General features: G+C 55.7%; 3 protein-coding genes and 1 long non-coding RNA gene across 6 annotated transcripts; 2 read left to right on the top strand and 2 right to left on the bottom strand.

Annotated features, from left to right (window-relative positions):
• The first annotated feature begins 21,601 nt into the window (after positions 1 to 21,601).
• Nup62 (nucleoporin 62) lies at positions 21,602 to 28,520 on the top strand. 3 transcript variants are annotated; one of them, XR_005093492.1, is made up of 8 exons: positions 21,829 to 22,316; positions 23,692 to 24,775; positions 25,140 to 25,236; positions 25,424 to 25,583; positions 25,940 to 26,081; positions 26,836 to 26,987; positions 27,579 to 28,250; positions 28,393 to 28,520. XR_005093492.1 is itself a non-coding variant. In XM_037215025.1 (7 exons), exons 2-7 carry the CDS (start codon positions 23,734 to 23,736, stop codon positions 27,735 to 27,737), a joined length of 1,752 nt encoding a protein of 583 aa, XP_037070920.1. In that variant the 5' UTR covers positions 21,602 to 21,717; positions 23,692 to 23,733; the 3' UTR covers positions 27,738 to 28,250. The 3 variants fall into 3 exon arrangements, 2 of the variants coding, with proteins under 2 accessions (XP_037070920.1, XP_037070919.1); XM_037215025.1 differs by lacking the exons at positions 21,829 to 22,316; positions 28,393 to 28,520 and adding an exon at positions 21,602 to 21,717; XM_037215024.1 differs by lacking the exon at positions 28,393 to 28,520 and having other exon boundaries at positions 27,579 to 28,271.
• Positions 28,521 to 29,621: 1,101 nt separating this feature from the next.
• On the bottom strand, positions 29,622 to 57,167 carry LOC119092283 (calcineurin-binding protein cabin-1). The gene is made up of 29 exons (XM_037215254.1): positions 57,108 to 57,167; positions 50,986 to 51,119; positions 50,418 to 50,553; positions 49,858 to 50,057; positions 49,073 to 49,281; positions 48,252 to 48,312; positions 48,093 to 48,152; positions 47,543 to 47,709; positions 46,611 to 47,223; positions 43,790 to 44,537; positions 43,315 to 43,676; positions 42,853 to 43,050; positions 42,577 to 42,777; positions 41,275 to 42,507; positions 40,502 to 40,729; positions 39,475 to 39,692; positions 36,889 to 37,000; positions 36,423 to 36,537; positions 36,155 to 36,299; positions 35,630 to 35,741; positions 35,045 to 35,208; positions 33,595 to 33,832; positions 32,798 to 32,890; positions 32,526 to 32,559; positions 32,040 to 32,381; positions 30,862 to 30,956; positions 30,585 to 30,689; positions 30,085 to 30,266; positions 29,622 to 29,631 (listed from the first exon to the last, which is right to left on the bottom strand). The coding sequence occupies exons 2-29, from the start codon at positions 51,073 to 51,075 to the stop codon at positions 29,622 to 29,624; spliced, it is 6,471 nt and encodes a 2,156-aa protein (XP_037071149.1). The 5' UTR covers positions 51,076 to 51,119; positions 57,108 to 57,167.
• Positions 57,168 to 59,605: 2,438 nt separating this feature from the next.
• IntS9 (integrator complex subunit 9) lies at positions 59,606 to 63,873 on the bottom strand. The gene is given in 4 exon segments (XM_037214888.1): positions 59,606 to 59,736; positions 61,341 to 61,518; positions 61,935 to 62,333; positions 62,335 to 63,873. Coding segments are annotated over 3 exon segments (1,962 nt in total). The 5' UTR covers positions 63,742 to 63,873; the 3' UTR covers positions 59,606 to 59,736; positions 61,341 to 61,362.
• Positions 63,874 to 67,333: 3,460 nt separating this feature from the next.
• LOC119091800 (uncharacterized) lies at positions 67,334 to 69,651 on the top strand. Its single transcript, XR_005093438.1, has 2 exons — positions 67,334 to 67,835; positions 68,196 to 69,651. It is a non-coding gene; the product is annotated as an uncharacterized LOC119091800 (long non-coding RNA).
• The last annotated feature ends 450 nt before the right edge of the window (positions 69,652 to 70,101 follow it).

Below are 70,101 nucleotides of genomic sequence, written 5' to 3'. Positions count from 1 at the left end.
ACGACTTGTACGTACGACCGAACGATTTGAACTTATGATCGAACGGCTGAAATGCTGGAAACATGACACCTCCAAAAAGGACTCGACATAATAACACAACAAAAATTAGTGTGTAAATTGTGTTAAGCAAGTGTTCTAGGGGGAGGCAGTGCTCAACTTATACATGTGTCCATTGCCATTTTCGCGATAGAAAGTGGAAAGGATTGTGTTCAGACTGATGCAAGTTCAAATAGAACTGAAACATCTCATTGCAGAATATCAGCACGCGCAAGCGCGCGCACGGACGCACACACGCACACTCACACACATGCATATAACTATATGCATAGACATATATATTCATATACAAATACATGAGCATATACTTTATGTGTATATATATATATATATATATATATATATATATACATGTATGCATCCAACTACCCATCACACCTGCCTTAACCAGACGAAGAGAAGTGCCAATTACAGGAAAGAGAATATACCCAACTATCTCGGAAATTAGCCCGAGCGCACATTCAGTCTAATCGAATCCACAATACCCAGCAGGTTGACCTGACGCCACCCTCCTGTAATCTACGCCTTCCTTCCAAATCCGCTGCAATCCTATCACCTTGGCATCATCCATAGAATGACGAGATGCGTGGGAGCGTCTCCGCACGGACAGACCATCAGCGAGATTCATCGACCGGATGGATAAAAATTGGTTCTGCACGCGCGCGTGCATACTGCTCCCGGTCTCCCCGACATAAATCACCGCCGGCAATTTCACACCAGAGGCCATAGATGACGCTGCATGACTTACAGCCCCTGTTCCCGGCATAAAAACACTTGTTCTGATCACCCACTACCTTGCCATTTCCCACATCCATGTGCTTGCAAAGCACGCTCTTCTCACCCCGCACGCCCTCTGACCCCGTCGGCCTCCGTAGGTCGCCCGTCCTGATTTTTTCCCCTGGACAAATTATCTCTATGGCTAGTACCACAGCCCAAAGCCAGCGGAGAATCTTTGGGAAAAAGTTTCTTGAACGTTTCCGGATCTTGCGGAATGTGACGTTTTCCCTGAAGGGCCTTCCTTACGCCCGGCAAGTATCTAGAGTAGATCAAAACCATGCGGAACCTCGCCACCCTGCCTTTGACCCCGACTTGCCGACCTTCTTTCTCGGACTTGATCCTTCTCTTTGCCCTGCGAGCCCACTTTCCTCATCTCCCTCTCTACTTCACTGCCCGGACATCCCTCTTTACTTTTAACCTGGCTCGTAACCCATCCTTGTGCCGCACATACGCCGCACACAGTCCTCCCCCCGAGAACGCTCCGATCATCCGTACCCCTGATCATCCGTACCCCTGATCCGCACGGAACGGCCATTTGGGTGGTGGGGATGGCCTGAATTAAAATGAGGGACCTTTTGAATGCGTGGGTTTGGTGAGGATGTCGGTTTCGAATTTTCCTTCCGAACAGTAACAATTTAAACAGCTATTGGCAGCATGTATATATATATATATATATATATATATATATATATGTATACGGATGTCTTCTTGGATTTAAGGATGGATTGCGTTTGCTTTTGCGCAAAATTCCCTTCATCCCTGTACCCAGTGAAACCAAATTACGAAAAAAGCATCACTATACCTAGAAAAGAGCTACGTGCTTTATAGCCGACGAGTTCAGCAGGTTGTTACCTAGCGCACCTAAATAGGTGCAAGCATAGCTGCAATCTAGTTGGAACACAAGTTGCCATTCACTTCAATGTGCACCACCAACTGCCGTTTTTTACACGAACTACCGGTCCGCACCTACATAACAGTTGTTGTTTTAAGCATTAGTTCGATCATGCACAGCGCGTCATCTGTGTTCACTGAGTTATCTTGACCCCCGCGGTGCCCGCCCCTCCTGCCAGGGTAAGAGGCAGGCGACGCCGTATGGGCTCAGCAGCTGAGTGCGTCGTAAAGCCCCAATGACACATGACTTATCTTGACCTACAGGTCTGGACTGGTTGCCAATGGCTGGTTGCTCGGTAAGCCTCGATGCCTTCACGGCGGGGCACAGTGGGGTAGTCTTCTTGCTCTCATAAAAACAGCAGAGGATGGGTCCCACTTGGCCTCATGACGGGCTGCGGCACCCGACCCCCGCCTGGGCAGAAATTCACCGCTTCTGTTAACCTTATGTAGCAGTCCAGACCTTCCCCATGCTCTTGGAACTCCTAATCCGCTCCCTCCGTCAGTCGTTGAGTAGGTTTTTTGCCCCGCTGACAAGTCGCAAAGGAATGTCATTGTTGCGGACTTCTGGGCTGCCCCGCAGCTGGCCCGTCTCGGTTGATCCGGCACCATGAACCTGCGCTGGTTTTTGCCTATGCAGCCTTTTTGGTACACGCTGTCCAAGATACTTTTATTCTGCGATTTTCCTTTGCTCGTCATGTCTTTCTGGACGGGCTGCTGGGTAGAGGCGTCACCTGTTTTGTCATATGACCAGTTTTCTCTATGGCGATCACACCGGATCTTTTATCGCCTGAACGAATGACAGTAGCATAATTCATCATGAGGTTTTGCAGAATTCGCTCCTTCTCTTCACTCGCGTCCTTGGCACTTCTCTTCCATATTGAACGGATGGTGTCTCCAGTGATTGCCTTGATATACATATCCAGGCATGGATCACGTCCCTTTGGCGGACACCCAGGGGCGCAGCCAGAGCCTTGGCACGGGGTGGGCACAGGGGGGTCAAGGGGCCCCTCAGAGTAAAAGGGCCCTCCAAAATCGCCGGATGTGGTCCATTTGTTATCAAGGACATGCTTTCCTGGCATATGTATGTATATATATATATATATATATATATATATATATATATATATATATCACACATTTTTGCCTTTTATAACTGAAATATAGGCCACATGCTACCGTGAGATCAATTCTACCGTAAGTTTACAACAGATAAACCGACAAAATCCTGCGTTAAATGACTGCATGGAATAAATCGCCGGCACTCTTCATTTCATAATGGCCCAGTGGACTCTTTTTAATCGGAAAGAGCTCAGATATTTTGTCAGAATTTCTATCTGGGTTGTACAGATATAGCAAGTATTCCACGAAGGTAGATTGAAATCAAAATGGGTCAACAATTTGTATTAACATGGCTTGGCCATGTTTTTCTGGATATGTGCAACATTCGGCCAGAACTGATTATTGTTACAAATAATGGAGCGTAATTTTGAGCGTGCGTGCTCGCATATCTCAGAAACAAAAAAAATTCGACGCCAGGAGTTGCAGTCTCCCATTACCACGCAACGTTAGTCCCGTGGCTAACACTAAGCCGTGGCCAGCACTTGACGAAAATGGTGACGCATCTGAAAAAAGTACCTTTGCGCGCTTTTGGGTACCAAGTCGTACATTTAGAAGTATTCCGGGCGTATATTTCATTTGAGCGGCTTTTATATTGATGACAAAAACGTATTGGTATTTACAACACATCGAGGTGGTACTGGAATCTGGTGGTGAAACTGGAATAGTATGATAAAATATCCATTTTCCGTGTCGCTGTAACTGTCTAACAGTCCAGAGGGCCATCTTGAAGTTTTAAAAAACTCTCCCAGTGTAAATTTTGGACTCGACGAAATAATACCGAAAGACATTCAGAAACATCATTTTGCGATGGTTATTGCTGCGCGCTCCGCGCCAGCCCCTGGCGTTACTTGTAGAGGCCAACGCCGAACGGTTTTGCGAAAACTGGAACCCAAGCCGTCGCTATCTTGGATCTCCGAGATTACGGGCTTCATTAGGGCTCTATGACGTTAGCTGCTGGAGCTATGTGACGCCGCCAGCCTCTCACCCTGGCGGGGAGGGCGGGCACCGCGAGGGAATCGAGCCCCGTACCTCTGGTTTCCCAGACGTGCGGCGGTTAACGAAGGCGCGTTAACCACTCACTGCATTATGGGCACCCGGCGCGCAGGCTCAAACCCTTTGATGGTATTTGTTTTACTAGTGGACTCTGCAAAATAACAAACGTTCTCAGGGAGACATGGGTGACCTTGCGCATTATGAACTCATTTCAACCCACTCTATTCAACACTTATAAAACCCCTTATTTCTTTCCGGTAAAGGGGCCCCTCGAGAACAGCACTACAGGGTATATTGTCGTTCCCGGTCAAGAGCTGAAGGAGCAAGAGCTGTGTTTTCCGGCCATCATTCTGGCGACACGAAGCGGCACCCCCTGGCCGATCCGAAGGCCCTTAAAGGGGTGCACCGTATCACATTGGTCCACTTCCTGACCTGAGAGGCCTTCTGATCTGCGCAGTTGACCGCGGATCTGACCCGTGCAGTTAAAAGCGGATCGACGCACGAGCCGTCATTCATGCAGCAACGTCCCTGCTCGCCGCATGTGGACAAATAATTGGCATATAAGCTCCAGTTGGCCTTAACAAGCATATGCTGGAACAGGGGTGGAGGATCCACCGCTCGGTACTCGGGGTCCTGACTGGCACAGGACTCTTCTATCATCTCAATTTGAGCACTCATCATAAGTCTTTTGAGTTTCCTTCAACTGTTGGGGGGCCCCGATCCACGCAGACCTTCCGCCATTCGGGCTCCCGTCCCCTTCCCTGTTGAGCAAATCCTCCCCTGACCGAATCGATGCCCTTGTTGATGGAGAGTGCCCTGTTAGGCAATGTGGATCCGTGAACGACACAGGAGCCCGATCAATGTAAATCACGGGCCCAGCCTTGTCCCTACTTGGTAAATGGGCTCCCAAAGCTCAGACCAACACGGAGCCAACTAATCTTTGTTCGTGATCTCTGGTCGAAATAGAGGAACGCTCTGTCTCAGGGGTCTTTATCAGTGCAAGAGATCATCTTGCTGACATTTGAGATCACGGCCCTATGGGAAGAAGTCCTTAATGTGGCCTAAAGCCAGCCCTTCGGATTCTTTAGTCATCCCATCGGGCCTTGATCTTTGGTCTCAAGACCATTCGGCTCCTCTTCGAAACACTGCTCCGACTCGAGGCCACTTGCCGCCATAGGGCCCCTGTCCGGCACTGTGGCTCCTAACCGAAACAGGAGCCCTCCATTGTGTCAGGGACCCTGAGCATTGCAAATCGCGGAACCCGACCTCGTTTCTGTGTGGGTAATGGGTCTCAGGGGCTTAGGCGAAGATGGAGCCGACTGTTCAGTGTCTGACCTGTCAGTCGGTGCCTGTGTGGTCTCTGACCGACTTATACACCCGCACTGTATCAGGGTTTCTTCAAAGGGTGCAAGAGGTTTTCCGACTGATACACATGTATATATATATATATATATATATATATATATATATATATATGTCAGTCACTGAGGGTGCTGTGGTCACGAAAGTACGGGTCGCGATTCTTCATGTGACCTACAGCCAGTCCTTCGGGCCCTCATGTCTTTTAACCGGGCTTTTGATCGTCGGTTCCGGTGGGCCAACGGGCCCCTCTTCGAGCCAGGTCAAACACTTCTCTTGGTCGGCTCGGGGCCCTTACAAGCACAGGTCCCTCTGTTAGACGCTGTGGGCCCCTGACGGATGCAAGGCCCCCGACCAGTGTAAATCACTGACCCCCGGCTTTATAGGTGATTGAGAAGTGGGTCCTCAGGCCCATACCGACACGGAGCCGAATATGTGGTACAGTGGCACCTGACCGACAGATAGGCCCATATCGACTCGGGGGTCCCCAATCGGCGCAAAGGGCCATCTGACCGTTATTTGAGGTCCGTCTTCGCAGGTCGGGGCCCTTGATTAAGATTCCAACCAGCCCTTTATGCCCTTAGATCCTCCAATCGGGCCCGTGATCGTCAGACCTATGGCTCCCCTAGGCTCTTCGGGCCTCCCAAACACCGCCCCTGGCCGACTCGGGGCCCCTTGACAACACAGGGCCCCTGTTAGGCGATGTGGGGCCTCGAACAATGTAAATCGCTGGCTCCGATATTGTCCCTACTTGGGAAGTTGGCCCTCATGCCCACGCCGCCACGGAGCCGACTGTGCTTTACTGGTAGTGTCCGACCGAAATATACGCCCTTCTCGACTCAGTGGGCCCCTGATCAGCGCGCGGGGCCCTCTGGCTGTCATTGGAGCGCCCGGTCCTGGGGGCCGGGGCCCCTGAATGAGATCTCTGGCTGGCTTTTCGGCCCTTCGAACCCTCAAACCGGGCCCTAAATCGGAGGTTCCGAGGGCTCGAGGGGCCCTCGGAACCTAGAGGGGGGGGGGGGGGGCACGTGCTCCCCGCCTCTGTCTGCGCTACCGCTGACACCACTTGGATGCTTCATACTTTCAGTCGAGGTCTATCCGAGCTGGTGCCAGACGCTCCAATACTCGAGAGTTGGTACCAATCCACATATAATACTCGCGTAGACGCCTGAGGTATTCCCACTTTAGGAGTTCAGAGGCCACTTGACCCAGAGGCTGTTGGCGGTTCGGAACAAAGACCAGCTCTTTTTCAGCATCAATATTTCGCCGCCCGTCAATTCACGGGTTGATTTTTCGCTGGTTCTCAAACATGCCTATGCTGAGCTGACCTTCCCTCAGTCAACATTCCAGCTGGCACGGTCGTGCTGCTCCACGTCAGCTGCTCAAGTTTAAGTCGCTGAAGTTACTTTTCCTTATTTGCAGCAATCGCCTCCTTCGTCCTCCCCTAATTTGTGTCCAGGGTGGACCACAGTGTTGAACAATCATCTTAAGGCATCGTGGAAAGCACTAGTTCCTTGAGTCAGGGCACCTCTGAATGTGGACTGGCGGTTTTTCCCAGTACCACCTTGGTCCCAACCTTTAGGAGCTCCCTGGAGGCGTTTCGGAGAACATCTTCAACTCGATCCATTCACCAAAATGGTATTTCCACTTAAGCTGGAACTCGTTTGGGAAGATCAGATTTTCCCCATTGCGTGTGCCTCGAAATGACCTGTGGTCCTCGTGTTTCTCTTACTTCACCACTAGCCTTCTGCCCGGCTCAAAAGGCAGCTTTCCTATAACCTTGCCTACCACTCCGAGGTGAAACCGAGAGCCCGGGTCATGTCGACCGCTTCCTCGGATGCCCGGTCCATGGTAGGTGGCGTCAGCGGCGTCTCGTGTACCGTCGTGGAAGGAACGAATGTGAATGGACCCACTGGGCTGCTGTTGGCCCCCGGTGAAGCGGAACGCGATTCAGGCGAACGCTGCCGCACATCTACCAGGGTCACATCCAGCAAGCTGTGCTCAGCACCCAGCGTCTGGCTTAACAGATCCGACCTGGATGCATACTCACGAAAGCCACGGAGCCATGAAGGCCCCTGGATCCTAATGTGTATATGCACACACACACACACACACACATATATATATATATATATATATATATATATATATATATATATATATATATGTGTGTGTGTGTGTGTGTGTATATGTGTATATATGTATATATGTATGTATTATTAGTCGAGGCCAGAGGCCATGCTGTCACATCTTAACTTACGATACCATTCATTGACGTCGTGGGGCCTCCAAAGTCGCCCCTAAAACAACTGGGAAGTTACGCCCTGGCACAGACGAAAGATAAATTAGGTGATACAAACTGAGTTATAAGTTACCCCCAGTAAACTGGTACTTGCCCAACTTCAATGCAATCAATTAAGCGCAGTGACAGCGGCGCTACAAGGCAAGAAAAGTTTCCAACCCTCCCCTAACACCGAACAGCAAAGTTCGGCGCAGAGCCTGCTGCGGGAAGCCGTCGGCAGCACGGCTCCATGAAGTCTCCTCGAGCGCCGCCCGTCCAGCCGCGTCACGCTGGCCGCCGGCCTGCTCAGGTCGAGGCCGGCGTATCGACCAGCCGACGGCGGCGGCGTCACCGCGCCGGGCTTCGCCGCCGCCGCGCCATGAATACCGGTGCTTAGCGCCGCCAGTCATGACTACGGCCGCCGCTAAAGCCCGGGGCCGGCCCACTGTCTCGTCTGGCCGCCGCACCGCTGGCCGTGGTGGACAAAATGTCGCCCCGGAACAACCCCGCGGGGAAATCAGACGGAGGAGGGCCGCTGCCGCCGCCGTCGCCGCTGGCCCAGCGCGGGTCCAGGCTCCAGACGGGTCGGCGCTGCGAGCGGAGGCGGACGGCGAGCCCAGGCCGCACTCTACCGAGTGCGCCGAAGTCCGGAGCCAGAGCTGCCACACGGAGTACCGGCATCAGCGTCCAGCGCGCACCGCTGTGTTCTGTTATCCACTCCGCTGTTGACGCGGCTGTGCTCTGTTATCTTCTCCGCTGTTGACGCGGCCGTGTTCTGTTATCCACTCCGCTGTTGACACTTCACTTCCTTGGTCGTTCCCAGGATAGACGATAAATATCCCCTGGTGCTGAGACGCCGATAAACAGCACACTAAACGCGGGCAGGCGACGCGTTGTAAGAGGGGAGTTTCGCGCGTGTGCGGTGTCCGCCGATGGCAGGCACCGCCGATGGCCGTTGGCGCCGATGGCCGGCGCCGCCGATGGCCGGCGGTGACACGACCCCATACCTAGACGTCACTGGTGATGAGTCAAACGGGCCGCCTCCCACTCGCCACGCTACCCTTGGCTTTGGCCGGCGGCGGCCACTGGAGAAGCACGTTCTGGTCACACTCAGGCTGTGGGGTGGCTTCTCCTGATGAAGGTGCAACGTCGGACCACCCCTTCGTATGGGAACGGGCAGCACTGGACATCATACTGGCCTATGTTACCAGCCCTCGTCTTCGAACCATTGCCGAAGCGCAATTGTCTTACCACCCAGATTCGTTCGAAACGCGAACACCGGTCTGGGACACGAACCCTTGAACGGGTCTGCGTCGCAACACCGGTCCGGGACGCGAACCATTGGACAGGTCTCCGCCGTAACACCGGTGCGGGACATGAACCCTTGGACAGGTCTGCGCCGTAACACCGGTCCGGGACGCGAACCATTGGACAGGTCTACGCCGTAACACCGGTGCGGGACACGAACCCTTGGACAGGTCTGCGCCGCAACACCGGTCCGGGACACGAACCACTGGACAGGTCTGCGCCGCAATACCGGTCCGGGACACGAACCCTTGGACAGATCTGCGCCGCAACATCGGTCCGGGACACGAACCCTTGAACGGGTCTGCATCGCAACACCGGTCCGGGGCACGAACTTTTGGACAGGCCTGAGACCGGTCCCGGTCCGGTCCGGTCCGGACCGGTCCGGGACACGAACCCTTGGACAGGTCTGCGCCGCAATACCGGTCGGGGACACGAACCCTTGGACAGGTCTGCGCCGAAATACCGGTCAGGGACACGAGCCATTGGACAGGTCTGCGCCGCAACATAGAGCTCTCTAGACCTTGAAATCCGGGCGGGGAGTGTCGCGGCTGGTGAGACGCGGCGCTCCTACGCGGAACCGAAGATCCCGACGGCCACGTCGCGGCGATAACATGTTACGCCGCCAGGAAGGCAGCGCGGATCTGGCTGCGCCGTCCCCCCCCCCCCCTCCCTCCCTCCCTCGCCCCCTCCGCCGATGCTCCGTCCGTCCCGCGTGCCGCCCGCGTTGCCCCGACCTTGGTGGTGTCCAAGGTCAGTTGCAGCGGCCGCCGGCCGGAACGGCGCGGTACGGTCCGGTCTCGGGCGGCCGGCGCCGGTTAACAGCAGGCCGGCCGTGTGCCAGGCGCGCCCGCCCTACAGTGAACAGCACGTCCCACTCGGGAACGGCGCGCCCACGCCACGAGAGCAGCAGACGGGTTTCTCGGAATTGGCGCAGCGGTCTGGGATTTTGGTCTCGCGGAAGCCTCTTGATGACCGGGGCGACGTGAAGTGAACTCCGGAACACGCCTCAGGCGAACGCCGCCGACGATGAGAACGGACGAGCACTACTGACATCAAGCACAGGTGAACGCCGTCGCCGACGAACACCGACGAACATCACACACGTCAAACACGGGCGAGCACCGCCAACGGAGTACACCGACGAACACCACACACGTCAAACACAGCCGAGCGCCACGGACGGCGCTGACCGAGTCGTAGGAAAGCGGAGAAACGGCACGGCTGGTTGTACCTCTTCCCATATGCGGTCGTTTGACGACCACACGCGCTCTCGAGCTCACCGCCAAAATGACAAATGTTTTGTTTCGTGAGCGGCTCGAAATAGCTCGGGCCGTCACCACTACATCAGCGGGGCGCCGGCACTTCAAACACTGGACACCAGGAGATGCCACCGACCAGACCGCAGGGCGAGACATTTGTATGTTTTAGTGGTCCACCAGGCCGCTTCAGAGTCGCTACCGTAAGTAAGCCTGCCTGCTGTCAACGGCGGCAGATGAAGAAAACCAGCCGCCGTGCCACGACCGTTGACTGTGGGAGGTTACACGCGGCGGTCGGGAGGAGATCGTGCGTGGCGGCAGTCGCAGCGACGAGCAGCTGGAACTCCTCTCCCAGTTCCCCCGGTCGACCGCTCTCAGGCCGCCTCGCCTCGTCCAAACAGACCAGTAGCAGCCCCGGCCCGCCACGGGCGCCGGCTGCCGCCCGTTAGTGACGGAGCGCGCGCGCGGGCGAGAACGAGCCGGTGTGACGGACGCGCGAGCGCTCGCCGCGGTCACTCTGCCGCCCCGCAACACATCGTGTACGCACAGGCCTGCCGCTGTTCGCAGTGTCAGCAACGAGACCAGGGCGTCGGCGCCCCGCACATAACGCCTCTCTTGACATCGATTTCTATATAGTGAAGGCTGCATTCGTGTCGGCATGCGGAAAACGCTCCGCCACCTCGACTGACCAACTTCTTAAATCAAAACACAGTGTGCGCATCAACAGCCCTGCCGTGATGCCGGATGCATGCAGGGTACTGGTCGTCACAATTCAACAGCGTTGCATTATTCCTACACTAGACAGCGATCCCTTATCAAAGTTTGCGTGCCAACATTTTGATGCAGACCATAACACAACCTGTTCTTATCGGAGGCACGTCGTTAAATGCAGCACACAGAACACATAAATGGCGTATACGGGCTGTCGTCGGCGGTCGCCGGCCGCCGCTACCCCGCCACCGACTACCCCAGCGCTGTTACCCACCACCGGTTAACTGGTTACCCCACCACTATTATCCCACCGGTTACCCAGCCACCGGTCATCCCACCACCATTATTACTCCACCACCGATCACCCCACCGCTGTTACCCCGCCACTGGTTAAACGGTTATCCCACCACTATTACCCACCCACCGATCGCCCCAACGATTACCCTGCCACCGGTTATCCCACCAGTTACCCCGCCACCGGTTACCCCACCACAGTTACCCCGCCACCGGTTATTCCACCACTTTTACCCCGCCACCGGTTACCCCACCAGTTACCCCGTTACCCCGCCACCGGTTACCCCACCACCATTACCCCGTCACCGGTACCCACCATTGTTACCCCGCCACCGGTTACCTCACCATTGTTACCCCGCCACCGGCGACGGCGTCATCGCCATCCGCGGAGCGACTCCCGCCGATCGGGGAAACTGCGAAACGAAAACAGGTCTGTGAAACCGGGTGTTCTCAAGTTCCTCACCGGCGCAGACGCGACTGCCCCCGGCCAGCCGCGTGGGGACGCCGTTGGGCGTCTCCGAGCGTATGATAGCCGGTGCTGGTGTGCCCGCTTCATATGAGCCCGGCCTCCTCATGTTTCTCAGACGCCATATATCACTGGATGACAGGCGACGACGAAACGCGACGGCAGGAGAAATTTCGCCAGAGATTGCCACACTCAAGACGCGTCTCACCCGGTGCATATACACCCCCGCTTGCATCGCAAATTGGTGCTGGCCGGCGACGTGCACCGTCGTTTGGAGTGTGTTATGCGAAGAGTTTGACGGTAATCGATCCACCAATTTTGCAAAGTAAGGAAGACAAACGTGTGAGCGTCTCGCGTTCCCTACTTTTTCTGCAGCGAACGTTGGTCACGACTGCTCTGCATTGGCTGAACTTTGCCTTGGTGGCACGGGTCGGTTCGACTTAACCGCCGCCGGCTTTCTATGCGCGTTTATTACAGAGCGCAGCAACGCGCCCAGCAGGTGGGCACGCTGGTGCTGGGCCCAGCAGGTGGGCACGCTGCGTTACAGGGGGCACACCCAGCAGGGATCCTTCAGACCGGACGCGCTTTTCGCGAAACCAACTTAAGAAAGTTTACATTCTTGAGCGTTAATACGACATCGATCCGCCCAGTACCGCCGCAAATGGCTGCTTTCATAACGGACCGCTGCTTTTTCGACGCTGTTTCGAAATAGCGCCGTGGCCCCACGCGAGCATACCACGCCTGGCAGCACGCTGCCGGCGCTGAGCTGCGTGCGGCGGCTGAAGCCTCATGCGATGTCTGTGGGCCCATGAGGCGTGTGGCGGGGCTGACGGCCCACAGGCGGCGGCTCTATGCTTGGACGGCAACCGTCTGAATGGTTGGTAGCCAGCCGCACCATGAATGACTGCCAGCCGCCTCGGAGACAGGACGCCGCCTGGTTTGCCATCAAGTGTCGCAGCCGGGGGACAGGGAAGGGAGCCAAGCGGGCGTCACCAGGACCGCACGCCTCGAGAGCCAAGACACTGAGAAAAGAGGCCTGGTACGCTGGGCAGGGGGAGTGGGGAGCGGGAAACCATTTGTTTGGAGGCTGTTCAAGTAACAGGAGTAGCGCCGCCGCCAAGAGCGTAGACGGTTCCAGGAGGCCATGCCTCTCGTGGAGTGCTCACAGGCTGTGCCGCTGCTGAGAGCGCTGTCCCCACCACCGGTCTGTCCCCACGTCATCCGGAGAGTGGCGTGGCCGGCCGGCGGGCACGCGTCACCAGCCGGACCTCGGCGTGCGCCGGCCGGGCCTCGCTCGCCCGATCACGGCCGGCCGGCACCCGGCGCCGGCACGGCACGGCTGCACGTACGGCGACCGGGTCAGCCTGGGCCCGACTGTGGGGAGGGGCTGCAGCCCAGCAGCTCAGCACGCACGCACGCACGCACGCACGCACGCACGTACGCACGCACGCACGCACGCACGCACGCACACACGCACACACGCACGCACGCACGCACGCACGCACGCACGCACACGCAGCCCGCCGTGGGCCGACACCCATCAAACCTCACAAGCTACAGAGGAAAAGAAACACTTTCGGCAGGACGCTCTTTCGGGACAAGTAAAAAAAAACATGATGCTTTAATTCAGGGACATAGTAACCCGAATGGAGGGGGCACGGCGCGACACATCCACAATCAAAACCTCCTGATCACCGATGGGGCCAAACCCAGCGTTGTGGGGCAGCTCTCAACACGTGGCGCCGAAACAAAGAAATCACAAACATTGGGAGCCTACCGCGCGGTATACACGCGCAGTCGAGCATTTGAAACGAATTCAGTGTCATCGATGTGACACTGCCACTACGTCGTTAAAATGGCAGGGAATGTGCAAGCTGTCCCCAAGTTGGGCAGACCGCGCCGGACCTCAGACAGTTTCCCGGAACCGAACGACGTTAACGGTGTGACAGTGAAAGGCCTGTAACCGGGAAACTGAATAAGATCAAAGGGTATCGCAAGCGTGGTGAGTCAGTAAATCATGCAAGGAATGCACTTGCAAGCGCATGAGGCAAGCACAAACGTGTTTCTAAAAAAAACTAAAAACTAAAAAACGAGTTTTTCGAACGGGAAAAAATCGATCGCGGGTTCAAACGGCCCACCAAAGTTCTGCAGTGCCTTCACGAATACGGTGTTAAATTCAGTGCCATTCCGAAACAGGCAACGTAGCAAGCTCTGAATCAAGAGTGCCACCTTGCCTCCTCGTCAGAAAGGTGAAGAAAAGGGTTCCTGTCGAACGCCCCCCCCCCCCCCTCACTCACTCCTTTCGAAGAAGAGGGGAGAGTGAGGGAGCGAGCGGACCGGGAAGCGGAGAGCGGCAGCGGCGGCGGCGGCGGCGGCGGCGGCGGTTGGTCGCTCGGTGTTCCAGACGCCGGCCGCCCCCGATCGATGAGCGGCGGCGGCGGCCGGGCACGTGGTCCCAGCCGGCGCCGGCAACCGGGCCGACTCGGCTGCGCTGCCGCCTCCGCCGCAAAGACAGCAGGCCCGTCACGACCCCGCGGCGCGGCGGCTCGGCCGCGGCGGGGTGGCTCGGTCGCACATGCCAGGTGCGGGCGAATGCGGCGCGCGCCCCTGACAAGCGCCAATCTCCACCCGTCGTTTGTTGATTATATCCCAACGGCGACGAGCCGGCAATTGCATCAGCGCCATTATCGCCGGCCGAGACTTGCCGAGCCCCGCGGGCGACGGTGCGCGGGCTGCTCGAGCGTCGGGAGAGCGCGGGAACCGGCCGCCGCCGCCACAGGCTGACTCGAGGACCCGAGACGCACGGCCACGGCCGTCATGCTGTCAGAGCAGCCTGAATGAACGCCCACTGTCGGGGGCGGACCTGCGCTCGGCGCGGCCTTGACGGTGTTGGCCCCGGTTGGCAATCAACCAGTCAGCGGTCGGGATGGCAAACATCTCGCCAGAAAACAAATATGAGGACGAGCAAGTTTTCAACACAGCTCAAGCAAACGGGTTTCCTGGTGTTTAAAGAGAAACTGGACCGTGCAGTGACCTGACCTGAAACCTTTGACGCTCCCCAATATCGCTGTGAATGGTCGCAAGCAAAACTATCCCGCACTCTGAATCATGACGCTGCTAATAAAGTAATAACGTCTGGTGGAAGGACACCCCGTGGCACTGCCAGTGGGCACAGCGGTGGGGCCAGGCCTTCACTGGCGCACACGGTCACTGTCTGGGGGCATGATAAAGAGCAAGAAGATGGCTGCTGGTGATTGATAAGCGAGATTCAGAATAACTCGCACCCGACTGCGACGCATGAACTACAACCATGGGCCGTTGGGTTTACACATATCGTGGTCTTGGGACGAACATGCTTTCGCAAACTTGCGACGATGTCCCGTTTCCAAACTGAAAAGATATAGCCCAACGGAAAACGCCGTTGGATTGGTCTCATCCCCATATCACGATTGGTACTGAGTTTTACGTTGCCAGGTCAATAGATGTGACTCCATCACATCATGCCAGTTCAAATGTTCCAGAAGATCCAACTTTTCAGCTTTATATGTACATATGTACGAGATTATGTCTCGGAGCAACAGAACAACTACATAGACGCGCTCCTTGTTCGATTCTGAGTACAATTATGTATTTTTGAGTACAATTTTTTAAGTATTTTGGGTCGTATAAAACAGAAAAGGGCGGATATTTCCTGCATGTTGCGGGTGGGCCCGCAAAACGTAAATAAAACGTGGGGAAAGACATTCTCATATCAAGTCTTGAGTAAGTGATATTAAAATCATTTTGACATTTTCATATCACAAACAGTGGCAGAAATATGCCCAGTACAATATGACTTGGTTTTTTTCTAACTGAAATCAAACCAACTGTTGTATCACTATAGGTCTATGGTATGCTCATCATGTTATGTGACAAACCACAAGGATAATAATTTGGCCTGCATCTGGAATCAAGAAGATATAAAATAAAATATGCATAGCTTCTCTTAGTCCCTAAAATCAGACTTTTAAACCTCATCACTGACTTTCTGGTCATACATAATCTTCATATAAGCAAAAAATGCATTAAGACCCCAGATTTTAGCATTTTAAGTTGGAAGGTCAGATTCTGAAACCTTCACTTTTCCAGGAGGTATTGGTCAACCAACATTATCAATCAAGCATTAGCTTTACACAACACTTCCAAGTATGCCTGTAAAGCCAGTGTCTGCATTGTAATCAGTACCTCCTAACAAATTGAAGGTTAGTTACTGCCAGAACAAGACCTGCCAATTCATAGTTTTTTACTGTCCAACCCAAGAACCCAAACCAAAAATTATTTGCTGCAATTGTCTCTTAGCAACATATTGTGTGTGCTGGAACATCAGGAAGAAGATAAATCTAATAGACAACACTTTTTCCATTTGTCTTACAAATCATATCCACATCAGTCTTCTTCCAATTCCATATGAGGCTGAGATGCACAATTTTTACTACTCACAGCCCCTAAAATAAGTAGGCCACAGGCAATCGCTGGGAAGAAGTTAGTTTCACAAACTTCACCACATCAATTGGCTGGAGTCTTTTGGGCGGTCTCAATGCCTAATGCTATAGTGTAAAATCCTGTTTACACCATCTGTTAATGAACAACTCAAAAACCATTATTTGATCAATTACCATCCAACAAAATTAGAACCAGTCTGAGCAAAAATCAAACCATGCCCCACTTGGCAAACTTGAAAAAAACCTGAATAATATAAATCAAATACCTTGTTTTGTGATCATTTAACACCTACCGTCAATTTTACGTGTCTTATCAATTTTCATTGATTTTAGTGCACAGCAAGTCTTGCAAACACCATGAATAAAATTTAGTAAACATATGCATTTAAAGTGGTCCTGTGTACCTATACTTCCTTCCATATAACCCTTACATGAAGATAGCCAACAAACATCTGTACCATTATGTCCAAAGTGCCAGAAATATAGGTATAGGGTTTATACAGCTTATGCAAGCTGTTGTCATAGTAGGGACTTAACGATTTGGCACTAGGGATGGTAACCTAATGCTCAAGAGGCAAACCGGTGCTAAGAGTGGGGAGTTTGGAGACGCCTATACCTGAGCTCAAACAGGTCAAACCATGAACATAATAGGCCAGCCTATGAAAAACGCAACACAACCTGTGGCAATAGCCTTAATCTTGATTGGCGATGCTCCTTGTTGAAAGAAAGAAGCTCTGCAAGTAACAGAATTCAGACACCTACGCCGAATCACTTTGCGACCGAATCCCACGCTTGCTGACCCGGCTCCGCTCCACCTGAGCCAGGCGTGGTTGAACTTACCTTGATCTGCAATTCAAATCCCACGTGAATACCTTCGCAAGCAATGCCAAAATCACACAGACATTGAGTCCAGGTGCCGCACGGAACGTTGCACATGAAATTCCATGCGCAGCCCACACATCACCCGGGAACACACCGCCACTCGTCCCATAACCCTGCGCTAACGCAAATTCGGTTTATTTGGTTTGAAACTGATGCGTCAGAAATGGAACACGCTCCCGCTCCAAGTTGCCGCGCTTTTTTTCATTATGTCTGGATATTGGGCAAAAAGAAAATGACGTACGTTTTAATTCATGTCAATATTTCCAGAGAACAGTTCACCTCAAAATCAATAGCAAGTACCAAACATCATTGATACTAATTGCAGACTGCTTCTCCTTCAGCATCGTTTCTTTATGTTAATCAGTGCCGCTTTACCGTCGAAATGACGATTGTGGTAAATATAATTTTTGTATGTATCATATTTTGATTACATTTAAAAGAACCATCGATATCACGCGGTTTCCCGGCAGATAGAAAATCATCTCTACAGCTGACTACGAGCACAGACTGAAATACGTATTTTCTTTGATGGTTTCTTAGGAGCCACGAATAGGTGACAGCTGGAAAACAATCTAGCAATAAGTGAGAAGTCGTCGAAAAGCTCCAATACAATTGGGTCGGGTTGATGACAACTTATGTCCTGTCATTGCTCAGTGAGAGAACTGCTTTAAGGGAGTGTTCCAAATTTCCACATTTCTGGGGTCTGTGGTGCTTAACAGGAGAGTCATGAGTCGGCTAATGGTCCCGAGTCGGTCATGGGCTTTGTTTGAAGAGGAGAGGGCCACTCGGAATCAAAGATCAATGACCAGACTGGAAAGGCTGAAGGACCCGAAGGATCGGCCACATTGCATTAGGGACGCCCCGCGCCACCCGAGGGTCGTGACCTCAAATGTCAGTCAGAGGGCATCTTGCATCTATTGGGGCCCCTGGCACAGCGCGGGCCTCTATTTTGGCCAGAGGTCATCGACACCGAGCAGTCGGTTACGTGCTGGTCAGAGCCCTCGGGCCTATTTCCCAAGGACAAGGCCTACGATTTACATTCGTCGGGACCCCACAACAATGCGGGGCCCCTGTATCGGTCAGGGGTCAACAGTGCCTAACAGGGTGTTCTGTGTCAACAAGGGGTTTCGGGTCGGCTACGGGAGGACTTGCTGAACGGGGCTGTCGGGGATGGGGACCCCGAATGCCAGAGGGTCAGAGGGCCCTCTGACAATGAAAGGAAACAAGATAACGTATGATAGTGCTCACACGAAAGCAGTGGAAAGGTCCTGTGCCAGCCAGGGCCCCCAGTACCGAACGGCGGGCCCTCCAGCCCAATTCCAGCGTCGGCCCGTTAAGACCAACTGGGGTCTATGTGCCAATGATTTGACCCCCTGCAGCGATTAGGGATGTTGTCGCTTCAATGAGGCTTCCTGCGTCGATCCGCGGCCAACTGAGCGGGCCAGAAGACCCCCTGTGTTAGAGAGGGGACTTATGTGAAATGATGTATCTCTCTAAAAACCTCCGGATCGACCAGCGATCCCGCACCGTGTCGCCAGTATGACAGCCGGAAGGCACTCAGCGGTGGGACAGAATGCTCCTTAGGCCCATAACCAGGGACATTAATGTGCCCCCTAGAGTGCTCTCCGGAGACCCCTTGCCAGGAACGAGTGGGGGCCTTCTAAGGGCTCTCATAAGCGTTGAAAAGAGTGGGTCGAAATGAGCTAAAACAATGATCTAGTCCATCCCATGTTTGCCCGAAAACGTTCTTTCTTTTGCAGACTCGACAAGGGAAACAAATTACATCAAAAGCTTTCAGCCTGCGCTGTTGCAATCTCGGAAACAAGGACAGCGATGGCCAGAATTGCAGTTTCTGTAAAGCCGAACGGCGTTGGCCGCTGCAAGTAACATCAGACGGCGCATGCCGCGCGTGCAAGAACGACCGTCGTGAAATAATGTTTCTGGAAGTCTTTCAAAATTCATTCGCACCGCTAAAAGATTAGACCGGGCGTACCTTCGTTTATAACTTTGAGGTTGTCCTCTGGACATATTAACAATGACAGCAATGCGAAAGATATGAAAACTACCTTTACTCTTTCAGGTTCATCACGAAATTCCAGGAGCAATGCGCGGTGACGTGAAGGCCAATCCATTATCATCAAGTTTAAAGCCGCCCAGGTGAAATATCCGCTCAGACCTTCCTTTAAAATGTGCGATTGCATGTCTTTAAGTGTTCTGAGGTACTTCTTCCAGACGCGTAAGCATAAACGTCCACCCGTTGATCAAGGCTCGGCCGCAGGGCCAACGCTTCGTGGGCTATGGAAACTGCAACGCTTGGTGTCAATATTGTTTTATTTTTGCTAAGGTTTGCGAGCGCGCAAGTTCAAAGCTACGTTACGTAACTCAAAGTGCTAATTGGCTCTTACTAAACATTTAACATCGCCATGCAAACATGGCACATGGCTTGGCCATGTTAGCGGAAATTGTTTGCTCATTTCTGTCCACAACCTACATTCACGGTGTCCTTAATCACTTTGCGGAACCCAGGTTAACATTTTGACAAAACTTCTGGCTTCTGTCGGTTTCATGTGTGCCATTTTTTGCAAATGCTTGGGGAGCGGGCCTAGTTGAGGGTCTGACGACCTCTCGCCCCTCCCCCTCGTCGGATTTTTTCCTTATCGAATAAAAACCGTCGTTAACGCAGCAGTGAAGATATGCTTTTTGTAACAGTGCAGAAGAAAATACATGTGCGATTGATAGGACCGACACATGCATGCTCGTCATCAATTTGTTGTTGCGCTGGCTGCGGTGCACGTAAATTTCCGTTGAGTGGATGTACGTCATATCATGTAAACCATTTTTATGTTAGGCATACTGGCTCTTCACCAGTATAACAACGATAAATTGCCAGCCTACAAAATAAATTTGATTTATGTGCGTTGGATTGCGCATTATTGAATGGCATCATTATCTGCTGCCAGGCGCGCAGTGAGAATCTGGTAAGCGGGGCACAGGGCTGACGAAGGCTCCCCGCATAGTAAAATGCCCCTCCCCAAAATTGCCTAATATGTCCCACTTGTTGCTGAGGGAACGTTATATGTATATATATATATATATATATATATATATATATATATTACCTTTAACTTCTGTAACTAGACTGGAGGACATGCGCTACCGCGAGATCAAATCTATCTGATGATTATAGTTAATAAACTGAAAAAGCAGGCGCTTTAACCACTACATCGAATATATCGCCAACGTTTTCCATTTTACAGTGGTCCAGTGGACCTTACTCAACCCAGCAGAACTCAGAAACGTTGTTAGAATTTTTTCTGGGTTGTACACAAATATGAATGGCCCGCGAATATAAGTTGAGGATTAAAATGTTTCAACCATTTATATTAGCATAGCCAAACTACGTTTGGTTGGGAATGTTCAGGAATTCAGTCAGAATTGATTAGTTAGACAAACTATGCATGGCAGTTCTGAGCATGCACGCTCGCTTGTCTTAACAAAAACCCGACGCCTGACGTTGCAGTCTCCATTGACTGCGTACCGTCGGCCCCGCAGCTAACACCAGGTCGTGGTCGACAATTGGATGAAAATGATGACGCATTTCACAAAAGTACCTTTGAACACTTTAAATGCGCAAACGACATATTTGGAGATATTCCCGGCGTATATTACACCCACGCGATTTTTAGATTGATGCTAATAACGGATTGGTGTTTAGAGCATCGTGAAGTGGTGCCGGAATCTGGTGGTGGAACTGGAAGAGTAAAGATAGAATCTCTATTTTTCGTGTTGCTGAAACTGTTAGTCTGTCCAAAGGACAACCTCAAAACTATAAGAAATATTCGCTCAGTCTACTCTTTGAACTGTTCGAAATTATTGTCAAATACATTCAGAAACATTATGTTACGATGGTCGATGTTACCCTCACGGCGCCCGCCGCTTGGCGTTGCTTGCGGCGGCCAACGCCGTTCGGTTTTACGGAAACTACACCCCAGAGCATCGCTGTTCTTGCTCCGCGATATTGGAGGCGTGTCATTGGGGCTTCACAACGCACCCAGTTGCTGATGCTATATGGCGCCGCCTGCCTCGCACCCTGGCAGGAAGGATGGGGCACCGCGAGAAATCAAGCCCCGTGACTCCGGCTTCCCAGACGCGCAACGGTTAACGCAGGCTTCACCATCGGCAACCGACCCGTAGGCTCAAACCTTTTGGTGTTGTTTGTTTCACTTGTCGATTCTGCAAAGGAATGGATGTTCTCAGGCAAACATAGGATGGCCTTGTGCGGTTTTGAACCCATTTGGCTCCACCCTATTGCGAACACTGTCCTGCCCTGTTAACGATACCCGGTCATGTTCAGAAGAAACGTTGAGCAGCCACTGGGCGCGACGTAGTTATCCGGTCCCGAAGCGAGGGTGCCCCTGGTGACCAGAAAGCCCACACTGTAGGCGGCCAGAGAGCCCAAGGCTGCCAGATGGGACCTATTGAGCATCCAGTGGTAGTGCTGCCTGAAATTTTGGAACTGTCTGAACTACTTTTCTAGAAAAACTCCTCACAGAATACAGATCATTGCATTCTTTAGTCTTCATTTGCCATAGTATTTCACGAATTATCTCACTTTCCCGCTTACCCCTATATTTTTTTCCGGTGTCCAGCAGGTCATGGCTTCCTTGAGGCTACTAAACAAAATACGCAACAGAAATAATGTCACCTTGAATGTCGACATGTGTGCCGCATGCACGGCATTTTGAAATTGGCGGCCTCTACGTATGTTTAAGTCCACCGTGGTCGCAAGTGGAGCGTTGGGGACGTCGGTTGCCCTGGAACTGTGGTGGTCACGTTGAAAGGGTAAGATTTGTCATTCATATGGAACACTTGATGGACCTACTGTGGATGTTTTTTTCGAAATTAGAGCTCATTAAGTACATTTAAGTTTATTAGACTGTGGTGTCCCAATCATCAAGTCTCATCCATATTCGTGTTCTACATTGTGTTTGATACATTTACATTTTGTAAACAGTTAATCTGTTCACAGTTTCCAAAACAGGTGTTTAAGCAGTGCAGAGCAATGCACATGAGTGAGGAAGGCCAATTTGGGTGCATTGGCATGTACAGCTTTCTGTGAAAAATTTGCTGATTCCTTAGTCTTTCACAATTAGGTGGTGGAAGTCAGGCCGAGCAACAATCATGGATTGGTGTAAACACAAACTCTTAAGTCATTCAATGAAATGGTTTGATGAAATCTTGTAGCTGTTAGCCGTGCTGAGCCGTTTGTTTAAATAACAGCCCCTAGGATGCCTTCAATGAATCCAACTATCACTTTGAAATTGGTTGTAACTGCTAGTTTGAATGAACCTGCAACACAGGCAAGACAGAACAAGGCACTGCAAACAATGTGCTTTAAGCTGGACATGTCCAGCATAGCAGCAACATGCTGCAACTTATCAGTGTGTGCATGTTGTAAATATGAGTACCCTGCTACCACCAATTTTAGTGTGCAGAGAGCCAATTTTCTAAGAAATTGCAAAGATAATCTCACACAGAAGAAACCCCAACAGATTTTGCAAGCAGATAGCTCCAAAACATTTTTGCAAGCAAGACTGATTTGAAATTTAGTACAATCTGGCTTGCCTTGAGGTTGGTGCATGCATGCACATTGTTCATTGGACTGATATCATTCAGGCATTCAGTGCACTGGATTAATATTTTTTTAGTGACCAGTCTGCCAGGAACAGTGCAACATTGCTTATCATAGTTTTGTTTGAATAAATTTGGTTTGAACCTTTTGATTGGGATGAGTTTCTTGAATCTGTGCCCGCACTAAACAGGCCTGTGAGGCCTCAGCCCTATCATCCTGCTATGAAATTTTGTGGACAGAGCAGAATTTTCCATCAGAACTTAATATCTGCAATTCCTGCCTCAGTCAGTTCTGCCCTTTGATATTTGTGATGTTACCTGACCTTGCATGACTGTCCTCCTCTAGGCTATCATAGATAAGGACAGAAAATAAGTGTTAAATCAACTCCAAACCACCCTGCTCACCAGTGTGTAGATCAAAAGGCAGCCATTCCAGCAAATGGAGCTATCAGGATATACAGTTGCCCTATATGTGTGTGGTTTAATTGACAGAGATTTTAAAGGGAGTGTTCCACATTGGTGTGGGGTTTAAAATGGAAGTGGCCATCTTGAAGATTATTTGGTGCAGTTCACGGCCCAGCCCTGCTCAAGACCTGAACCTTGCTAGTATCTGAGCATTATGCTTGTGAAGAAATGTAGGTTTTTTGTGCAGACTATTTCAATGTCACATGAGTGTCTATGACACCAAAATAACATCACTCAAATCCCACCATTCCAATTGCCATGAGGTGGTTAAAGCCAAGAAAAATATAATAGTTTAGTCATTCACAGCTGGCATTCTTGAGCACCATTTTCAGATATAACAGCTGTCAATTGTCTGTCTATAAATGTTGTGCAAGGTATGAGAACACCATCAAACAATGCCTTAATGAGGACCATATTTACTAAATACAGAAATTGTGTTGTCTAGAGGAGTCCTTGCCCTTAAAAATGTATCAGCAGTGATAAGTGAGCTAATTTCAGAGTATTTGATGCTTGCTTCAATATCTTTAAACATGGAACATTCCCATTTGATAGCAAACACACTGCCTTCATAGTTTCAGGATAAGCCATTTTATCATCAAAAAGGGTATGTTTAGAATTTCAAAACCCCAATTTGCTGTGATTCCATATTTAAACTTGGCAAAAGACCTTGTGATTTGCCATCAGCATGCAAATTTCATGCTTCATTTCTTGTCTTGACAGAACACCAACTCCAGAGCACCCCAACAGCCCCTGCAGGTCAGCATGCCCTTCAGCTTCGGCACTACCCCGACCGCGCCGGCTGGCGGCGCCTCCGGCTCTTCGTTCGGTGTGCCGGCGGCCGGAGCCACGCCCGGCTTCTCATTGGCGGGCGCCGCTGGCGCCTCCTCCCCCGCCGGCGGCTTTTCGTTCGCGTCGCCAACTGCGACGGCGGGAGGCGGTCTGACGCTGGGAGCGGGGGCCGGCGCCCCCGCCACCAGCGGGCTCTCGTTCGGAGCCCCCGCCGCCGGTGGCACCACCGCTGCACCTGCCAGCGGCGGGTTCTCTTTTGGTGCCCCCGCTGCCGCGACGACAGCCGGCCAGCTGTCGTTTGGAGCGAGCGCCGCTGCGCCCGCCGGCGGCGGGTTCACGTTCGGCACTCCCGGGGCGTCGAGCGCCGCTGGTGGGTTGTCGCTGGCAGCTCCCGCTGCCGCCCCCATCACCGCTGGCTCCTTGCTGGGAGCGCCTGCCACAACCAGCGCAGGGTTTGCATTCGCGGCCCCGGCTGCCTCCAGTGCGGGCGCTGGGCTGTCCCTGACGGGCGCGGCTAGCGCGGCGCCGGGCACGGCGCCCGCCTTCGCGGCCTCTCCATTTGGAAAGCCAGCCGGGCTCAGTACTGAGACTGCGGCCACGACAGCGGGTGGCTTTTCGCTGGGGACGCCGGCCGCCATCACATCGGGCTTTTCGCTGGGAACTCCGGCTGCTGCTACATCTGCAGGAGGATTCTCGCTGGGGCCGCCGGCCGCCACCACGTCTGGCTTTTCACTGGGAACTCCGGCTGCTGCTACATCTGCAGGAGGATTCTCGCTGGGGGCGCCGGCCGCCACCACGTCTGGCTTTTCGCTGGGAACCCCGGCTGCCGCCACATCTGGAGGTGGTTTCTCGCTGGGGACGCCGGCCACCACCACATCTGCAGGTGGTTTTTCGCTGGGAACTCCGGCTGCAGCCACATCTGGAGGAGGTTTTTCTCTGGGAACACCGGCTACAGCCACATCTGAAGGAGGTTTTTCGCTGGGAACGCCGGCGGCTTCCGCCACCCCGGCATCCGGTGAGTGTGGTGCAGCGTTTCACGAATAGTACTGTTTACGTGCGCGGTCATCGCGACCGACCGTCACCTGGCGGTGCCCGACTGAGTCCCGTGTGGGAAAGGTGGTTGCATACTGGTCAAAATTGCTCTTGAAGTTTTGAAGTGAATCGAGAGTCTAGAAAGCTGGGTGACCATGTATCTCAGCGCTTCGGAACTCGGGCGCACGGGCCGTGGCGGCCTCTGGTACTCGATGTAGACGTTGGTCTTCGTGGCCAGGTTCTTGGTCACCAGAATGCCGCGAACTCGGTGCATGCTGTTGATGTGTTGAGGGAGCTCCGACCGCTCCTGCATGTGACGACGTTGTGACGCGCGTTGTGCGCCGCAGGGGCGCCGGCGAGCAGTGGGGGGCTGGGCCTCACCGGCTTGGGCTCCACAGCCACCAGTCTGGGGCAGACTTCAGCCGCAGCTACCACAGTCACCAGGTGAGCCTCCAGTCTGAACACGGACACCAGCGCCACTGCCAGTCTCACCACGGAACGCAATGGGAAGACTCGGTTCGCCTGCCTGTGTGTTTGTTTCGCCTGTATGGTGGCTACAATGGAAGACTGCGGCTGTGGGATCGAGCCTGGGCGGGGATGGAGTGATCTGACGACGTGGTGTGCCCGTCAGCACGACGGCGTCGGCGCCCGGCTCCACCATGACGTACCGCCAGCTGGAGGAGCTGATCAACAAGTCCACAATGGACCTGGAGGAGCAGGAGAAGCGCCTGCTGACCCAGGCCACCCAGGTCAACGCCTGGGACCGGCAGCTGGTCAACAACGGACAGAAGGTCGGCAGCGCGGCGACCTGAGCTTCAGGCGGTGGCGTGCTCGTGGAGGGAGCGGCGATGCCGGCGCCTGTGGATGCCGCGATCGGTCTCAGGCTGTTGATTGCAGAGGAAATAATTCCCCCAGGATGGCATCGAACGCATCGCCGTGGTGACAATGGAGATTGCTGTTTCTTCTCGCTTTGCCCTGAGCTGAATAAGGCCGCCGCTTACCAGGGTTGCCACCAGCGAGCAGCGGGTCTTTTGCGCGCTCTTTGAGACGTTGCGCAGCTCGTTTCGTTACCAGTTTTGTCTGACCATTTGAGGGCATCTGGCTGATAGGCACGTCCCCACTGATGTCCGCGCCTCACCCCGGCCAGATCATGGACCTGAACGAGGCCGTGGAGCGGGTGAAGCTCGACCAGGAGCAGCTCGACACCGAGCTCAACTTCGTCGCCACACAGCAGCACGAGCTGGAGGAACTGCTGGCACCGCTTGAGCGCGCCGTCGAGTCGGCCGGAGGTAGGCAATGTGGCGGGGTAGGAGCTAGTGACGCGTGGAGAGGTACCGATACTCGGGCGAAGCGGGGCGAGACTCAGGGGACGTGCGGGGAGCCGGGCGGGGCTTAGGGGACATGCGGGGCCGGGTGGGGTGCGGACGCCCGGTGGGACGTATGTGGTGACTGGGAGCCGCTCAGGTGAGCGCGGCGTACCGTTGGTGTGCTCAGCTACGGCGTGCTCCGGAAAACGCGTTGATTTTGCTGCCTGCGATGGAGCCGACTTGCAGCCATGTGTTTCCTGGTTCTGTCTTGTAAACGTTTGCACGTGACTGACAGTCATACGTACCTGCTGGGATGGTCGGATTTTAAAACCCCGGCACGCATGGCTGCCAATGTGGCGCATGGCTGCCAATGTGGCCCATTTGACCGGACGTGATGTTTAGAGCACTCCCCATCTGACCGGACGTGGTGTTGGGAGCACTTCCCGTCGGACCGAACGTGGTGTTGGGAGCGCCTCCAATCTGACCGGACGTGGTGTTGGGAGCACTTCTCGTCGGACCGAACGTGGTGTTGGGAGCGCTCCCAATCTGACCGGACGTGGTGTTGGGAGCACTCCCAATCTGACCGGACGTGGTGTTGGGAGCACTCCCAATCTGACCGGACGTGGTGTTGGGAGCACCCCCATCTGACCGGACGTGGCGCTCTCGCCGCGCCGGCGGCGGGAGCGTGTGCCCGGTGCACCGGGCGGCTGACCTGATCTGACCTGGTGTGACGCAGGCGCGGTGCAGCAGCACCCCGACGTGGAGCGGGAGCACACCTACCAGCTGGCCGAGGGCATCGGCGCCCAACTGAAGCGCATGTCAGAAGACCTGCGCGAGATGATTGAGCACGTGAACGCCGCCAACAAGAACCAGGACGAGAACGACCCAGTAAGAGGCCACCAATCCCTGGACGCCGCCGCTCGGTCGGCTGGGCGGAGGGCTTCCTATCGTCTCTCTGGCTCTTAGGGGCGTCTGCGCCGCTTGTCGGCTGCGACACGGAGCAGGGCGTGCCGCTCTGTCGCTGTCCCGTCGTCGGCATCGCCGTCACGTGACCAGTTATGTCGCATCGGGGGAACGGTGCGAAGTTTCAGCGAAACCGTCAGGAGCTTTGCACGTGCGTGGAACTGCGGCGGAAGAGCTTCTTTTATCGTTGCATGGTCAAGGTAGGATGACACGTGATGCTGCTGGCGCTCTCGTCGAGCGGTGTTTGTTACCTCGTCGCACTACGTCGCGTGGTACCGGCAGGCCGGGTGCCCAGCCATGGCTACGGGTGTGGTATTGGTAACATGTGACATACCAGGTTTGCGGTGCACGCCACTTGATTTCAGTGATTTGTTATCTAGGGGTAACACGATTTTCTTGGTTTACCATTGCTCTGCGATGCCCTGGAAGCGGTTTATAGAAGTCCAGGAGCAGTGTTGGCGTCATCACTGGCGTCGGCTCTCTGGCCCGCCGTTCACCTGCTCCGCCCGCCGCCAGATGGTGCAGATCTCCAAGATCCTGAACGCGCACATGGACAGCCTGAACTGGCTGGACGAGAACACGACGCAGCTGCAGCGGCGGGTGGACGAGACGAGCCGGCAGCTGGAGCATCGGCGGCTCGAGCAGGAGCGTGCCCTCCGGCGCGGCTTCGATTAGAGCCGTCGCCGCCGCCCGCCCTGGTCACGGCCGGCGGACCGGTCGGCACCGACAGCGCACCGCCTCGGGTCAGAGACAGACTGGCGTCGCCCGCCTGACCCCGCTCACGCCCGTGAAAGCGGCGTCCTCCCGGTGGTCAGGTCACGTGCTCTAACGGCGCGGTATGGCGCGGAACGACACGACGCCTCCGCTGCTGGCCAACCGGGCGCCCTTACGGAGCGCCTCGTGGTCGCCTGAAGTGAAGCCGAAGTGAGAAGTGCGGGAAGTGAGAGCCGCTGCGTGTGTGCGTGTGCGTGGTGTGTCGGCGCCTGACGCCGTGCAGGACGATCGCTGCGAGGGCCGCAGACGTCCCGACGTGACGCGCGGCGTCGTGGGTCGTCACGGACGTCGTCAGTGTTGAACGTCCTTGCAGTGATGATGTGCCAGGTGGTGCCCGCATCGTGATGATGTGGCAGGTGGTGCCCGCATCGTGATGATGTGCCAGGTGGTGCCCGCATCGTGATGATGTGGCAGGTGGTGCCCGCATCGTGATGATGTGGCAGATGGTGCCCGTATCGTGATGTGGCAGGTGGTGCCCGTATCGTGATGATGTGGCAGGTGGTGCCCGCATCGTGATGATGTGCCAGGTGGTGCCCGCATCGTGATGATGTGGCAGGTGGTGCCCATATCGTGATGAATTCCGAGAGGACTCTGGGGTGAGCGATGCGTGTGCCGCTGACCTTCGCGCTCGACATCGCCAACGAAAAAGGCCCGGTGTTTTGTTTTGGCAAATAAATGACTCGTCTAGAGAACTTGTCTTTTCTTGACTGAATGACACGTCTTGTCTCCCCCCCCCCTTTCCAGAGCTTATACGAGAGCCTGCACGAGATTCCGAATGCGTAATTCGAGAATACGTCGGTTCCCATTTTCGTGTCGTTTGTTGGCGACGCTTCCCTGTCTCTACAAGATCGTTGCATGATACGCATTGCAATGCAGGTTCGCGTTGAACACAACAGCAAATCGTGGGCGTCCCTGAAAAACAACCGCGGCAGTTACGAAATTACACTAAAGACACGGGTGGGAGATTGCATTTCAAAGAACGGATACGAAATTGCGTCTTCGCATAATGCCACAACACGCCTTAGTGCGGTGGGGTTGCTAAATTGCAGTTGGCGGCATCCTGCTCGTTTGTAATGTGATCTTGTGTAAATAGCACAGCCGGTACCGTCCGTTATATTTAGCGGGTGTAGGGCATAGGGTATCTTCCCGAGCTGGTACTCTGGTGACGCTGATTGGTGTTTTTTGGTCGTTTCGGCATCCGACGTTGTTCTACTGCCCAACCGTATGAGTTGATTGGTGGCCGGCGTCTTGACTAGCGGAGGCTGTAGTCATAAAACACGCCCAGGCTAGGAAGTCCGAGGAAAGTGGGCCCGGACATCTCACGTGAAAGTTGCCCCCCCCCCCCGCAGCTATTTAAATGAGTGAGAAAATGTTTCATACACACCGGATAACGAATTTATCCGCATCCATGAACTGGAATACAGACTAACTCATAGCGTCTCCCATCCAGTCAAAACTCAGCATAAAACAATGACTCAAGCACTTAGAGGTCATTCAGACGGCAATAGAATACCAGATGCCCTGCATTTTGCTCTCTGGATGACGCACAACAGCCACGGGCACTGCAACCAAAATATATTTGGCAGCTCTACAGAACACATAAACTGGATCACCTCGTGACGTACGGCCTGCAGCAGATCAACAAAAAGGAACGGACGACCTGTAAATGAGAGCGCTCCGATGCACATGCATGGGACGTGCGCAGGCGTTGACCTCGTCTGTTTGCTTCCCGCCAGATACTGGCACCACACGTCACCGTCGGGGAGGCCGCCGCCATCCGGGCCGTTAGCAGGACCTGGTGACACGAACAACACACCCGCCCACCTGACCATCGCGGCATCTGGCTGTATCACAAACAGCAGCCGCGTGTCACGTGAGCGACCAGCACAGCCCTGGCAAGAACACTCAGAACACACAGAGTCGTCTGTTTCAACTGCTTTTTCAGCAGTTTCGCACGCAGCCATCACGGGCAGCTGCAAGACTCGGGATTACCCAGATTTCAATCCCCAGCAAGTCCATTTAAGCATGTCGAGATCTGAACCAATGACATCCTCGGCCTACCATGAACTACTGCACCGAACGACGCAAACTGTTATCAAAGCTGACCACATCTGCCTGTGCATGTGGACATACCGATCAAAAAACCACAAAAAAACACCGTACAAAAACCTATCACATCATCTCTCGCCGCCGCGCACCTGTGGGCGGCTAATCAATCACAATGACGTCATCATCGGCGGCGGGAGGCGGCAGCGGCAGCGCCGTGACCGAGATGGAGGCTGGCAGCGAGTCCACGCCGACCGAGACGGCTTGTGAGCTCTGCAGGCTGGCTGAGAACGACGGCCGGGAGCGCATCGGCGCCGGCGGCGGAGGCGCGCGCTGGGCAGACTTCTGCGGCCTTTGCGGCGGCGCCGACGCCTGCGGGGCCCGCTGCGGACCCGAGGACGCCGGCTGGGCCCGATGCGGGCCAGAAGACGCCAACTGGGCCCGCTGTGGGCCAGACGACGCCGGCTGGGCCCGCTGCGGACCCGAGGATGCTGGCTGGGCCCGCTGCGGGCCAGAGGACGCCGGCTGGGCCCGCTGCGGGCCAGAGGACGCCGGCGGGGCCCGCTGGGGCGGCCGCTGCGGCGCCGCCGGCGGCGGGCCGCGCTGCGGACCCGAGCCGGCCGGCGGCTGTTGTGTCCAGGCGGCGGTGGTGGCGGACGGCGGCGCGCGCCTTGGGCCACCCGCCGCGCGCGGCCCCGTCACCGGCGTCACCGAGGCGCTCCACTGGCCGTGCGACGAGGCGGCGGCCGGTAACCGCGGCCGTGCCGGCAGGGCACTGGGCGACAGCTTCTGGAGCGACACCACCGGCTGCCGGATGGTGGGCCGGTGGGCAGGCCGCGGCCGCGCCGGTCGGTGGGCGGGCGGCGCGCGCGCCAGTGGCGTGGCCGAAGCCAGCGGCGGCGCCACCGGCGTGATGGAGAGGCCGCTGGCAGGCCGCGCGCGCCAGCTCGGCCGGGATGGTCGCTGGCGCTGGCCGCACCGGCGTGATGGAGATGTTGGCGGGCAGGGCGCGGCCGGCCGGCTTGGCCGTCACCGTCAGGCTGCCAGGCAGCCGTCGCAGGCCGCCCGCCACCACTGCCGCCGCCGCCGCCGCCGCCGCTGACGCAGAGGAGTCGGTGCGCGCACCTCACGCAGCAGACCGGTGGCCGAGGCGGTCGGTCGCGGCCGGCGGCCGGTGATCGGCGCTCGGGGCCAGGACGGCCGCGGCCCGGCCGGCGCCGCCGCGCCGGAGACTGCCGACGGCGCAAGCGGCGTGATGCTGACCGAGCTGCCACCGCCGCCCGACACTGACACAGCCTGTCCGCCTGTCCGAGCCGGCGACGACGACGCGCTGCCGGCCTGCGACACGGCGGGAGCGGGCGGTCGCGACGACGACGCTGGCAGCGGCGGCTTTGGCGGCCGTGGATGCGGTGCCGCCGCCCGTTTCGGCAGCCGAAGATGATGTGCGTCCGGCCGCGGCCGTCGGCCCGCCCCTCACCGTGATGGACATGTTCGGGCATGGGTCCGACAAGGCCACCGCGTCTGCAGCCCGCGCAACCGGGCCAGCGGACGGCCGCGCACGGCCACCGCCGGACGCTGCCACCACCGCCGCCATCGGCCCGACGTGGGATCTGTCTGTTGCCGTCGGCCGCGGTCTGGCGCCCTCCCTTGTTGTTGCCGCTACAGCCGCAGGCTCAACGGCCGGCACGAACACTTCCTTCACCGACAGCGACTTTGGCACGGCGAGCGACTTGGGCACAGCCGGGCTCCGGGCCGGGGCTGGAACTGGAGTCGGGGCTGGAGCCGGGGCTGGGGCCGGGGCTGGGGCCGAGGCTGGGGCCGAGGCTGGGACCGGGGCCGGGGCCGTGGCCGGGGCCGTGGCCGGGGCCGTGGCCGGAGCCGTGGCCGGAGCCGGAGCCGGAGCCGGAGCCGGAGCCGGAGCCGGAGCCGGAGCCGGAGTCGGAGCCGGAGCCGGAGCCGGGCCCGGGACCGGAGCTGCAGCCGGAGCCGAGGCCGGAGCTGCTGCCGGAGCCGGAGCTGCCGCCGGAGCCGAGGCCGGAGCCGCGCGCCGACCGTCGTCCCTTCGGAATGCGTCGGAGAAGCGAGGCCCAGCGGGGGCGGCCGGCGGCGTCGGCGAGGCGGCGGCCGGCGGCGCCGGTTTGCTGTCCACCGGCACACTGGTGATGGTCAGACCGGCGTGGGAGAGCGCCGCCAACACCGACAGGTCGGCGCCGCTGGAGGCCGCTGCCGACAGCGGTGCTGTCGTCTGCCGAGCCTCATCGGCCGGCTTGGCCGCGGCGGTTGGCTTGGCTGCGGCAGCCGGCTTGGCTGTGGCCGGCGCCTTGGCTGCGGCGGACGAGTCGGGTGGTGGCGGCTGCGCGGCGCGCTGCAGCTGCAGCAGGCGCCGGTAGGTGGCGTCCACGTCGGCCTGGAAGGGGCGCGCCCCCAGCTGGCCGGCCCAGGCCTGCTCCAGCGTCAGGCCAGTGGACTGCGCCCGCCTCAGCAGCTGTTCTGCCTCCACTGTCGCCTGCAGCTGGCGTATCTGCTGAGCCATCGTCACCGGGCTGACCCCGGCGGCGGAGGCGGCGGCGGCGGCGGTGGCGCCACCGGCCGGCCGGCCCCTGCCTCTGCCGCCGCCCGTCAGCGGCGGCCGACCCCGTCGACCGGAGCCGCGGGCCACCGCCGCTGACGTCGACGCCTGTCGACCACCCGACCTTGTTAGCGCAGCACCACTGGTCCCAAGAATAACGCAAATCACCGCCCAACCAGCCCGCCATTAATACAACGCAGTCATGCGATGCTGTCCACGTAAAGTGATTGCTAGCTTGACTCGATCCACGGCCGCCTTCGGCGTATACGGAATACCCCCGCCCGCGTGCGGCGCTACATTGACCAGTGCGATCGGTGTGCGTAGGCAGTGTTGCCCGCCAGCGTACCTGCGCCTTCTCCATGCGTTTGCGCTCCATGGCCGCCTTGCCCTCCTCGCAGAACTTGATGGCCTGCTGCAGCAGCGGCGGCTCCGCGTCCACCTGGCAGTGGCACGCGCGTCACATGGAGCGCTGGCACAATGGCTAAACGGCACGGCGGGATGTGACAACTGAGGTGTTCGTAGGTCGTTTCCGGCTGCGCAAATGGAGTCACAAAGGCAGGAATGCGGCCTTAGTCTGTGTTACATGTTCCTTTTACAGAAGTATGTAAAATTCAAGGTATCAGCAGTATCTATCATCTTGCAGCACACTTATACGTCCTCATTATCTTTCAACAGATTGTTTGGAAGATATTGCTTTGGCAATGTTCCTTGCATACTAATGCGTTTTTAAAACTAATTGTTAGATAACGAATTCATACATCTGGGCATTAGCCCAGACGTCTGAGTGCCTGGGCAGACCTCTGGGCGTCATCACAAATGGTTGTAAAAGGACTAGTCAAGTCGCCCCGAACCCCCCCCCCCCCCCCTCTTGACAGGGCCAGGGTTAATGCAAATGGTATGGACCCATCAAGGGAGCTGTATTTTTGATCGGGACTGACCCCATCGCAGCGTCAGAGCTCAGTGCATGCTTTTCAGGGAGGCCCGAGGTAAGCCGGCCCACACGGCTAGACAATTATAGCAGACACCCATCTTTAACACTGGCCGTGCTACCAAACAGTGTTCATGCCTGTCGGGCCTGCTACAAAACTGTCAGGTGTCTCAAGAGTCGTCCACACGCTGGTCCCGGCGGGCGTACGGCCCTACCTTGCCGCCCCGGTACTGCTTGAAGGTCTTCTCGAGCAGCGGTGCGATCAGGGGGCGCCGCGCCCGGCTGGCGCCCGTGTACGCCTCGTGCAGCTGCATCAGGAAGTAGAACCGCTTCACGCCCGGCACGGGGGCCTGCGCTTTGAAGAGGCGCTGGTAGGTCGCGCGCGCGCACTGCAGCCCCATCTTGAAGGCGTGCCCCGCCAGCTGTTCGCGGTCCTTGTCCCGCAGGTACTTTCTGGGGTGGGGGTCGTGACCGTGCGGTTGGTGCAGTGACACGGGCAGGACGTCTGACAGTGGCCGGTGAACATCGCAATGTGATCGAAGTAGGACGGGAGGGGGGGGGGGGGAGGGGGGATATTCAGGCGGGACACATCCCCACAACGGACTGAGAGTGCGGTGGTGAGTGCTTAACACATTCACAGACAATCCAGGCTGTCTTTTTAAGTTATCATTGTGACAACGCTAGATTATGCCTCCTGCTCTCCATACACCACCTGGAGTAAGCTGGAGCGGCAGGCAATCAACAACTCTGGCGATGACTCACTCAGCCTGCCACCAGGCTCCAACCGAACAGGTCTCTGGCATTCATTGGCAATATCGTAGTGGTATAACCAGGCTCGACTAATTCAATAATATGCAATGCGACTGGCTGTAACATACGATGGCAACGTAACCACATACTAGGAGACATGAAATCAAACTTCAGCACTGCAAAACACGCATGAGGAAGTTAACATCAGCTAAGTCTGGCCTAAAACAGACCATGCAGTTCACTCAGCAGCTTCTTCCATTCCCGAGCAAAAACCTCACCACGGACCTGTGAGGGATTGCAGCACACGCCCAGCCAGCTCAGCACACCATCCCTGCACCAAACACCACGTGCTCCTCGGCTTCCAGCGCCCCCAGTTACCACCGCTACACCAGTCCCAGCATCAGTTATAGCTCCCCCCCCCCCCCCCGTTACCACCGTTACACCAGTCTCGGCACCAGTCATAGCCCTCCCCCCGCAGTTACCACCACTACACCAGCCCAAACACAAGTCCCAATACCAGTCATAGGGCCTTGCCCCTTCCCCCATCTACCACCTACTACACCAGTCCTAGCACCAGTTATAGCCTCCCTCCCCCCCCCCCCCCCCCCCCCAGTTACCACCGCTAAACCAGCCCCAGTACCAGTCCCAGCACCAGTAATGACCCCCCCCCCCCCCCCACACACACAGTTACCACCACTACACCAGCCCCAGCACCAGTTATAGCCCTCCTCCCAGATACCACTGCTACACAAGTCCCAGGACCAGTCGTCATCCCTCCGAGCTACCGCCGGTTCACCAAGCCCGGCCTCGAACCACAAGCCCTGCCAAGATCCCGATCTCCCCACCCACGTGTGATTCTCGCTTCCCGACCCCCACCACCACTACGTGTCAGCCTCAGTGGAGACCCAGACCCACTTGCTGGCCTCGGGTGAGGTACGGAGCCAGCCGGCCAGCTGCAGCAGCGTCTGGAAGTCGTCGGTCGCCTTCAGCACGTCGACCAGCAGCGACACGGAGCGGTACATGTGGGCCGCGAAGCTGCCCGGACGGTCCACGTCGTCCACCGGAAACCGCCAGATGCCCTGCGGCGAGCGGGCGCGCTCAGCTGGCGCGGCGGCGACCTCTGGCGCCCAGCGGCGAGCGCGCGGGAGCGGAGCTTCGCGCCGCAAGCACGCATCACACTTCCAGCGGGCGCCAGAGACGAGCGGTGTCGATGAACGGCCCAGGACAAGCCTACGCCGAGGCGCGCACCACTCACCACAAGTCGCAGAAATGCCAGAGGTGCAGACCAGAGACGACGTCCCCGACGGAACACGGCCAATGAGGACATTATGGGAGCACAACCAGCGAAAACTCAACCAAGCTATGTGGGTATGTCTAAGACAAGTATACAACATGTACATGCAAAGCATCGGATAAACGATGACAACCTGGGAAATCGAAAAATGAACGGGCGTAACAGAGAATGGTTACGCAGAGGTACCACCGGGCAGTGGGACGCACGTTGAAGAAGTTGGTGTCTTTTCTGTCCGCGAACAAGCCGGCCGTGGGCATGTGCTCCTTGGCCGGCCAGTTGTGACATCCGAGCAGCAGGTCACGTGCCCACTCCACCCGCCTGCCGCAGACCGGTCAGGTCAAGTCAGGTCAGATCAAACAAATGCTGAGAACATCTAGGACCAGGATGTTTGCACGTTTTGGACAACCAATACCTGACGGGCATCGGTGCCAAACATCGGCCACAAGATGGCTCAGATACCACTGAGTTCCACCTTTCAACAAACTTGTCTGCAGCAGGGCAATGCCATGCTGAGCTTTTGGCTTGGGAAACCAAAACTGGGGTTTCTACTACAAAAAAAACACCCCCAAAAAACGGTAAAACGCAAGTTGCTTGAAAACATACCGTGCTTGTTGTTATTGATAAATGCTACCTTTGACAAGTTTAAAAGACGAAAGTTTCAAAACGCGACCTAAAAGACGAATTCATAAGACAGTGAGGTCGAAGGAGCAAGGATTGACACAGCTACTGACCGGGCGCGCTTGGAGATGAAGTAGTAGTGCGCCAGTCGGTACACGCTCTTGTAGTGTTCGGGGAAGCGACGCACCACGCCGTGCAGGGCCGCCAGGCAGCGGCGCACGAGCGTCGCGGTGTCCGGCTCCTCGTCCGCGGGCGGCGGTGGGCCGGGAGCCGCGGCATCAGCCGGCGCCGGCGGCGGGGGCAGCGGCAGCGGCAGCGGCGGCGGCGGCGGCGGCGGCAGCGCGGCGGGGGCAGGATCGGCCGTCCCGTCTTGGGCAGGACCGCCGGCCGCGGCACAGGCAGGACCGGCCGTGCCAGCGTCGGTAGCGCAGCCGCCCGACAGCCGCGTTCGAGCCTCCAGCACAGCCTCCGACAGGATGCGGTCCGACAGGACAATCTGCGAGGACACAAAGCGGCGCTCGCATGTCCGACACTGGGAGGCGAAGCAGAGCAACAGGCGCGCTACCGGCGAACATGCAAATCAGCATCATCAGCCTATTCGAAACGTGACATTATCCAGAGTATCTCAGAGCCAGGAGCGCCTGAAGTTTGCAAATGCCTTAAAAATACTGGCACTGTCTTACGCTGCATTTCCCATTGTCCCTGACCCTGCCACAAATCTATGCACAAGGTGATCCATTATGGGCAAAGTCTGAGCGACTCCCTGCTCTCCAGCCGTTCGAAGCCGGGTGCCGCGCAGACGGCCCCTGAAGTGTGCCGTCCGCCGGCGCGGCGGCGCGAGCCTCACCGCACAGCGCGTGGCCGCCTCGTCGCGTCGCAGCCGCTTCACCTCGGCCGGCTGCTCGCCGTCGAGCGCCGAGTGCGGTCGCTTCTCGCCGGTTCGCTCCTGGTCCGGCTGACTGCGGCACGCCGGCCGAACAACACGTCAGGGCGGCGAGCCAGCGCCGGGACAGGGTCAGGGGACACGCCTCAGCCAAATGACACGTCAGGGCGACGGGCCGGTGCCGGGTGTCGGGACAGGGTCAGGGGACACGCCTCGGCCAAATGACACGTCAGGGCGACGGGCCGGTGCCGGGTGTCGGGACAGGGTCAGGGGACACGCCTCGGCCAAATGACACGTCAGGGCGGCGGTCCGGTGTCGGGTGTCGGGACAGGGTCAGGGGACACGCCTCGGCCAAATGACACGTCAGGGCGGCGGTCCGGTGTCGGGTGTCGGGACAGGGTCAGGGGACACGCCTCGGCCAAATGACACGTCAGGGCGACGGGCCGGTGCCGGGACAGGGTCAGGGGACACGCCTCGGCCAAATGACACGTCAGGGCGACGGGCCGGTGCCGGGACAGGGTCAGGGGACACGCCTCGGCCAAATGACACGTCAGGGCGACGGGCCGGTGCCGGGACAGGGTCAGGGGACACGCCTCGGCCAAATGACACGTCAGGGCGACGGGCCGGTGCCGGGACAGGGCCAAGGGCCGCATCTCGGCGGGACAACGCGGCCCCACAGGCGGGGACGGTGCGCTGCGTGCTTAGATACAGGGGAGAGGATCCCGGCTGGCGGAGCGGGAGTGGCAACATCGACTTTCACTTAGGTTACAACACTGCACTGCAGCCAGCCAAAACAACCTCCTGCCACTTCTCGCTTTTACCGGTTTTTACTCGTTGATACTGCATACACTTGTGGCCAGCCAAAGCTAGTACCTGTTACTTTCCCGTTTTATCGGTTTTTACTGGTTGATACTGCATAAACTGAGAGAAGCCCAGACAGCCATAATGTTCTCTAAAAGTAACAGTCAACAAAAGCAGCAACAGTGCACTGCGAAAACGACAGTATGATAAAAATATATCTTATACCTGTTACGATAAACACAGAAATTAGCATCCGAACGTGCGCAGCACGGTCACCGACCATGGCTTGTGCTCCAAAGCTGGTCCTTTTACCAGCAGTTGTAAACTGTTACAACTGAGGTATGGATTTAACACACAGTAACTTTCAATCATACATGGCATCGTGAGGAGAAATTTGATAGACCTAAGCACAACAAAATCTGCACCAAATGAGCGGCTTGCAGAAGACAGCTCAATTTTTGCGCACAAGTACAACACGACCTCCGAATACAAGTGGAAGCTGCTATGTTGTCTGTTTCCAGGTCTGACTTAGTGTGCGTGTTCGCATGAAGGAGTGATGGTTTGAGACTCAATCAAATAAACATAAACAGCAGGGACAGGTTAATAATCAATCACATTTCCTACCGCAAAAGTTTGTCTCAAAACAGCCAAGACAAACTTCCGGTCCTGGGTCTTCCTCGGGCCCTCCTGCAGCAGACCCGAGGAAGGCCCAGGGCCCAAAGCTGGTCCCCGCTATTTTTATCAACTAGCCTCATGAGACAGGCTTATCATCGCCCAGCTATGTGCGTGCTCGTGTTTGCTTTTCTATGATGTGTCTCCGCTGTGTACTTACATCAGTGTAAAATTCGTATTCTGCATAACCACAAAGCAGGAGTGCAATGTCAACCAAGTGTATCCCGATGTCAGGAGAGATCATGTCAATTTGCAAGTCCTTTTCATACAAATATGAACTTTCTAAGAAACTGGAATTTAGCATGCTCGTTATCAGATGCTATGTCTGTCACGTATCCCACGAAGTAGCAGCGGCCCATGGATCACCTATCACCTGACAGACCACGCTGGCTTTGATAATTTTCATCAGCACAGGTGCGTTCCATGCCTCTGCTGGAATGACAAATATAAGGCAGAAAGGGCACCGCGCTAACGCTAGCGATCTTTAACACAAATTTGGCACGTTATTAAGCCTGTTATATTGGACGAACAGTACTGCAACATGGTCTGTCCTGCCTGGATTTTTGCCAGTTTATGTCACTGTTTTTGCCACCATTAGTCTCTGTCAGTCGGTTTTAACCGGTAAAAACCTGCCAGATACTGTTGCCGGTCGAGGTTTGTCGGCTGCCGACAACCCTGCAGCGTCGCCTTGAAAGTTTCGCCATTTCTGTATATCCGCCTCGGCAGCTTCATCCCGTTTGGTCCCTTTCATCGACATCCCCTACATGAGTTTACGTGGGAACGGTTCACAACTGCGCCAAACGCATCCTAGATCACCAATTAGCACCAGATGACCGCACAGCGCTGCTGATACGGACGACTGCATCAAACACGCGCACATGGCATTGTTATATAGACTCAGCTGCGAGGAGCGCTGTACACCCCAAGGTTCGCTCTGAGGCGTCGGGGAAGAGGGGGGCGGGGGCCTGCTGACCCACCAGGGCAGCGCTCTCACACGCAGCTGTAGCGGCGTCCCCCCTCCCTCCCCCTCCCCCAAGTCGGCGGTCACCCGGCGCGGCCGTCCCGAGTCGCACTCACAACGCCCAGCAGGAGCGCTGCATGGTGTCCAGGTGCCAGACGATGGCGCGCCGCAGCTCGGCCGCCAGCGGCTCCTGCTCGTGCCGCAGCAGGTGCTTCAGCACGGTGGCGTGCACGCGATAGTAGACTTCGAGCGCCTCCAGCACCAGGTATGGCGGGTCCTGGTAGTTGATCTTGCGCGGACACACCACGCCCGTCTGCTGCAGCAGCTCGTGCGCCTGGCGGCGGCGGCAGGCGGCGGGCGGTCACGGCAGGCGGCGAAAGCGGGCGGCGCGACGCGGCGATTGAGGGCCCATATGGAACACGACACGTAGACGAGGACAGAAATGTGACGTGTGTGGTCAGATCGCGAATCGCACTGGCTGTCAGTAATCCGACCGCCTCCGCTCAGGACGGTTCTGGCCACCTTAAAGCCCGCTTATCTGCCCATTAAAGTTAACTTAACAATGCGTTCCTCCGCTGAGCGCCCGTGGTACCATGGTAACGACCGGGCGGGCGTATTGGACGACAGTTTCGCTAAAGCAAAGGAACTGGTAGGTGCTTTAATTTCAAAATATTTCTAAAACAGTCGTAGGAAATAACACGACATGCTGAAAAACTGCTGAATGACGCTTGATGCATACAAGACATGTATTTCGAAAACAAATTTACACTAATTCGAAAAAATCAAGATTCAGCCATGCGGGCACACTCACTCCATGGTATGCAGACCTGCCGTGGCCAGGCGCGGCCGCACACTCCTCACGGTAGGGCAGGGAAGGACCGCACGCTCCTGAAGGTAGGGACAGGTAGGGCCGCACACTCCTCACGATAGGACCGGCTAGGGCCGCACGCTCCTCAAGGTAGAACCGGGAAGGGCCGCACGCTCCTCACGGTAGGGCCGGATAGGACCGCACGTTCCTCAAGGTAGGGCCGGGTAGGGCCGCACGTTCCTCAAGGTAGGGCCGGGTAGGGCCGCACGCTCAAGGTAGGGCCGGGTAGGGCCGCACACTCAAGGTAGGGCCGGGTAGGGCCGCACGCTCCTCACCTTCTGATAGTGGGCGAGCACGCGGTCGACCGGCTGGCCGTCGCGGCCGGCCATCTTGCCCAGCATGTAATGGTGGAGCCAGCGGTCGTCGCAGGCCTCGCCCTGGGCGGCGTCGGCCACGGCGATGGTCTCGGCCTCGGTGAAGCAGAGCCGCGCCTGGCCGCTCAGCCGCTCGGCCGCCGACTCCAGCAGGCTGAACGTGGCCAGGTCCAGGTCACTGCTCGAGTCCTGGCGGCGAGCGAGTGCGGCGGCGGCCGGTCAGCATGCGCGGCGGCACGCGCTCAACCAGCTACCGATGATGCCCTGGTCTGCAAACTCACCGCGGTTGAACAGGCCGACTACGACGCACCGCGAAATAACACAGATAGGAAGTGAAGTAACCCTGATCAATCATAGCGTTCATATTGTACTTTGGGATAGTACATGGGCATGACGGTAGTTTGTATGTCGGTGGCACGATTGTGCAAGACCAATGGTCTCATCTGAACTGGTCTGAATTTCTTTTTACCAGCTCAAGGGCTTTATCAGCTGCCATTTTTAGGCAGCCGAAAGGCGTATCATTCGGATGCGGTTCAAGATGCCTCACGGATGCACAGACGCAGCGCAACTGACTATATAATACGGGATAAATAGTCCACCGAGATAAAAAAAAAGGCGGCAGGCTGCCCGACGGCAGCCCAGATCTGCAGCCAGTGGCCGGCGGCACCGCAGCGCGCCGTCCTGACGCGCCCGCCCGCTGGCTCTAGTCTCCACGTCGCCGGTGGCGTCCTCACCTGCCGCAGCAGCCGGTTGGCGTGGGAGCTGAGCATGTAAGAGAAGGTGCCGAACTCCAGCCATAGTTTGTGCAGCTGCGGGTCGATGTGGAGCGCGCGCTGATAGCAGCGCACGGCCGCCTCCACGCGCTGCCAGAGTCGGGCGGTATCGGCGCGCGGCTCCTCGCACAGGTTGAGCTCGCGCTCCACCTGACTAGCGCGCGCCAGCGCCATCGCCGCCCACGAGTCGCGTCGCTCCGGGTTGATGCAGAGGTCGCGCACGTAGTACGGCAACGAGGCCAACTGCGGCTCGATGCTGTCCCACTGACGATGTTTGAAGTTGAAGTCGGCCACCAGGTAGTAGAGGTTCTTGGTGACGCTGGTGGCGGGCACGGGCGGCGGCGGCGGCGGCCGTGACGCCTCCGGCTCCGTCACGTGACGCTCCATCTGGTCGGCGAGCGCGTCCGGCGAGCTCTCGGCCGGCACGAGCGCCATTACGCGCTGGAATAGCACCTCGTCGTCGGCCGAGATGCTCGCTTCGCGTGGCGAGTCGAACAGCGGCAGCTCGCACGGGCAGAAGTAGTAGTACATCTGGGCGGCGCGCGACCAGGTCAGCGTCACCGGCGGCACGTCGTGCTCCTGCAGGTGGCGCGGCCGGCCGCGCCGCTGCGGCGGATGCCCGTACAAGCAGAAGAAACACTGTTCCAGAGCGCGCCGCACCTGCTCGTCGTACGGCAGGTCGTCGGCCACGTCTAGCGCCGCCAACAGCTTGTCGGCGCAGCGGTGCAGTAGCGCGCCGCCGTCGGTGCAGCACCAGGAGCGCGCGCCGAGCGCCTCGTGCGCCGACACCAGGAACCGCAGAGAGACGGGCATCTGGCGCGGACGCGCGCCGCCGCCGGCCGGCCGCTCGTACCGCACGATGGCGTGGTGCAGCAGCAGCCACGGCTCCACCGTCTCCAGCGGCAGGATGAGCACGTCGAAGCTGTTCAGCTGGTGCACCACCAGATGTAGCATGTTCTCAGCCAGCCTGCAGCGGCGAGGCGCCTCCAGCCGCTCGGCCCAGTCGTGGCCGCGTTCTGAGCAACCGCGCAGCGCCGCGCATGCGCGCACCAGAGCCTTGGTCCAGCGCATGCGCTCAGTGGGCTCGTCCAGGGCCAAGTAAGCCTGCAAGCTCTCGTGCAAGCTCGCCTCAGCGTAGACGGCCAACTCGCCGAGACGACCCAGCCGCTCCAGCGCGTCCACCAGCATGACCAGCTGGCGGCTGCGGTGTGGCAGGCCGCGGCCGGCGGCCGGAGTGCCGCCGGCGCCCACGCCCGTGTCGGCCAGCACGTCCACCACCTCCTCCAGCCGCTGCTCGTCGTACAGCCGCTGCACGCCGTCCAGGTCGCGGACGCGCTGCAGCATTGTCAGCTGCCGCTGCACGGCGTCGGCTGAGACGAGCGGCTCACAGGCGCAGTAGGGCAGCCGGAGAGTCGGCCGCCGCTCGGCCGGCGTGCGCGTCAGCAACTCGTGCAGCTCCTGCAGCTGCGCGATCGCCAGCGGCGCGCTGCCCTGCAGGCGCAGCAGCTTGTGGCGGCACCAGCCGAAGCGCAGCAGCACGGCCGGCTGCTGTGCTCCCAGCACGTCCTCGCGCAGCACGGCGAAGCCGAGCATCGCCAGTTCGTCCTCGGCCTGCTCCAGCTCAGCGCCGGCGCCGCTGCCCTCGGCCATGGCGCGGTCCACGAGCAGCTCGGCGTACAGCAGCGTGACCAGTGCGTCCCCGCGCAGCTCTCGCGCCTCCTCGGGCGTCACGTCCAGCTGCAGCGGCTCGAAGGGCGCGCGGTGCGGCCGCGCCAGCTCGAACACCTGGCAGTAGAGCGGCGCCAGGCCGGGCGGCCAGCGGCGGTCGCGGCGCTCTTCCAGCGCCGCCAGGAACGACCATAGCAGGCCGGCTACGCCGCCGTTGTCGGCGTGGTCGACTAGCCACGCCAGCACGTCGGCCCGCTCGCCGGCGTCGAGCGGCTCGGCGCCGTCGGCCGCGTCCGCGTCGGCGCCCTTGCAGCGCGGCGACGCGTCGCCCACCTTCATCGTGGCGCGGTCGAAGCGCAGCGCGGACGGCACCAGCGCCGAGAAGAGCTCGCGGTAGTTGACAATCTCCTCACCCGGCACCGGCTCATCGCAGCGCAGGCCGCCGGCGGTGCGCGCGCGCTTACTGCGCCGCTTCTCGGCCGGATCATTGCGCGGCCACATCTTGAGCGAGTCGAGGATGGAGCGTTTGCGCTTCACCGGCCGGCGGCTGGCAGCGTCCGGCTCGACGGTGGCGTCCGAGGTCAGCTCGGAGCCGGCCTCCTGACCGGCGCCGCTGTCGTCGGCCGCCTCCTGGTCCTCCTCCTGGCCGGAGATGCGGTCTTCGCGCGCCTCCTGATCATCGTCCATTTCCTGACCTGGCGGCTGGTCCTTATCTGTGCCCTGCCCCGGGCCCTGCTGCGCAGCTGTCTTCTGGTCCCCATCATCCTGGTCCGGGACGTGTTCCTTGGATGCATCCCGCTCCACGCACTGGCTTTCAGCAGCTTCCTGGTGCTCATCCTCTTGACTCGGGTGAACGATCCGTGGATGTCGCCAGCTTTGGGTCCCTGCACTTCGCCTGCTTCCTCGCCACCACATTCCAGCCGACGGGCAGCCGAGTGCTCAGGTTCTCCTTGTTCCATGGCCTGGTGCACGTCTTCTTCCGGGCTGGCGCCTGCGTCCGGGCCCGGCTGGCGGTCCTCAGGCGCCCTCTGCTCAGCGGCAGGGTTCTCCTGACCTGTGACATCATCAACAGACGCCACCTGATCCTTCTCCTGGTCCCCGCCTGCCTTCCAGTCCGAGTCATCATTCTTGCAAGCCTCCGTTCTCGCCGGGTGGTGCACAGTGTCCCCGCGCGTCTCCCCGCAGGAGGCGTCCGATTTGGCTGCCTCTGTTCGCTCTTCGTCGCTCTCCAGCCGCCGCTGCGCAGCACCATGCTCTTCGTCCAGCGCGGCACCCGGAACATTTTCCTGACCCGCCACCTGAACGGTGCCATGGTCTCGTCGTGGTCCAGGCCCGGAGTCCTGGCTACCGCCGGGCTCCTGATGCGCGTGACGTGTATCGCTCGGCTCAGGACGCCGCTGCCAGCCCTGATCCGCCTCCTGATGCGCGTCTTCACCCGAGAACAGGTCCGACTCCTGGTCGCTGCCCGGCTCCCAGCCGCTGAGGCCGTCCTCGCGCGCCTCGTCATCCTCAGCCATATCCACGTCCATGTGATCAGCGTGAGTACCATCCGCTGACTGAAGCCCCGGGCATTGAGCCTCGTGCGCCTCTGAGCTGGGACGTATCTCCCCAGCCTCTTCTCCATGGCGGGGTTCGTTCCTGTCCTCCGCGTGGTCCCGTTGTGTTACCCCGTGATCACCACCAGTCGTCGCCGCATCATTGTGCCCTTCCAGAGCCAGGCGAGAGGTCTGCTCCAGCGCAGGTTCCCCCTGACCATGGCTGGACTCTGGCGCCAGATGCTCGCCGAGATGTCGGTTCTCACCCGCGCGGTGGGACCGCGAGCCGTCCCCGACAGTCCGCGAGCGACTCCCTACCTCCGTGCCGACTTTACAAGGGTCAGAAGGCTCCTCGTCGGCGCGCGGCGTCTGCTGAAAAATGTCCTGACTGGCGGCATCGGACTCCGCTTTGTTCGGCTCAGACAACTGACCATTCCCACACTCCTGCTTCAGGTCCAACTGTCCTCCCTCGGGGGAAGTCAGCGACGCAGAGCCGTCTTCAGTGGTCGCTCCTTGAAATCCCATGGACTCCCGTCGGCACGAAGAGGATCCACTAGCAGTCATTAGAACACCAGAAGCACCCTTCACGTCGCCCGCCAACTCTAGGACAGCAGATTCCACACGATCGCCGTCAAAGGCAACGCCATCATCTGCTCTGCCTTCACCTTTGATTTCCGCTCCGGTGACCGCACGCCTGGTGCCGCGGTCCTCCTCCAGCTTGACGGCGTCCCACAGCATGGACTGCGGCTCAGGCGTTGTGCTGTCCTTCCCCAGCTCCGAGCCCTGCCACTGGCTCGCCCCACGCCCTCCCTCCCCCACAGCGGCACTCCTCCGCGCCGATTTGGCAGCGCGGTCGATGCGGAAGCTCTTCAGCCTGTGCAGCGAGTTGGTGCTGCTGGTCCTCGCACTCGACGCCGCCGCGACCGGCTGGCTTGCGAGTCCCGCACACTGACCTTTCTCTTGCTTCCTCGCATCGCATCCCTCCCCCTGAGTCACCGCCTGCTTCCTGTCCTCTGCGCTGCGATGGGCCGGGCACGAGCCGGGCACCGCCTCCGCACTGTGCCCAGCCTCGACCGCTGACCGATCGGTGCCACCGGTGGCTCTCGCCGCGGCGTCGCACGCCCCTTCCTCAGGCGACGTCATCCCTGCATCATCCGCCCTGCACGAGGCGACCCGGCCGCCGGGCGGCGTCAGGGCCGCGTCTGACGTACCGCCGACATCGGCCGCGGCCGGCGCCTTATCCGCACCGGAGCCACTCGCGTCCGACCCGTCCGAGTCCGTCAGCTCGCCGTCCTCGTAGGACGAGCGGCGCCACGCCGGGGGCGTGGGCGGGGCGGCCGGCGACGGGCGGCGGTCCGGCAGCATCGGCGGCACCGGCTCGCCCGGCAGCGGGATGTCGCACACGGCCAGGTCGGCGCCGGCCGGCGGCGAGCGCCCCTCCGCCGTCTCGTCCGGGGAGGAGGCGGACGCGCCGCCGTCCGAGCAGATCTCGCCCTCCTCCAGGTCCTCCCACGCAGGAGAACGCAACACAGTGCCGGCATCTGAGGAGACTGAGCCCGAGCGCCCGTCCTCGGAGCTCCACTGCGCAGCGGCGCTGCTCGCCGAGGACAGCTCGGGGCCGGTCAGAACGTCCAGCGCCCGACGCTCGGCCGGCGACGTCGCCGCCGTTTTACAGCTCGACTCAGCCTGTCCGTCGGGGGCGGCCACATCTGCACTGCGGGGACAGTCACTCCCCTCGCCTCTGGTATCGGTGTGTTTTGGTCCCGTGAGCGCTGTCGGACACGTGTCAGCTGCCATCTCTCCCGGAGCCGAGTCCCGTTGTTCAGCAGCCGCTCCCCGGTCCGTTTCGACTTTCACGACGGTGTCGTCAAACGGCCGCGCTCTGCTGCTCTCACAGTCTTGTTCTGTCACTTTCGAACTCAGATGTTCCGGCAGCACACCGACTCCTCCATTCTTCACCACCTTCGCACTCTCATCACATTCCATGTCCACATTTGGGCCATTTCCCACGCCTCGCGCCAACTCGGACTTCACACGGCCCGTCCCGTCCGTGGCCTCCGTGCCCTCTGACCGCAACGGCGGCGCCACGTCTACCCGAGAGACTACGTCCTTCTCCACGGCCTGTCCAGCGTCGGCCCCGTCCACCACACCGGCTCCCTCTGCGTCCATCGCCTCCATCACGTCCGACCCCTCGGCCGCCGAACATTCCACCGTGCCCATCACCAACCGTTCCACCGCGTCCACCGCTGGCGCCACCTCCACTGCCAACTGTTCCACCGCGTCCACCTCCGGTGACACCTCCATCGCCAACCGTTCCACCGCGTCCACCGCCGGTTCCACCTCCATCGCAGAATGTTGCATAGTGTCTACCGCCGACCTTTCGACGGTGATCAGCGCCGGTGCCGTCTCTTCCACGGAGCTTTCCACCGTGTCCATCGCCGACCCTTCGACGGTGATCAGCGCCGGTGCTGCCTCTTCCACGGAGCCTTCCACCGTGTCCGTCGCCGACCTTTCGACGGTGATCAGCGCCGGTGCTGTCTCTTCCACGGAGCTTTCCACCGTGTCCATCGCCGACCCTTCGACGGTGATCAGCGCCGGTGCTGCCTCTTCCACAGAGCCTTCCACCGTGTCCGTCGCCGAACTTTTGACGGTGATCAGCGCCGGTGCTGCCTCTTCCACGGAGCCTTCCACCGTGTCCATCGCCGACCTTTCGACGGTGATCAGCGCCGGTGCTGCCTCTTCCACGGAGCCTTCCACCGTGTCCGTCGCCGACCTTTCGACTGGTGTCCACCTTCGGTGCCACCTCAATCGCCGACCGTCCCACCGTGTCTATTGCCGACATTTCCACGGTGTCCGCCACCGGTGCTAACTCTACCGTCGACCGTCCCATCGTGTCTACCACCGCTTCCACGGTGGTCGGCGGCGGCGCTGTGTCCACCTTCGTCTCCAGCGGAGCTGCCTCCACCGCCGTCTCCGCCGTGTCCTGCATCACAGTCGGCGGCTGCGGCCGGTCGCCAGCGGTCGGCCGCAGCGGCGCGTCTTCATCCCAGGCGAGCCGGCGCCGCGCGCGGTCCTCGTCCTCGAACGTCACCCGGCGCCCGTCGGGCCGGGCAGCGCTCTCGGCCGGCCGCACCGTATCGCCCCGGCGCAGTCCGGCCAGCGCCGCCTCCAGGTCCACCGGAGCCAGCAGGCTCTGGGATCACACGGAGACAGGCCAACGTGACAGCTTGTTGTGCCGTGCCAATACGGTAGGGATGGCGGGATCCACAAAGGACACAGCCAAACTTTTGGGATGGAAAGGAATTTAGAGTGGACTTCTAAAGTTCTAAAGTTCACGCAGTCAGTGATCAAATCAACATGTGTATGAACTTCATACCGACAGGTGTGATAAACTCACCATGCAACAGCATTTATTTCACGAGCAGTGGCGTGATACCTCGCCATGTAACAGCATTTATTTCATGGGCTAAGTCTCTAGATTGTCTCTCCAATGGTTTGCCCGAGCTCCACGGACGCCAGCCGCCAGTGAGTGGCGGGCTGCAGTGCCAGGCTGAGCTCGTGCGGCAGACGACTCACCAGATCGGCGCCGGGCTTGACCACGTGCTGGTACAGGGCGAGCAGACTGCTGCCCAGCTGCTGCCAGGCGGGCGCGCTGGGCGGCGGCGCCAGCGGCACCTGCTGCAGCAGCCGCGGCCGCCGCTGCTCCTCGCGCCGCCGTCGGCGCAGCGCGCACGCCTCCTCGGTCAGGCGCGCGCCGGCCGCCGCGTCGTACGGCGCGCCGCTCAGGGCCGTGTCCCTGCCGACGGGGCCGATGCAGGGTCATGTGGCCGCCGCGAACGAGGAGCGGGCGAGCGTGCGGTGGCGTTGTGCGGGTGTTTCAGAGACGAGAGTCGCGAGATTGTGAGGGGCGCGCAGTGCGTTTCAATGCTGCACACATGGTCAGAACTCAGGAGAAAGGAAGACGTGCTTCATCGCTACAGAGACCGGTGGTTGTGAAGTAGGATAGCGTGCTTTGCTGTCTCAAAGCAAAGCGTAGTGGTAAAGGTCGGCGTGTTTCACTACCACAAAGATTATAACCCGAGACGGACAACGCCTCGCCGCTGTGAAGGCGGAGAGGACCAGAGAGGAGGCGGAGAGCATCAGAGGATGAGGAGCCTTCTGCAGCTGCTCCTCGTAGCGAAAGTCGAGAAATTTAGCAGTGCGTGGTCACTGCCCCGAACACTGCTCGACTATGGGACAATGACAGAAGGGCATGGATCCCTGTGGACGTGCATCAAGACACAGCAGGCGGTTCTCTTTCAGTTTAATCGGGCGTAGTTCAGAGGAATAGAGAAACAAACCGTTTGCATGCTTTAGAGATAAGCTTGTCAACCGTGCAGAGAGCATGGGACGGCCGCCTTAAGTGGTGGACAGCGGCCATGTACAATTCGGGACTAGCAGAGCTTTACGAAACCCCGCCCAGCTCCGAGCGCATAAGCGGTGTCTGTCCCAGCCCGGGGCGCCGCAATGCAGACCTGGCGGCCCATCACGAGGCCGCCCGCCGGCGCTCCACCCACCCGTCCGGCAGGAACGGCTTCATGGCGTCGGCCAGCGACGGCTGCTCCTTCAACATGAGGTCGACCAGGGCGCGGCCCTTGGTGAAGTGCGGGTCGCGCCGGAAGGCGGCGCTCAGTCGCAGCAGGCACTCCTCGAAGTCGCTGAGCAGGTACAGGACGGACACCAGGCTGTCCATACAGGGCCAGTGGCCGGGGCTGCATGCCAGACCCTGCGCACCACAGTGGTGTCACGGCGCGGAGCGGGGCGGGGCGGGGCGGGGCGGGGCAGGGTGGGGTGGGGTGGTGCGGGGCAGCAGCCGCCGCGGATCGAGGCACACTAGGAGGTCACAGCGGACCATCAACAGACCAGGCCGGTGCGTTTTATCACACAGCTGAACTCGTGGGCACAGGGAGCTTACAGGGAGAAACAGGGAGGGAAAGTCATGCCAACTTTTCCTGGCTGGGAAGCGTAGCGAGTGGCTTCTGGGCAAGAGTCGGCCCACGCACGGCCGAGTCTATGTATGGTAAAGCCAATACCAAGGCATAAATCGCTACGTCAACAATACACATGACGGGACAGTCCGTCTTCATACCGAGTCGGAATGACGGCCGTGGAATAGATTTAAAGGGAGCAAATGCCGACGGGCAAACATGACAAAATCACACTAATTCAACAAGCAGAAAACGATGTGTCTTGGAAGAGCCATGACTACTTAATTAGGTCACCACGCCACACCCTGGACAACAGTATTTCTTCAACACCAGCGAGACTACTACTCGCCGTCCGGTCAGGCAGCCGTCCTTACCTGCTTGAAGGCGGCGCGCGCCAGATGGAGGCGGTCGGCGCGGTAGGCGGCCACGCCCGTCTTGTACCAGAGCGAGACGTCCGTGTCGTCGAGCTCGGCGGCGGCCAGCAGCGAGGTCAGCGCCGTCTTCGGGTCGCCGCGCCGCAGCGCCGCGCTGCCCAGGTTCTTGTGGCACGAGTAGCGCAGCAGCCGACCCATGCCTGACCAGGGGAGACAGGTGTTACAGGGGCCGCCACCCAGGGTCTCTTTGCACGAGTACCGCAGCAGCCGGTTCATGTTTGGCCAGGGGGGGGAGGGAGGGGTGTCACAGGGCCCGCTGCCCAGGATCTCATGGCACGAGTATCGTAGCAGCCGGCTCATGCTGACGTCTTTCGTTTCATGTGGTCCTCGTTATTAATTTCCCAGGTCAAAGGCACAAGCCACTGGGAGTTGACTCCACGTCGCGCCACCACAGCGAGCGGGTTCCAGAACCGGTGACGGCCGCTGTGAACCGCGCACCCTCCGCAGGAATGCACCGGTCCAGGGGAGCAGCGCGCGGCAGCGGGTCGGTGGCAGCGCACCTGAGGCGAAGGGCTCCGCCGTCTCGGCCACGGCCGGCGACGCGAGCACGGCCAGGAAGAGTCGGTCGGCGCCGTCGTCATCGCCGGCCGCCTGCAGCTGCAGTGCCTCGTTGTAGCGCCGATGCGCCGCGGCCTCCTGCGGGGGCAGTGGCGGAGGGTGGTCAGTGGTGGCGCGGCAGGGCATGCAATGACAGCAGCACAGAAGGCTGGGCCAGTGACAGATGGGTGCTGCAGGGACTGAGTGGAGCCTAGTCGAGGCTGGAAGACCAGGTCAGCTGCAGCTGCAAGGTGCAGGCCAGTGCTGGCAGGTATGTCAGTGAGGGCAGCTTACAGATTACATTACATGGAGAACAAGGCATGTTTGTGCAATCTGGGCTTGGTGCAAGCCAGTCAACACATTACTGCTTTTAAAGAATGCTGTGAATAGTACAACAGATCTGATCACATGTGGCAATGATGTTGAATTTGGGTGATATATGCAAAATATAGATGAAATGGGGATTTGCATGGCTGGGAAAGGTGATACTTACCTATGCTTTGAGCACCATAGTTAGCTCTGACAAATTACCTCTGCCTCCCTGGTGATGACCTGTTGTCCATCATCTGTGCTGCTGAGCTGAGTCTTCTCCTCATCATTTAGAGCTGCTATTCGACTCATTAAAGCCAATGTCAGATCCTCACATCCTCCAATCTATGATTTATCTGCAAGCAACAGCATGATACTTTAAGCACATCCCTTTCATGCTCATGTGGTAACCTCAAAAATTATGGAAGAGATCCCAGATGAGACCTGCTGGAAACAAGACATAGGATTTGCAAGCATTCTGAGGTTCTGCTGATCAATCTTAACAATTCACAAGTGCCAGAGAAAGGAACTCTACCATGTGCTGCATGTAAGATCTCAACTGAAGGCAAACAGTGATCATGGTCATGGCATGTCATAAACACCCAGCCTGATGACTTCAATCTTTAGTAAGTAATTTGGTTGGGTGATCTGAGTGGAGGGAAATGGCTAAGCCTTTACTAAGTCATGTTATAACATACTGGTTTCTGAACAGATCTGACCCAATCTCGTTATTGCAGAGCTGGTTCCCCACCCCCCCCCCCGCTTAAAAAATGATCATGAAGCTAAATCCCTGGCCCCCTGAGCATGCCTGCATGATCATATGGATCTCCTCTAAATTTTACATTTTACTTCCTGTTTTAGAATGTGATACATGATTAACAGCAGCAAACAAACCTGTATCGATCTTATTCCTTTAAAACAAATACAAGAAGTGATTTGCATTGATCTTTAGGCTACAAGCTTATGTCCAAATAATTATGGGGTACTCATTCATGTTTCAATAAAACCCCATAGAAATATGGGTATTCTTCAAGTACTTCACCTTCTTTAGAAGAAGAAAAATCTCCACCGCGAGCGTTTTACGCGCGGTGCCGCACGGGCTCAACCAGCTCGCGTTAGCAGGATTGCCCAACTTTGAAATCACACAATCCAAACGACATCTTTAGCACCAAAAATAAAGAGCATGCAATTAACATTATACACTACGTCGTTTCGACCACTGCTACTCACAATGCTCGCATGATTGCCTATCATCTTCAAGAAATAACCATCTGATAATATAATAATTTCGGCCACAAACAGGTCATATGATTTTTAACACGCGGACAGCCGGCGACTTATAGCATGTACTAAAAGGGCAACATAAGCACCAAATTACGTACATTCGTGCAATCAAGAAAAGTATCCCAGTTTTTCACATTCGTGTCTCGAATTGATGTTTCCAAACAGACAGCACAGAGAAAAACCCAACAATGTCGGCGGAACTGAAGCATTTCCAGCAGTCTTAAAAAACGGACCAAGCCACGGGAACCAAACACCGAAGCCAAGCCAACGTTTTCGGTGCGGTACATTGACGTCTATTAGCGCAGTGCATCTCATACACGAGTCCGGATAATGTGATTCACACTTATTAGGACCAAACACATCGTGACGACATTGTCGCTTAAACTACAACACTTGGATTCAATTAATATGACTACTCCGTTTGCCGTGACATGCTGCCATCATGCCGTGCAGAGGGACTATCGTAGTACCCTCTTAAAGTAGTGCACCTCCTGTACAATTCCAACGAGCAATGCTTGAAATCGCACTGACATCCAGGGACATACTCTGCCGAGATAATATGCCAACAGCCACCCTAAGGAAAGGGATCAAGCCTCGGGAAACGAAGACTGAAGCAAGGCCAGCGTTTTCGGTACGGTACATATACGTCTGTTAGCGTAGTGCACCTCACACACGAGTCCGGATAATGCGATTCACACCCTTAGAACTGAACACGTCGTGCTGACAATGTCGATGGAACTGCAAGACTTCGGTCCGATGAATAAGACTCATGCGTTGCCGTGAGATGCTGCAATCATGTCGTGCAGAGGGACTGTCGTAGCACCCTCTTAAAGTAGTGCACCTCTTGTACAATTCCAACGAGCAAGGCTTGAAATCGCTCTGACATCAAGAGACATACTCTGCCGAGATAATATGCCAACAGCCACCCTAAGGAAACGGATCAAGCCCCGGGAAACGAAGACTGAAGCAAGGCCAGCGTTTCGGTACGGTACATATACGTCTATTAGCGTAGTGCACCTTACACACGAGTCCGGATCATGCGATTCACACTTATTAGGACCAAACACATCTTGCTGACGATGTCGGTGGATATGCCAGATCACGGTCCGATGAATAAGACTCATGCATTGCCGTCAGATGTTGCCATCATTGGCGGACGGACTGCAGTAGCACCCTCTTCAAGTAGTACACCTCCGGTATAATTCCAATTGGCGGGACCTAAAAACCGCTCTGACATCCAAAGACATACTCTACCGAGATAATATGCCAATAAAAATCCTAAGGATACGGACCAAGCCTTGGAACCGAAGACTGAAGCTAGGCCAGCGTTTTCGGTACGGCACATATGCGTCTATTAGCGCAGTGCACCTCATGCACGAGTCCGGATCAGGCGATTCACACTTATGGAAATTAAACACATCGTGCTGACAATGACGGTGGAACTGCGAGACTTCGGTCCGATGAATAAGACTGATGCATTGCCGTGAGATGCTGCCATCATGTGCGGACAGGCTGTAGTAGCACCCTCTTAAAGTAGTACACCTCTTGTATAATTCCGATTGGCGAGACCTAAAAGCCACTCTGAAAGGCAAAGACACACCCCGCCGAGATAACATCCCGACACGAACCCTGAGAAACAAAGCCAAGCCCCGGGAACCGAGGACCGAAACAAAGGCAACGGTTTAGGTACGGTATATATACGTTTAGTCGTGCGGTGCACCTGAAACAGGAGCCCTTACAACGCGATTCACACTAAGTAGAAATAAACACATTGTGCCGACAATGTCGGTTGGGCTGCAATGGTTTGATTCAATGAATAAGACTCATGCACTGTCGTGGGATGTCACCATCATATACGGACAGACTGTAGTAGCACCTTCTTAAAGTAGTGCGCCTCTTGCATAATTCGTTGGCGAGACCTAAAAACGGCTTTGCCATCCAAAGACACACTGTACCGAAATAACGTGTGAACAGCAATTCTAAGGGAACGGACCAAGCCCCGGAAACCGAAGACCGAAGCGAGGCCAACGTTTTCGGTACGGTACATATATATTTATAAGCGCAGCGTACCTTATACCATCGTCAGCAAGATGTGTTTAGTCCTAATAAGTGTCAATCGCATGATCCGGACTCGTGTGTGAGGTGCACTACGCTAACAGACGTATATGTGCCGTACCGAAAACGCTGGCCTTGCTTCAGTCTTCGTTTCCCGGGGCTTGGTCCGTTTTCTTAGGGTGGCTGCTGGCATATTATCTCGGCAGAGTATGTCTCTGGATGTCAGAGCGATTTCAGGCCTTGCTCATTGGAATTGTACAAGAGGTGCACTACTTTAAGAGGGTGCTACGACAGTCCCTCTCCACGACATGATGGCGGCATCTCACGGCAATGCATGAGTCTTATTCATCGGACCGACGTCTTGCATTTCCATCGACATTGTCAGCACGACGTGTTTAGTTCTAATAAGTGTGAATCGCATTGTCCGGACTCGTGTGTGAGGTGCACTACGCTAACAGACGTATATGCACCGTACCAAAAACGCTGGCCTTGCTTCAGCCTTCGTTTCCCGGGGCTTGGTCCGTTTGCTTAGGGTGGCTGTTGGCATATTATCTCGGCAGAGTACGTCTTTGGATGTCAGAGCGGTTTCTAGGTCTCGCCAATTGGAATTATACAAGAGGTGTACTACTTGAAGAGTGTGCTACTGCGGTCCGTCCGCCAATGACGGCAACATCTGACGACAATGCATGAGTCTTATTCATCGGACCGAAGTCTTTCATATCCACCGACATCGTCAGCAAGATGTGTTTAATCTTAATAAGTGTGAATCGCATGATCCGGACTCGCGTGTGAGGTGCACTACGCTAACAGACGTATATGTACCGTACCGAAAACGCTGGCCTAGCTTCAGTCTTCGTTTCCCGGGGCTTGGTCCGTTTGTTTAGCGTGGCTGTTGGCATATTATCTCGGCAGAGAACGTCTTTGGATGTCAGAGTGGTTTTTAGGTCTCGCGAATTGGAATTATACAAGAGGTGTACTTCTTGAAGAGGGTGCTACTGCAGTCCGTCCGCCAATGATGGCAACATCTGACGGCAATGCATGAGTCTTATTCATCGGACCGTGATCTGGCATATCCACCGACATCGTCAGCAAGATGTGTTTGGTCCTAATAAGTGTGAATCGCATGATCCGGACTCGTGTGTAAGGTGCACTACGCTAATAGACGTATATGTACCGTACCGAAACGCTGGCCTTGCTTCAGTCTTCGTTTCCCGGGGCTTGATCCGTTTCCTTAGGGTGGCTGTTGGCATATTATCTCGGCAGAGTATGTCTCTTGATGTCAGAGCGATTTCAAGCCTTGCTCGTTGGAATTGTGCAAGAGGTGCACTACTTTAAGAGGGTGCTACGACAGTCCCTCTGCACGACGTGATTGCAGCATCTCACGGCAATGCATGAGTCTTATTCATCGGACCGAAGTCTTGCAGTTCCATCGACATTGTCAGCACGACGCGTTCAGTTCTAAAGGTGTGAATTGCATTATCCGGACTCGTGTGTGAGGTGCACTACGCTAACAGACGTATATGTACCGTACCGAAAACGCTGGCCTTGCTTCAGTCTTCGTTTCCCGAGGCTTGATCCCTTTCCTTAGGGTGGCTGTTGGCATATTATCTCGGCAGAGTATGTCCCTGGATGTCAGTGCGATTTCAAGCATTGCTCGTTGGAATTGTACAGGAGGTGCACTACTTTAAGAGGGTACTACGATAGTCCCTCTGCACGGCATGATGGCAGCATGTCACGGCAAACGGAGTAGTCATATTAATTGAACCCAAGTGTTGTAGCTTAAGCGACAATGTCGTCACGATGTGTTTGGTCCTAATAAGTGTGAATCACATTATCCGGACTCGTGTATGAGATGCACTGCGCTAATAGACGTCAATGTACCGCACCGAAAACGTTGGCTTCGGTGTTTGGTTCCCGTGGCTTGGTCCGTTTTTTAAGACTGCTGGAAATGCTTCAGTTCCGCCGACATTGTTGGGTTTTTCTCTGTGCTGTCTGTTGGGAAACATCAATTCGAGACACGAATGTGAAAACTGGGATACTTTCTTATTGCTCGGAATGTACGTAATTTGGGGCTTATGTTTGCCCTTTTAGTACATGCTATAAGTCGTCGGCTGTCAGCGTGTTAAAATCATATGACCTGTTTGTGGCCGGAAATTAATTATATTATCAGATGGTTATTTCTTGAAGATGATAGGCAATCATGCGAGCATTGTGAGTAGCGGTGGTCGAACGATCGTCGTGAATGATGTTAATTGGCATGGCCTCATTACTTTTGGTGCTAAGATTGTCGTTTGGATGTATTGATTTCAAAGTCGGGCAATCCTGCTTAACGCGAAGCTGGTTGAGCCCCGTGCCGCACTGCGCGTAAAACGCTCGCCGGTGGAGATTTTTCTTCTCTACAAAAAGGTGACGTACTGAATGTAACCTTGAAAAAAACCGAAATATGAACCTCAAAAATCAAAATACCAACACACCTCTTATTTTTCCTGTTTATTTGACAAGGAGTATGGTAAACTGTTCTTATGCATGCGCCATATTCCTCACAGCTGTCCTGGAAAGCCTACATACTTAAAGCTCTATCAAAGTGGCAAATCTGCTTCATAAAAACACCACATTAGCAAAATCAACATGCCAGATCACATTTTTTCTGGTCACTAGTAAGGAATGCCAGGAATCCACACTGTAAAGCTTCACCATTACAAATGTTTGCAGTGCTGGCTTACTGCCTTGCATTGCATTGCACAACCTTTTTAGGAAGCAGGAAATCCATTTTTGAAGATTTTGTTCCCAAATGGAGATTTGTCACGGTTGCCCAGCTGACCCTGTAACCCCAGTGTCATGTCAATGTATCCGGGCAAATAGACCAGTCCTCATGCACGTTACTTGGCACAGCCAGCCTTAGAAGAGCCTTGCATTGTACTGATCACCCTTCTCACTACCGCACAAGCCCATACTGTGAAGAATGCACAATAACTCCAATAAAAATAAAACCTCTAAAACAATACCCGAGGCTGACTGATACGCCGGCAGATAAGACCTTCGGGCTCACCCAAAGCACTAAGAGCGCAACTGGGACGTCCACGGGCCCGTAATATCGTGATTTTTGCGGTGTCCGCTTCAATTTGTGCGACCCTACTGTTCACACCTTTGAATTCAATTTGAAAGTACTGCGTTGTCAATTTCGCTTATCCAAGGGACTCCCTGGCAGTGAAAGAATCCACCTAAAAAAATCACCTTCTAGGTAGGTATTTTCACCTTCTCAAACTGAATATAGGCCGGTGGCTACCGCCAAATCAATTCTAATATAATTTAGGTACATAAGCTGGCAAAATTAGGTATTAAATGACTGCTTAGAATAAATCGCCGGAGCTCTTCATTTCATGGCCGTCTAGTGGACCCTTTTTAAACCGATAGAACTCAGAAACTTAATAGGATTTTTATCCGTGTTGTACAGCAACAGCAAGGATTCCGCGAATGCATGGAACCCTAAACGTGACCTGCACCGAGCCCTTCGGGCGCTTCAGCCTTCCCACCGGACCTTTGATCTTTGTCTCGAGACCGTTCATGTGTCATGTCATTGGAGCTTTACGACGCACTCAGCTGCTGGGATTATATGGCGTCGCCTGCCTCTCATCCTGGCAGGAAGGGCGGGCACCGCAGGGAATCGAACCCCGCACCTCTGGTTTCCCAGACGTGCAGTGGCTATCGCAGGCGCGTTAACCACTACACTACCTAGCGCCCTCGGACCCTTGCGAGCACAGGACTCTCTGTTAGGTGCTGTGGACCCCTGACAGCTACAAGGTCCTCGACCCGCGCAAACCACTGGCCCCGGCTTTGTCACTGCTTGGAAAGTGGGCTCTCGCCCATACCGCCACGTAGGCGACTGCGCTGTACTGGTGATTCCTGACAGACATATAGGCCCATATCAACTCAGGGGGTCCCCGCTCGCCGCAAAGGACCCTCTGACTGTTACTTGGGGGCAAGTACCCCAAGCCGGACCCCCAAATAAGACTTCGACCGGCCCCTCGTGGCCTTAGACCCTCCAATCAAGCGCTTGATCGTCGGACCCGGTGGGCCCTCTAGGCTCCACGGACCTCCTCAATCACTGCCTCTGGCCGGCTCGGGCCCCTTGCCAACACAGGGTCCCATTAGTGGCTATGGGACCCTGACAGACGCTGGGGCCCCGACCAATGTAAATCGCTGCCTCCGGCTGTGTTCTTGCCTGGGAGATGGGCGCACACCGCCACGGAGTCGACTTTGTGTTCCTGGTGGTGTCTAACAGACATACAGGCCCTCATCGACTCAGGGGCCTCCAATCGGCGCACAGAGGCCTCTGCCTGATATCGGACTACCCGACCCTGAGGGCCGAGGCCCCTGAATGCGATCTACAGCACGCTTTTCAGGCGTCTTATCGTTGGTTCCGAGGGACCCTTCGGGCCCTTCGGAACCTAGCGGGGGGGGGGGGGGGGGGAGACGTGCCTCCTGTGCCCTCTGCCTGCGCATCTGCATCGCAGATTAGGTGTTGTGATACCTTACGAGTTGCGACACATTACAGGTTACGAATATTAGGGATTAAAATACGTTAAGCATCTTGAACCGTTAGTGGTTACGAAACGCTAGATGTTCTGATACATTAGGAATTGCGATAATTACGAGCTGCGAAACATCACGTGATCTAATACACATTAGAGGTTATGAACGTCTGGCTTTGTGATACGGCAGCAGTTACGAACTGCGAGCGTTATGACATTTTAGGGATATGATATACTGAAGATTATGAAAAATTAGTGGTCGCGAACATTGGACGTTGAGATAATCCGCAAAATTCTCAGACATTGCCACGGACCGTCTCCAATACTTCAGACCGCTGGCACGGGAGAACCGTCTCCGACACTTCAGACCGTTGGAACGGGAGAGCCGTCTCCGACACCTCAGACCGTTGGCACGGGAGGGCCGTCTCCGACACCTCAGACCGCTGGCACGGGAGGGCCGTCCCCGACACCTCAGACCGTTGGCACGGGAGGGAGGTCTCCGACACCTCCGACCGTTGGCACGGGAGGGCCGTCTCCGACACCTCAGACCGCTGGCACGGTAGGATCGTCTTCAACATCTCAGACCGCTGGCACGGTAGGGTCGTCTCTAACATCTCAGACCGTTGGCACGAGAAGGCAGTCCCCGACACCTCAGACCGTTGGCACGGGAGGGGCCGTCTCCAACACCTCAGACTGTTGGCACGGGAGGGGCCGTCCCCGACACCTCAAACCGTTGGCACGGGAGGGCCGTGACAGGCAGAGGTTCCCAAAGGTTACAGACTACAAACGACATTCATATATTTCTGGTAAAACGCACAACTACATCACACATCAACAGAGTCCGGAACTCACAGCCCGCTCGGTCAGCCGGCTCTATTTGTCGGGGCGAGGCCGTTCGAACGGGTCCGACCACACCTTCATGTTCCCCGGCTGAATTTCCTCCTGGCGAATCCCGGCGCGGTTGCGCTCTTGCGCTTCCTTGTACTCCTCCTTGTGGATCATCGGGTAAACGATGATGGGGTAGAGAGCCAGGCCCACGCTGCCGACGATGGTGCCGACGAACACGCCGTACCGCCAGCCGAACAAGCGCACCATTGGTCACCTGAGGTCACACAGACGAGCCGGTCAGAGCCCACGAGAGCCGCGTCGTTGGCCAGGGCACCGCTACGCTTAGTATCACAGGCGCGTGGTCCATAGAGGTCCGGAAAACAATTGCCAATAAATAATACGCGGGCACTGCGCTCCAAAAACTACTGCCTGCACAGGACTGGGCCAAACGGTCAGCTGAGATCAGGGACAACCTAAGTGCCGGTGCAGGGATTAGATCCACATGGTCAACTGCGGTCAGGACAACCTAACTGCCAGTGCAGGGATTAGATTCGCATGGTCCACTACGATCCGGACAACCTAACTGCCAGTGCAGGGATTAGATTCGCATGGTCCACTGCGATCCGGACAACCTAACTGCCAGTGCAGGGATTAGATTCGCATGGTCCACTGCGATCCGGACAACCTAACTGCCAGTGCAGCGATTAGATTAACATGGTCCACAAGATCCGGACAACCTGTCAGTGCCACAGAGCCGCAGGGTCACCAGAGGTCAGGACCACATCTGTGGCTTGCGATCGTGCAGCGCAGATACACGCGTGGGCTAGTTGCGGCCAGGGTACTTATCTGGTTAGCTAGAGTACAGCCAGACCTAAATTTGATCTACCTTTCGGCGACTCGGTTAACATCGCTTTCCGACCATTGTTTAACGAACCAGTTTCTTCTCCAACAGCAGTTTCATGTTTTAAGAGTAAGAGTATGTTGTTGTCGATTCACACCATAGCCAATATCCCAGTTCTGATTCAAATCCAGTTCCACTGAAATATTCCAGTTCTGATTGACATCACAATTTGGTAGTGTGTGTCGATTTTGATTGCTTATCCTGCGTTCAATAATCTGTTCTGCTTTTCGGCTCTTTTAATTCGCAAATGATTGGTATAGAGCTGATGTTGAATCAGTTATGTTTTAGATGTGATGTCAGGCCGGCAAAACATCCTAGCAATCAGCTGGTTTCAAGATATAGATTGAATGTCTGAGCCAAGCCATTTTGCTCAGTTTGTGTGATGACTTGTGAGTCACACATTGCACCTTAACTACTAAATAATGCCTAGTAAGTCAACCAATCGCAGGCAAAACTGAAGTTTTCACCTCATTAATCACACTAACTTTCATTGTTATCTTACTAAAGACCGATCAGTCGAGACTGATCAATCGACTTCCTGTCGGCACGAAATCGCACTTAAGTACAAAGTAAAGGAATAAATCATATCAACCCTCCAGACTTTTCCTTCCTTATGGGATTACTGGAACGTTTCACCTTGACGATCCACCTTGAAGCAAACACAGGACAGAATACACTATTCGTCACCCCTGACCCATCAGTTGGCCGGCGATGGCAAAGCTGGCCCACGATTTTGAGCACCAGCGCACAGGTGAGTGGTCGCCTCGGGTCAGGCCATGCGGTGGCGCTATATCACAGCATACCCCAATTATTTGACGCGAACAATCAATTGTGTAGTTCTCGTGGTGACGCCAAAAAGCATTCACGGCTCACAAAGCCTGCAGCACAATGGTGCACCGCTCTGGTTGGAGAAATCGAGCGAGCTGAACGCCTTCCTTTGGTCGCCCACACGGGCCGGTGACTTGCAGCGCACTCACACGGGCCCCGAGACGTGGCCTTTCAGAACTTGCTGAGACACTCAAGCAGGACATCGCGCAGCTTGCAGCGGAGCCTCTCATCGCCGCCGCAGATGATGTGGGTCGAGTTGCTGTCGATCTGGATGAGCGTGTCCTCTTCCTGCAGATGCACTATGACGCCGTTCGGCCCCTCCTCCACCTTGCCAAGCCGAAACAGCCAGGTCAGCGAGGCACGGCCGTCGACCGACGACGGGAAGTCATTGCCACGCTGGGCGTCGGCGAGAGGCGACGGCAAACGGCAAGCTTGTAAATAGTTGGCTCCATCGACATCAGAAGAGCATACTTAGGTTAAAGTAGCCGACGACAGGTGACCAGAACCTCACGGACGAACGGTCGCCGAAATGTCGAACACCAGCACGGCAAGATTGCGAAATTAGTGCACCACAGACATTTTATCCTTGGATTGGTGCGCAAAGCCACAGAAGAACTACCAGCCGATGGTCCGAATAGATAGCTGACAGCCAACGATAAGCGAGCTATGCCAAAAGGCAGAATGGAAGAAGACGGCCAGATGGGCGAGCGGAGAAGATATGAATACAAAAAGAATCGGCACACCTTGGCGTCATTGATGTCCTCCTGGGTGAGCCGCTGCAGCAACTCGGGCACGTGCACGGTGCCGTAAGTGTGGTAGCGCGGTCGCACGCCCACCAGGGCCTCCAGGCTGCGCGGCTCGTCGTCGCTGGCCGGCTCCGACTCCGGCGGCGGTAGCAGCCGGTGCCGGTTGTCCTGCACGTGCAGCAGGCCGGTGACGGTGGCCACGGCCACCCCCGGCCGCAGCTCGGTCGTGTTCAGCCGTTCGCTCAGCTCGGCCGAGATGACGACGCGCTCCTGTGAGCGGCGCACCGGCAGCGAGAGCACGTCACCGCGCCGGTACGTCAGCGTGGCGCAGTCAGCCTCGATCTGACAGTCGGCGCGGTGCGGTGCCATCGCCGACGGCGACGCGTACTGCTGCGGCAATCACCAGCGTCTGCGGCTTCAGGTCCCGGATCAGCTTGTTGGCCTGGCTGAAGTAGAGAGACGTATCGATGGGCGTGAAGTAGCAGTTCATGCTGAGCGGTTGGTACGGCGCCAGGCACTCCAAGTAGGGAAAGTCGGGCGACGTGAAGATGACCGCGTTACTGGAGCTGCCGCCCCACAGCTCCATGAAGTGGACCGAGTCGCCGAAGCGCAGGCTCGGGTGGCCGCCGAACACGACACAAGGCTGGCGGAACTCGGCGCTGAAGCCGTCCGCCTGCAGGTTCTTGTAGGGCCGTAGCCGTCCGCTGGACACGAGGTGGCCGTGCGGGAACGGGTCCTCCGGCAGGTAGACGCGCACCTGCTTGGCGTGCGACAGCCACTCGGCCAGGATGTTGGAGTAGGCGAGCGAGTGCTCGGCCACGGGCGATACAAAGAAGAGTGGCACCGAGCTGAGGCCCTGCTGGTCCAGGTACGGCGCCAGGCACTCGATCAGGTCGTACACGATGCCGGACGGACAGCAGGGCACTAGCACGCTGCCGCCGCCCTTGACGGTGTGCGTCACTTTGGCGCAGAACTCGCCGATCATGGCGTCAGGGTTGTAGGACGGCACCTGCGTCAGTCCGTTCAGGATGAGCACGTCGGCACCACGCAGCTGCGTCTGCTCCAGCTGCTTCGGGTGCGTGGTCAGCGTGGATGAGCCATTGACGTACACGATCTTTTCGTAGTCGGATGAGATAGTCCAGTTGGCCGAGCCGAGGCAGTAGCCCGAGCTGGACGGCATGACGCGCAGCGCCCCGAACACGTCCATCTTCTCACCGTAGCCGACCGTGTGTACGCGCGTCATGGCCTGGTTGATGGTGTCTGCATTGTACAGCTGCCGCCACAGCTTCGGCTTGTACACCTGGCAGAGCGGCGCCGGCAGTAGGTGCACCAGCTGCTTCCACTTTGAGGCGTGCTTGGCACGCGGCGTCTGCTCGATGTGGTAGAGCAGCTCGTCCATGCAGAGGCGGCCGATCTGCAGGGTCGGCTCGGTGGCGTACACAGTGCCGCGGAAGCCGCGCTCGGCCACGATGAATGGCAGCGCCAGCATGCTTGTGTAGTTCGAGATGAGGATGGCGTCAATCTCCGAGAAGTCGACGAGACTGGTCTGTGGCAGGCAGAACTCGGGTGGAGAGTCAATGAAGACCTTGCCAGCACACTCCTTCAGCTCGCCCTCGATCTGTGTCTCCTCCTTCGGAGTCCATGTTGGTAGGTTGTCAATACGAGGACTTGGCACCAATGGCAGTGGCAAGAAGTTTAGGATCGTGGTCTCGTCCAAACCACAGTCGAGCATGATTGTGCACTGCTTGAAGCGCAGCACATTGCATGGCTTGTTGGGATGACCGCTGAGAGCAAAGAACTTCATCCTAGGATTATGCAGTTAAGTAATATTAGTGATCTGATTGGTGTGTGACATCTGCCTACAATAGCATGCTACCAGTGTTCAGCCAGATGTTATTATCATGGCATGCTGCACAATGATGAAACCAATGCAATAACTTGCCAAAAAGGACAGTCTGGGAGGCAGTTATATGTCCAGAAGCCAATGAAACTGATCCTGAACACCACGAAAAAATGATGCTGACTCAAACTTCTTCTTGCTGTTGCTAGTCTTTTTTTGTGCTTGGCTCAGCTCAGGCTTAGCTCAGGCTTCAGCTCTTGTGTCCTGAAAAGATCAGACCATTGAAAAACTGCACATGATAAAATGTTTTATTCTTGACCCTGACCCCATGCACAACTTACAACAGAGTACACAAAAAAAACACTCCAAATGAATATGCAGGTAGATTACACCTACACACTTTTATTCTAACTGCAAAGGTATATCATCTCATCTAGGAATATCTCTTCAGGCGATATCACATCAAGGATACACCATGTTAACAAGTGATATCTTGGGTTTGAGAATAACGTGTTACGAGAACTTTGAGCTGATCAGATAAAATATTAATATAAAGTTGCAAAAGGTAGTTCCAAACATAACTGACATTATTTCATTCCAAGCACCTTATAGTACTTACATCTTACTTGTGTTATTTCAATACTGTACTGTTCAAGTGGCCCTGTAAGCTGCATTGCATCATGCAAGATTGATAACAAATAACCATCATAAATCATCACATTTGAGATAAAACCTGTGTGATATGATAAATTGCCACTAAATCATGTATTAAATCAACAGCTTAAAATGCACCCAGAAATGTCACATTGACAATTATTTACAATGAGATCATGTTCATTATAATGATCATTATTTAAGAAACAGATCACCAACTGACAAAAACAGAAGAGTCACCTAATCAATCTCTAAATTAACAGTTTAAAATACAGCTTGAGGTGATGCTGACAAACCTTACTGCTGCACAACAGCAGGGTATGAATCTTATTGCACTTTATCACGGCCAGGGCGTACTTTTCTACCTAACGTTAGAAAAAATCATTGCACACCATTCGTCGTGTTTAAGGCAGGACATATCGTAAATAATCTCAAAACAGGTAGAATCATGCTCCTACCCTCGAATTTCAATAACTTCGATGGCGGGCCCCCGAGCGCCGCGCGCACCGCACCGCCTGGACTCCTTGGCGCCGTTTCTGCGTTGCCGTTGCGTAAATACAATATTTCTGCTTACCAAGAACTCTACAAAATGTACGGGACCAAAGTAACCCATTCGTCGTGTTTAAGGCAGGACATATCGTAAATGATCACAAAACAGGTAGATTCATAATCTTACCTTCAATTTTTTATAATTACGATGGCGAACTCCCGAGCGCCGCACACACACAGCACCCGCGACACCGGCGCCATTACTGCGCGGGTCACAACATTACTGTGCATCAAGCAGCATCAAGAACCATAAAAATGTACCGGGCCAAGGTAACAAGAATCCATGAAATTTGATCCTCGACGCCAACGGGACCACGGGTTGCAGGGGGATTGGGTGGGGAATGTAAAGCAAAATGAGAACATGACAGCTAAATAAAAGCTCACTATATGGCACCTATATATGGCATGGAACATGGATGCCAATGGGATGCTGGGTTGAAGGGGATATAGGGTGGGGAGGTTAGGTTAGGTTAGGTTAGGTTAGGTTAGGTTAGGTTAGGTTAGGTTAGGTTAGGTTAGGTTAGGTTAGGTTAGGATAGGTTAGTTAGGTTAGGGTAGGTTAGCTTAGATAAGCTTAGGTTCTGGTCTATTAGCTTATATCCAAGCTCATAAGGTCTATGAGCTTATATCTAAGCTCAGGTTAGGTTAGATTAGGTTAGGTTAGGTTAGGTTAGGTTAGGTTAGGTTAGGTTACATTAGGTTAGGTTAGGTTAGGTTAGGTTAGGTTAGGTCAGGTCAGGTCAGGTCAGGTCAAGTCAGGTCAGGTCAGGCTAGCTTAGCTTAGCTTAGCTATGGGATGCTGGGTTGAAGGGGATATAGGGTGGGGAGGTTAGGTTAGGTCAGGTTAGGCTAGGCTAGGCTAGGTTAGGTTAGGTTAGGTTAGGTTAGGTTAGGTTAGTTTAGGTTAGGCTAGGCTAGGTTAGGCTAGGTTAGGTTAGGTTAGGTTAGGTTAGGTTTGGTTAGGTTAGGCTAGTTTAGGATATGTTCTGGACTATTCTGACCTGTGTGTTTCATAAATGTACCTAAACTCGATAAGAAACGATTTTGGTTGCTTTATTATTGTTACCTTGGTCCCATACATGTTTTATGGTTCTTGATAAGCAGAAATATTGTGCTTTCGCAACAACGTAGAAACGGCGCTTGGGAGTCGAGGCGGTGCGGTGCAGTGCGTGCGGTGCTCGGGAACTCGCTATCGTATTTATTAAAATTCGAGGGTAGGAGCATGATTCTATCTGTTTTGCAATTATTTACGATATGTTCCGCCTTAAACACAACGAATGGTTTACCTTGGTCCCGTACATTTTGTACAGGTCTTGGTAAGCAGAAATATTGTATTTACGCAACGGCAAGCATTAACGGCGCTGGGGAGTCCAGGCGGTGCGGTGCGCGGGGCGCTCGGGAGCCCGCCATCGAAGTTATTGAAATTCGAAGGTAGGAGCATGATTCTACCTGTTTTGACATTATTTACTATTTGTGCGCCTTAAACACGACAAATGGTGTGCAATGATTTTTTCTAACGTTAGGTAGGAAAGTACACCTACACCCTTTATCACGTTCATTTGTCTTCCAGTTATTCATCTTACTGATATTTGAAGACTGTACTTGCTTGATAAACTGCTCATTTTCCATCACTATTTTTTGGAATTTGATGTACATATTGCATTCATATATTGCCAACCCTTGCTGGTGCCCTCATTTCAATGATTCAAGCAACTGCCCTGCACTATTGAAATTGATGGCACATCAGTCAGGTTACAAGTAAGCTCCAATTTATTGTGTGACTTGCATATTTCTGGTATTGCTTTCATCAGCATACCACTACAGACGTTTTATTACCTTTTTACTGAGCCATACAAGCTACATAATTTGATTGTGTGCGCCTAGTCATCAATCCAACACCATCTGGTTTACTCATCAGTAGACTGCAGTAGCAGAGCAAAAAAGGGCGGGAAGGGAAGCGCGTGTGTGTCGTGAACGTATGACCCATAGTCATCACGATGACCCAATACGTAGACTAAAGACCTAATACATAGCCGAATCGTGAGCATTCTTCACCGCAGAAAAATCGGAGCACCCACCCCCAAACCTTACCTTTTCTGCGCCTACACCCCCTTACAGGCCCTCGCTGCCAACCAGGTCCGCTGCCAAGGCCACATGGGAAAGACGAAACCGTCCGGGGATTATGGCGTTATCTTCATTTGATGTTAGAGTGACGTCACTGGAGCCAAGACTTTAATGGGCAGATGGCTGCTGGGCGCCGAGTGCAATAGAAGTGAATGCCTGTGACGTCATGTAGAAAAAAGTGGTGCTCATTTTCGTCTGTCGGTCCTGCTGGGGTGATGGAAGGCGACGCGGCAAGCGTCCTTACATTTGATTTTCGTGAGCTGTGGCGGTATGGGGGGTGATGCTGTGTGTTGCAATTATGGCTAAAAGGGAACGAAATTCGATCGAGCCTATCAATCCTACGGATTGTGCACGCTATGGAGAAAAGTTAACCCACGATGGCACGCGGCTGCCTGATCCATGCTACCAGATTCCGGCGGAGAAGTGATCGAGGGACGTCAGTGCGGTGCCCAGCGTTACTTTTCCAGATATATTTGTGTACTGTGTCCTTCAGACGGGATTCTACATAAGTCAAGACTTGAAGGCTTACTGCGCCCTGGAAGCCCACAACTATTTTGAGAATGGATTTGTTCAAGGCGTTGAAACAGTTGAGGCAAACCAAATATTGTGTTTATGAAGGCAAAAGTCCTGCTGAGTCAGTGTGTTGGGCAAAAGGCTGAGCCCTATGTAGCATGGATACTAAGCAAGAAGAATGGTGAAGTTCTTAGTGCACACTGTACCTGTATGGCTGGGTAAGTAGCATGTGTATAGCATAGATCATATGATAGCATGTTTAAGCCATAATGAAGCATGTTTCACATGCATTTATCAAGGTTTCATAATGTTATGATGATAAACAGTTTTTTCTCACATTGCCCAAGCCAAGGTGTAAGCTGAATGCCACTGACATTATGCTTGGCTCATCTTGCTCTCAAAATGCCAAGTTACTCATGCTGAGCCAAAATGTTTCCTGGTTGTTTTGTTTTGAAAACTGTTCCTTTCACAATGTGCAATATTATAGATAAAATGCTGGACCAGTGGTATACATGGCATAGTTGTCTAATGCTGTTTAACATCATGGCAATGTTTAACAGTATTCCATTATTTTTCAGGCTGGATGAGACCTGCAGCCATGTTGCAGCTGTCCTCTTCAAAGCCTAAGCTGCTGTGATGCTAGAGCTTAACAAGGCATCATGCACTAGTGAGGCCTGCAGGTCGAACAGCTCTTTTCGGAAGAATGTAACTGTGTCTAAGATATCAGACATGGAGCTGACCCGCTTAGGTGGTAAGAGAAAGAGGCCAGCTGCTGTTCAGCTCAGCCCATCAGCAGTCGCCCAGATACATGAGGAGATCAGGGCATTTGGAGCACAGCATGGGTGTGTCTATATGACATCACTGGATGAGGCTGGTGCTTCTTAAGATACTCCAGGCTTGCCATTCATTGTGGCTAAGATGTGTGATATTAGCCACCTGAATAGATCAGGGGCATCTGATCAGGGACAAATGGAGCATCAACATGTTCATACAGATAACGAAAAATGTGTTCGCAGGAAGCACTTATAATCATCAAGCTACTGATGTGGAATTTTGTGGTGAACATAATGCTGTTCTTTGAAAGCCTATGTGGTGAACTGTCGAAATGCAATGGCCTGAAAAGTGAAGACGTGCACACGGGACTTATTCGCCATCGCCATAGGACGGCAAGAACGTCGGACTGTGTTCGTTCCGATAACGAAAAAACTGCTAGTGACAGGTATATATGACCTTTGAGCCGATTGCGAAAAATATAAAAGTGTGATGATGTAGGTGGCAACCTTAAGCGGCAAGTCATTACAATGCACTTCGATTTTACATGCTCTACGCGTCGTGGTCGTGCCGCCGCTGGTGGTGCTGGTGGGTGGTGAGCGCAGCGAGTTTGTTGTCTACTGCACTTGATTTTTTCGCGCTAGATGCGCAAGACATCATGCTTCAGACGGGCGGTGACGGTCAGAGAGAAGCGAACGCGACCCGACCACCAGTGTCGTGACGCTGCACTTCGTGAAGGGGACCTCGGACCGAATATAGCTACCTTTTCACTCCCGTTCTCCGATGGACGTTGGTGAAAGGAAGAACGCTGCTCCCAAGACCGAAGCGTTACAGCCTGTGACGAGTGTGAATACAGAAGTGACTTTGGACTTGCTGAGCGTACCAGTGAGCCAGAGGCAAGATACCAGAACAGTAGAACTTCCATATCTACATTCTGCCGTGCTCGATCTGTTCCTGTCTACAGGGCCGGCCATGCTCGTTCCGTACCTGCCTATATTCCAGCGTGCTCGGTCTGCCTGTCTGCGAGGCCGGCCGTGCTCGATCCGCACCTGTGCGTGGGGCTGACAGTGCTTGGTTCCTTCTGTGTGCTTGTGAGTGTCGAGCCACGCATGCTGAGTTCTTGAAAGGTTTATGTGCATTCATTTGTGTAACGTCAATGTGGCACGCGAGTAGAATTATAGATAGCCAAACCAGGGTGCGGGGCATGATATGTATCTGTGATAACTTTCTTTTTAGTCGGAACAACACTGGCTGTACAAATGATGAATCTCTGTGTGTTTTATACCAGCGACAGTGCTGCAATAATCACATTTACTCCAGTCCTGAGCGTAGTTCGTTTGGGCAGCACACTCAAACAAAGTGAAAAATAGACAAAACAAATGGGCAGCACGTCCAAGCGGACAATGAGCGACACGACGTATGTGAAGGTAGCAGCAGTCCGATATTCATGTTCGTCATGGGCACTCTACGATGCCCTCAGCTGCTGAGGTTATATGGCGTTGCCTACATCTCACCCTGGCAGGAAGGACGAGCACCGCTGGTGATCGAACCTCGTACCCCTGGTTTCCCAAGCCTGCGTTGGTTGACGCAGAAGCGTTCAACCACTACACTATCGACACTTCGATATTCATGTTCAGCTGAAATCGGCGACCCTTTACATTTTCACGAAACGTGTACAAAAAACCGAGATTTATTGAAAACATAGGCAAGAGT

This window comes from Pollicipes pollicipes, unplaced genomic scaffold (assembly GCF_011947565.3).
Source record: "Pollicipes pollicipes isolate AB1234 unplaced genomic scaffold, Ppol_2.1 Scaffold_3447;HRSCAF=4054_pilon_pilon_pilon, whole genome shotgun sequence".
NCBI classification, from domain to species: domain Eukaryota; kingdom Metazoa; phylum Arthropoda; class Thecostraca; order Pollicipedomorpha; family Pollicipedidae; genus Pollicipes; species Pollicipes pollicipes.
This window is presented reverse-complemented; position numbering and strand designations above follow the sequence as displayed.

Coding starts and splice junctions, on each gene's coding strand:
- Nup62 (XM_037215024.1), top strand. CDS start 22,164: ATGCCTTCAATGAATCCAACTATCACTTTGAAATTGGTTGTAACTGCT. Junction 25,584..25,939: donor TGGTCAACAACGGACAGAAG/GTCGGCAGCGCG, acceptor CACCCCGGCCAG/ATCATGGACCTGAACGAGGC. Junction 26,082..26,835: donor CGCCGTCGAGTCGGCCGGAG/GTAGGCAATGTG, acceptor GGTGTGACGCAG/GCGCGGTGCAGCAGCACCCC.
- LOC119092283 (XM_037215254.1), bottom strand. CDS start 51,075: ATGAGTCGAATAGCAGCTCTAAATGATGAGGAGAAGACTCAGCTCAGC. Junction 47,224..47,542: donor GATGAAGACGCGCCGCTGCG/GCCGACCGCTGG, acceptor CACCGTCGAAAG/GTCGGCGATGGACACGGTGG. Junction 39,693..40,501: donor TGCTCGCCCACTATCAGAAG/GTGAGGAGCGTG, acceptor CGCCGCCGCCAG/GCGCACGAGCTGCTGCAGCA.